We start from the raw sequence: 71,156 nt of genomic DNA, 5'->3' as shown, positions 1-71,156 counted from the left end.
ATCTGCCAAATGGGGACAATGGGCTCCAGATCCAGCAGAACTTTTGAGTGTGGCTGGTGCAGATAAGGAGCTGAAATTTTAATTTACTTGGGGATGTTCCCCCAGGGATCAAACCCAGGTCTCCTGAGTTGCAGGCAGATTCTTTACCATGTAAGCCACCAGGAAAGCTTCTTTAAAATTTAGTTCAAATAGCTCAGTTCAGTTCAGTTGCTCAGTCGTGTCCGACTTTTTGCGACCCCGTGGACTGCAGCATGCCAGGCTTCCTTGTCCGTCACCAACTCCCGGAGCTCACTCAAACTCATGTCCGTTGAGTCAGTGATGCCATCCAACCATCTCATCCTCTGTTGTCCCCTTCTCCTCCCACCTTCAATCTTTCCCAGCATCAGGGTCTTTTCCAGTGAATTGGTTCTTCACATCAGGTGGCCAAAGTAATGGAGCTTCAGCTTCAGCACCAGTCCTTCCAATGAATATTCAGGACTAATTTCCTTTAGGATTGACTGGTTTGATCTCCTTGCTGTCCAAGAGATTTTCAAGAGTCTTCTCCAACACCAGAGTTCAAAAGCATCAATTCTTTGGCACTCATCTTTCTTTATAGTCCAACTCTCACATCCATACATGATCACTGGAAAAACTATAGCTTTGACTAGACGCACCTTTGTTGGCAAAGTAATGTCTCTGCTTTTTAATGTGCTGTCTAGGTTGGTCATAGCTTTTCTTCCAAGGAGTAAGCATCTTTTAATTTCATGGCTGCAGTCACCATCTGCAGTGCTTTTGGAGCCCAAGAAAAGTCTGTCACTGTTTCCATTGTTTCCCCATCTATTTGCCATGAAGTGATGGGACTGGATGCCATGATCTTAGTTTTCTGAATGTTGAATTTTAAGCCAAGCATTTTTCACTCTCCTCTTTCACTTTCATCAAGAGGCTCTTTAGTTCTTTGCTTTCTGCCATAAGGGTGGTGTCATCTGCACATCTGAGGTTATTGATATTTCTCCCATCAATCCTGATTCCAGCTTGTGCTTCTTCCAGCCCAGAATTTCTCATGATGTATTATGCATATAAGCTAAATAAGCAGGGTGACAATATACAGACTTGACATACTCCTTTCCTGATTTGGAACCAGTCTGTTGTTCCATGTCCAGTTCTAACTGTTGCTTCTTGACCTGCATACAGATTTCTCAGGAGGCAGGTCAGATGGTCTGGTAATCCCATATCTGTAAGAATTTCCCACAGTTTGTTGTGATCCACACAATCAAAGGCTTTGGCATAGTCAGTAAAGCAAAAGTAGATGTTTTTCTGGAACTCTTGTTTTTTTCGATGATCCATGGCTGCTATACCAGATCTACCACTAGAGGGCATCACTGGAGGATTTCAAACGGAAAGTGGCACCATCCGATTTCATGTAAACAATAAAACATCAGACAACTCTTTCTTTGTGCCTCCCCATTTTTTTCTTTTCTTTTGCCCATGAACTCCATCCTTATTCACTGGGACACTGGAAGGCAGCAATGGGTGTAAAATATCCAGCACTCCCTAAGTGCCCATTGTATTGTGACTTCCTGAATCTCCTGCCAGAGGTTTTGTTGTGACTAAACGCCCAGCCAGCCTGAGGGGGACAGGCCAGAAGAGTCATAGCTGCTGAGCTTTGTCATCTTCGTCTGAGATGGGGAAGGGAGTGGGGGGTGTGTGGTGGCTCTGTAAGCAGATCCAAGTCTAAGGCAAAAATCCTCGTTTGTGAGTCTCTGCGGAAGTTAGGCTCAGGGCTGCTCAACCTACTTTGTTCTGAAACCAACTGCAGCAAGAACTAGAGGGAAAATGCACACTGAAACCTGGGAGAAGCCGTGTTCCGCTGCCAGCCTGCCTTGGAGTCTTGGGGCAAGGTGCTTGGCATCTCTGGGCCTCTGCACTCCTCCGCTATCACAGTGATGACAGGAGCCGTCTCTTTTGACCCTGTGCAAGGAGCTTTGTGCACACAGCCTCGTCTCCCCCTTTCAGCTACTCAGTGGGACTGGATGAACGTTCCCTCAGTTTGCAGTCTGAGTCCCTCTCAGATGAGGGGAGCTACTCAGATCACAAAGCCAGAAAGTGGCAGAGTCAGGTTGTGAACCCAGGTTTGTCTACTCCAAAGTCTATGCTCTTCCGGCCTTATGGCACCAGCTTGCATGGATGGGGCGGGTGGCAGGGGATGGAGATGCTGGTGACGAGGTGGAGGAGGGCACAGCCCAAGTCTTCTCCAGCCACTGCCTGGATACCAGAACCCCTTGATCCTTAGTGTCCTCATCTGAAGAGTTAGGATAATTCTGTAGTCAGCCTCAAAAGCTTGTTATGAAAATGAAGCCGACTTTGATTATGCAGGTGTCTTGCACTATGGGCGACTGGTCGGTGTTGAAAAAGCAAAAGCATTCAGAACAAGGAGACCCACGAGGTCAGGGAAGCATCAAGGAGGAGGTGGTACTACAGCCTGTGAAGGCCCGGGGTAGGGGTACAGGGAGAAGGGAATCTAGCAGAGAAGATGGGGGGGGGGGGGGCTTCAGGGTGGGGGATGGGGTGAGAAGACACCAGAGTTGGGGAGCCGTCTCTGGCATGTGGCAGGGGACCCTTGTAGCAGATGCTGGGTGGGGCAGCATATGACAAGCATTCAGTAAATACTTCGTCTTCCAGACACCAGCCCCTTATTGTGGAAGAGAGGGGCAGAGATGCCCCCAACCCCCAAATCAAGAATGAACATGGTTTATTCTTCTCTCAGGGGACACCAAGGCTCCTGTCTGCTGCCCCTGTACTTGCTCCCCTGCCCCTCCCATCAGTGCCCGTGCTGTGGTCACTCAATCATGTCTGACTCTTTGCAATCCAGTGGACCGTAGCCTTCCAGGCTCCTCTGTCCATGGGATTCTCCCAACAAGAATACTGGAGTGGGTTGCCGTTTCCTCCACCAGGGGATCTTCTCAACCCAGGGTTTGAACCCGCGTCTCTTACATCGCCTGCATTGGCAGGCAGATTCTTAACCACTAGCACCACCTGGTGCTTCTGGACTCTGAAGACTTCTTCCAGGTCACCAGCGCTGTGCCTGAGCTAAAGTAACCACCCCTGGGGAGCAGGGTGAGCCCAGAGAGGTTGTGCAGGCTTGCCGAGGGCTGTGCAGCCTGGAATCCATCAGCCCTGGGTGTTGGGTTCCTGGGACAGTGCCCTACCCCACCCCCTGTCCCACCCCAGGTAGAGTCTGTTCCCTATGGCTGGATGGGTCCCTCTTTCCCCTGTGTCTCCCCAGGGGCCTAGTCTGAGCTGCTGGAGGTTCTGGTCACCTGCACCGTCTCTTCTCATCTCTTTGCCCAGAAAAGAAACAGATTATTTGGGGGACATGAATGCTGAGTTTTACATCTTTAATCTCTCTCTCTCTGAACTACATATTCTTGCTTAAGAACTTGAAAAGGGAAAGCGGCCACAGAGAGGTTTTTCTTTCCAAGAAATGATATCTTTTTCCTCTTTTTTTTTTATGCAGGAGGGTGAGAGCTGAGAATAATTTGTACTCAGGAAAGAAAAGACAAAGGTAGTGCTAGCTTTTGCTAGGCAATGGTCAGGTGTGGCCTTGAACTGGGGAACAGAATATTACAGGCATTGATTTGTTCATTCAGGTGTTTATTTGTTCATGTATGTGTTCATTCACCGTGTGCCAGGTGGCATGAGAGATGCAAAGGGGAGCAAAATCCAGTCAGAGCCTCTGCTGGGGCATCTTCTGCAGAAAAGCCAGACTTGTCTTTTTTTTTCCAGTTCATTTCTCATTCTGTTGCCAGAGGACTTGTCCTGAAACACAAATCCAATCACATCATGTGCTTGCTAAAACCCTCAGGGCCTCCCCGCTCATTTAGGTCACGGGACTACAAACTGGTGAGGACAGGCACTCTGTGTTACCTCCTTGGGTCATCTCTCCTCTCCTCCCCTTCCATCGTATCCCCTCCTCTGCCACCCTTCCAGTCCACCCTGCCTATCCATGCCAACAAACTCAGAATGGTCTACATTGTTCAGCCCAGAGTTATTCACTTCAGTGAATTCAAGATGATCTGTTTTGCCAAGTCAGGACTAGCTGAGCTCGAGATTCAAGATGCTCTGCACCAGCTCTGTCCAATAGAAATACAGCGTGTGCCACATGTTCCGAGTTCTCCCATAGCCACATCCCAAAAGGTGAAGCAGGTGAAATCAATTTTAATAATGTCTATTTAACTCACCAGATTGAAAATGTTATCAACATGTACTCAATATAAAAATGATCAATGAGGTCGTTTACCTTTTTCTGCACTGTGTCTTTGAGATTTGCTGTGTATTTCATACTTAGAGCACATCTTAATTTAGAGGTTAATATTTCACTGGAAATACTTGGTTAGAATTTAGATTTCATAGCATGTGAATTAAACTAGAATGCAGTATTTAGTTCCTTAGCTTCATTATGTGCGCGCGTGCTTCAGATCAGATCAGATCAGTCGCTCAGTCGTGTCCGACTCTTTGCGACCCCATGAATTGCAGCACGCCAGGCCTCCCTGTCCATCACCAACTCCCGAAGTTCACTGAGACTCATGTCCATCGAGTCGGTGATGCCATCCAGCCATCTCATCCTCTGTCGTCCCCTTCTCCTCCTGCCCCCAATCCCTCCCAGCATCAGAGTCTTTTCCAATGAGTCAACTCTTCACATGAGGTGGCCAAAGTACTGGAGTTTCAGCTTTAGCATCATTCCTTCCAAAGAAATCCCAGGGCTCATCTCCTTCAGAATGGACTGATTGGATGTCCTTGCAGTCCAAGGGACTCTCAAGAGTCTTCTCCAACACCACAGTTCAAAAGCATCAATTCTGTGGCCAACTCTTTGTGACCTTTTGGACTGTAGCCCGCCAGGCTCCTCTGTCCATGGGATTTCCCAGGCAAGAAGACGGAGCAGGTTGCCATTTCCTTCTCCGGAGGATCTTCCTGCCCCAGGGATTGAACCTGCATCTCCTGTGGAAACTGCATCTCCTGTGTCTCCTGTGTTGCAGGTGGATGCTTTACCCACTGAGCCATAGGGGAAGCCCTTAGCTTCACTAGTGACATTGCAAATGCTCACCCATCATAGGTGGCTAGAGGCTACCATTTTGACTGAGCAGTTCTGCACCCTTCTTCCCAGGATTGTCCAGGCTTTCATCCGGGATGGTCTACACCCTTGTTTCTTGGTGGTGGCGCTGTTGACTTTTTGGATGGGTACTTTGTTAGGGGTGAGGGTGGCTGCCCTGTGCCTTGCAGAATATTTAGCAGCATCCCAGGCTTCTACCCACCTTGAGTTGTGACAGTAGAAAACGTCAGGCATTGACAAGGCCCCTTGAGGGCAAAATCACACCCACTGGGAATCACAGGTCTACACTGTCCAACCTGGGACTATCCACGCTGTCACATTCAGCGGCCTATACATTTCCTTCCAAAACTACCTGTGCTGTCAACTCCAGGATAGCTAGCCTAATTCAGAATCATCCCTATTACTCAACCCGTGGCCTCCCCTGTTCTGTGTAGGACTGTTCACCCTGCTCATTCTGGGGGCATCTAAACCAGAAGCCATGAGTTGATATCCCAAGAGCAGAACCAGGCCTGCAGATTGGTTTTATGTGGCTTACAGAAAGTTTAAGGATATTTGAATTAGTTGCCAGCCTTTTAACATCAGGCGATTTCACATAAAAACCCAGATTTCTAGTTTATCTGGAAAGCTCTGGTCTCATGGAGACCACATTCCCATTTATTAATATCAGCTGTCAGTTGGAACTGAGGCCTGATCCCCAGGTGGGCTCCTCTGCCCTTTCCCTTCTATGTTCATGAGGTCCCCGTGCCCCTCATTTTATGTAACAATGATGCCTGCCGGAGCCCTCTGGGCCTTCGAGTCTGTGACCCCAGGGCTACATGAGTCTGAACGCTGGTCAGCCTGGGCTGGCGTAGGAGAGAGGTCACATGTCAGAGGCCTGCATGTCAGAATCAACCATGCAGCTCCTGAAACACAGTTGATCCTTGAACAACACAGGTTTGAACTGTACCAGATTTTTTGCTTACACTAAGATTTTTTTCAGTAAGTACGCTGCAGCACTGCATGATCAGCAGGTGTTGACTCTGCGGATGCGGAACCGCTTACCTGGAGGGCTGACTGTAAAGTTACACCTGGAGTTTTGACTGCCTGAGGTCGGGGGTCAACGCCCCGAAGCCCTGCCTTGTTTAGAGGTCAACTGTATATGGATTCCCAGGTTCATCCCAGATTTTCTGAAGCAGGAACTGGGGTGGGGGTGGGAGGCATGTGCATTTTTTGAAAAGTTTCACAGTTGAGTCTGGTGGTACCTTGACTGACATGTAATCATGTAAAAATGTTGATGATACTTGTCTGGGCGGGCCCCCCGGTGGGGCCCCCCCTCCCCGTCGGTAGTCCACACTAGATGAGCTGTCTGGAGTGATCCTGGGTCTCCAGCTGGGCTTTGTAGATACTCCTAGGCTCCTGGCATCATTGTCCCTCAAGGCAGCTCCAGAGTTTGGACCTTGCCTTGCTGGACCAGAGGACCGCAGGGGCCATCGTCTGTGGATTGAATTGGGCAGGTGGTCCCCTCCTCCTCCTTTGTCCCTGAATCTAGCTCTAGCTGCACCCTTGTGGTCTTGTGGACCAGAAGGCTGATGTAGATAGATCACACTGTGGTGAATATTGGGGTGCTTGGCCCAGGTCCCCACCTTGAGGGCTCATATCCCCATCCCTCGGTCGCTGAGTGTATCAGTTCCCAGCTGCATCTCTCACTGGGAATTGCCTCGTGCAGCGTTACAGTGCCCTGCAGCCAGTACACGTGATACCAAGACCTGCCTCCCCAGCTCCAAAACTTTCATAGGATTGGCTGAGACCTCAGCTGCTGCATTGCAGGTCAGCTTCTCCCTCCACCCAACCCTGCCTTCTTCTCTTCCTTTCGAGTGTATCTCCCAGAAATGCTCCCCAGTAAGCCTCATGAGTGCAAAGATCCATCCCAGAGTTTCTCAGCAAACCTGCTCTAAGACACCATCTTTCTGGCAGTTCTTTGCTAAGAATTGGCATCTTTTCAGCACCCAGAAAATCATCTCAGAACATCTGGGTCCTTTTACGGCTGGAAATTTTGCAAAGAAATGGGCCCTCCAGCTGTGGCTCGTGGCCTAGCGTCTGCTGTTGGCTCAGAAAGTCCCCGGATCGTTGGGAGACTGTTGCGGCCACCTCCAATGTTGACATAAAACAAGGAGAGGCAGTGAGAAGTACATTTCATTTAAATAATCAGGCCAAATCCAAATGCTTGTACACCACAGCTGTTTAAGAGGAAACTGCTCCAGCTCCCTGGTTTCCTCCAACTGTGGGCCTTCTGTCCTTTTCAAACCTGTGTTTGTCATTGAGCTTTCATGTAGATGTGCACAACCCAAGGTTTTGCTTCCTGGTTGATCAGCCCAAACTGGAAAGGTATGTCTTGTGGCTGGTTGAGCCCTTCACCACATCCCCCATGCCAACCACCTGAGTTGTATTTCCAAAAACCATGTCTTTTCTGGCCACTTCCCTGCTCAAGAGTTCCTGTGGTTACCCCATCATCTTCACAGTAAAGTTCAAGTTCTTTGATCTGGGACTCTGGGCCAGCCATGGGCAGATTTCCTGTGTGATTCTCCTACTTCCTCTCAAGACAGTTCTCAATGCCCCAAACTCCAGCCAAGCCAAATGAGCTAAACTTTTCTTGAACATCCCCTGCTTGCATGTGTCTAGGTGTAAATGGATGTTCTGTTTCTTCCACCTAGAAATCCCTTTGTCCTTTGTGTGGTTGTAGAACTTCTACTCATCTGTCAAAATCCACTTTTAACATCACCTCCTCCAGGAAGCCCACCCTCATTGCTCCAGACAGAATTAATCTTTGTTGTCTCTGGGCTTCCCCTGCATCTATAGCCCCCCCCCTTTTTTTTTTAGCATTATCACTAGTCTCACGCCCATGACAGGAGAAGGCAATGGCAACCCACTCCAGTACTCTTGCCTGGAAAATCCCATGAATGGAGGAGCCTGGTAGGCTGCAGTCCATGGGGTCGCTAAGAGTCGGACACGACTGAGCAATTTCACTTTCACTTTTCACTTTCATGCATTGGAGAAGGAAATGGCAACCCTCTCCAGTGTTCTTGCCTGGAGAATCCCAGGGATGGCGGAGCTTGGTGGGCTGCTGTCTTTGGGGTTGCACAGAGTCGGACATGACTGAAGCGACTTAGCAGCAGCAGCAGCACGCCCATGACATCTGGTTTTTGATGGGGATGGTAGATACTTGTCCAAGTTGAGTAGTGATACGAGTCAGGCTCTCTGTGGCCAGTCTTACTATCCCTTGGCTGCGAGTGGGGTCCCATACCACAGTGAAAAGCTTGAAAGGCTGGAGATTTGAAAATTTTAAATGAGAAACTCATATCCTGTCCTAGGCACCTTTGGCTAAGAACTACCCTAGATGTCTCAGACTCTGGTCTAAATTCTACTCTTCTATTTGCCGCACGTGTTCCTAATCTGGGAACAACGCTGAGCTACAACAGCAGGAAAGCATCCAGAGATCTCTACTAAAATGGAATTTGAAAAAACAAGGAGGTGAGTTCCATGGCTCCCACCTTTGCACCCATCTCTGCCACACGGCTTCAAGGCAACGAGGTATAGACCAGCCCCCAAACGTTTACTTCCTGCTTTCCTTCCCAGGGCGTTGCGTTAGGGGCCCCCTGGTCCAGGGGCATGCAGTCTGATTATGTTCCCTCCTTCCCATTCTAAGATCTCCCCCAAAGCTTCTGTCTCTAAAGGCGAGTTTGGATTCAGACTCCATCTGACTCCCGAGGCATGGAAGACATAATGTGGTCGCTGCATCTTCTACCCTTTTATTTTCAGTGCACTTAGATGATGTTTACTCTGTGCTGGGCACTTTTCTACACACTTCACATCTTGTTACATGTTCTTCTTCCTGGGGAAGCAGGCTCTGAGTCAGATACTTGAAGGCAGGATTTTCATGAAAGAGGAGGGGGTGTTTTGGGCTTGGCACCAGGGGAAGGAAGGGGGAAAGAGCAGACTGGGCAGAGGGGGACTTGAGCTGTGATGTAGTCCTGACAAAGAGCTCAGCCAGCCCATGGGAAGCTCTGGAGCTGGGGTGGTCCTCTGGAGCTGGCTCAGTGGGCACAAGGGCATGGACCTTTATACCCTTACATTGATCAGTCGCTAACACAGGCTGCCCCAGAAAGAGATGTGACCTTGGACAAGGCAGTTTTCTGCACCTCCTGACAAAGAGGGCTGACAGCTGGAGGCTGTCTTCCAGCAGAAATAAGGCTTTCATTTCTGAAGCAGAAGACACATCATAACATCCATCACCCACATATTACCTTATTTAATTCTCACAGCAGTCTCGTAGAACTGGTATTATTATTGTCCCCATTTTACAAATGAGAAAGCTGAGGCTCAGAGGAAGATGAACGTGCTTTACACAAGGCCACGTGGCTCGTGTGGGGCAGAGCTGCGATTCCAACGCAGGCTGGCCAGCACCCCTCCATCTCTGCTCCTGAACCTGGCTTTGTCTTACTCAATTTGTCCCAAGACCCCCTCAAAGTCACAGCTTCCAAGAAAGATGCCCCAGGCATCTTTGCTAGAAGCTACCCGAGACTAACACAACATTGTAAATTAGCTACACTCCAGTACAAATTTTTTAAAAAAGGATGAACTCCAAGCACTTAAAAAATCTGACTTTTGATTAAAATTAAGTTGAGGCCAGAGGCTTCCAGCTTCAGGACTGGGTACCTGGAGTGGACATAAGCACTTTAAAGGATGCAGAACCCTGAATTAGTCATTAGCTTTTATTTAGATAGATACGACAAGTGCAACAAATATTTACATAACCAGTCGTCATGGAGTTCAAGAGAAAGCCATATTTATTCTGTATCTTGTCGTCATAAAGTCGATTTTCTGTCCAAGTGCATTTCCTGAGGGGACAAGGAGTGTTCCTAAAATATCAAAAGGTTTCTTCTAATAGTTTCAAGGACTGTCGACTTTCACTTTTGAGACTGAGCATTCGTGATGGGAAACTAAATTTGTTAAGAACATTTGTCAAAAACTGTTTGTTTATTTAAAGTTGTTACCTTCAATTTTTACAGGAGGTTGGCTCCTTTCACTAACTCTGTGAAGATGAGCCCACGTGGGCCTCACAGATCGAGTTTGAATGAGCCCTACCAGCACACACAATGGTGCCCCTTCTCAGTTAGGAACATAAATAAAGGCATTCTTCCTTCTAGAAAGATTATTTCACAAGGAGAATAAGTGAAAAATGAAAACATTACAAACACAGCACAGAAAACTTGAAAACATGATGCAGTCTTGATTTTCTGTGACGACTGTGAGAGGCCCCCTCGACCCAGGGTCTGTCTGTCTGTCTGTCTGCTGACCCGCTCAGGCCAGGACCACCGGCCACACTTGACTCCAGCATCGTGGTCAGTCCTGCTGTTAAGGTGGTGGTTTGATCTTGGGGTGCTGTGGGGTGGGTTGTTGGCATCCCTAGGAGTCAGAATGTGACCTTATTTGGAGATGACAGAGGGAATCAAGTAAAATGAGGTCCTTAGGGTGGACCCTACTCCAACGTTGACTGGTGTCCTTATAAAACAGGGAAATCTGTATATTGACATGCAAAGCAGGAAAAGCGCGTGAAGGGAGAAGATGGCCGTCTCTAAGGCAAGGAGAGAGCCCGGAGCAGATCCTTCGTTCCCAGTCCTTGGAGGGAACCAAACCTGCCCGCAACTCAAATCCAACTTGCAGTCCCCAGATCCTGGAGACAGTCCATCTTTGTTGTTTAAATCCCTCGATTGTGGTGTTGGTTGGCTGTAATGTCATATAGAAACACCCGAATGAACTTTTTGTCCAACCCAATACTTTGTTATGGCAGCCCCAGCAAACTTAGACCTTATCAGGGCTTTCCTGATTTCTCCCGTTTTAGTGGGAGTTTCATCAGCTACCTCGTTCTGTGCATCCTGCCTGCACACCAAGGGGCAGAAGTCTAACTTCCTGATGAGGGCACAAGCTGCCAGAGTACTTTCCAGAAAGTCACCCCCGACGCCCACCCCCACCCCTGCTGCCCTGTGCAGCCACCGTCATGGCAGGTAGCCCTGGACTCACTCGTGGGCCCTTCTGCCACGCCCGCCTGCTCTGCTAGCCATAGCCTCACTGTCTCCACGCCTGCCTCCTGCGGGCCGTGAACCCTCCGCTGTTCATTTTCACTGGCCTCAGTGCCGTCGTGATATTTCTATCCAGGTAGTGCCCTGTGTCCTTGCCTTTTCATCATGGCCCCCAAGACGGCCTGTTAACGGCGTCAGTCACACCAGAGGGACACTCTGGGGCCAGCACCTGTCAGGCTGTGATTCATTTACCTCTCTAGGTTCTCGGTCTTTCTTGGGTGCCATCTTTTAAAGGGAAATTGGCACCGAGTTGAAGATAGCAGATTCGGAAAGTGTGAGAAGAAATGTATATTCCACTGGAGAGCCAGGGAAATGCTTTAAATATAAGCCACGAGTGCAGTTGCAGAGTTGGGCGCTGTGAGTGAGAGCCCTGTGTGTGTGTAAATCCAGGGGACCCAGGGTGCGGTCCTGGGTTGTGTGTGTGAGCGCAGGTTCTGGCATCCGTGGAAGGATGCATGTACCTCAGTGCCGACCTATGCGTGAGGTGTGCACTCTGTCATGTGTGCAGATGGGTGGGACTGAGAACACGCATGTGCATGTGGTTTGTAAGCACATGGGTGCTGGGTCTGCAGCGGGCAGGAGGCAGAGTTGGAATGGGACTGGTTTGTATGTGGGTCCCAGAGGAGGTTTTCTGAGGGATGAACATCCAGCTCCCTCTGGCACGTGCTGTCCTTGTCACTTGGCTGCTCAGGCCGTATTTAGAGGCAGATGTTCCAGCATCCTCGGCCCCCTCGGTGAGCTGCCTCTGTCCTGCTCGCCTGCTCTCATGCGTGTGGTCTCTGCTGAGAGCGTGGAAGCACAGGCAGTGTCCTTCTGCCCTGAGCCTGGCTGCAAAGATTCCCCTCCGCACTGCATAGTTCATTCTAAGAGGTGGGGGCCACCGCAGCCCTACTCACGCCAGCCAGGTCATGGCCATGCATCATCTAAGCCTGCTCTGCACATGGTCCAAAGGTGGCTTTTGGCTCTAGCATTCCCTGATCACTCTGATACTTGCCCTTTAGTTTAATGTAGCAATGCAATATGTGGGGCGCCCTGCTGGGAACCTTCGCCCTCCCAGCCCTTCCAGTTTAGAGAGAGAATGCAGGTGAAGTTATCTGGTACTCTGTTAAGGAAGCCCTCAGTAAAGGTTGTCGATGTGGATGAAGGTCGGCAAGGTTACCCTACCTTCTTTCCTAGCTTTCAGATCTTCATTTTGGGCCTGTGGCTCTGCTGTCTCCCTGGCTTCAGCACTAACTTCTCAGCAGATGAGAAACCCCCAACCCCCAAGTCCCATGGAACCCCACCAGTGAGGTCAACCTCCACCCTAAATCATAAGGGGCCTTAGACAGGTTTCAGTCAACTTGCATCCTGTGTTGAGTCTTGCCTCACTGGAAGTGCCAGTCCTCCAGGTCAGGAAGCCAGGCCTGTCTCTCCTGCTGCCCACCAGGTCCTTCTCCCCAGATGGACCCTCCTCAGGGAGACCTAGGCAGGTGACAGCCTATCATGTGTGATGATGCTCGGTGATGTCAGTGATGATGCCAGGGCGGATTCAGGGGCCAGGTGGGACTGGGGTGTCCTGGGTGCATTTCCCAGGACTTGCAGAGCTCAGGGATGCTCCACTGGGGCAGAGTTGAGGGGTCTAAAGGGCTAAGGACCCCATGGATGCAGAGGTGATGCTCTCTCAGACCACATGCTCAGGTCCTATGCAGGTGTCCTGCCTGGAGCACCCATCTTATTCTGTGCACCCTCTGGTCACTGAAGACATAGCAGCACCTGCCTTACCTTGCCTTTGGGGTATCTCTGTCTCTCTTGCGTGCCCTGCACAGACCTGGACACACAGCAGGTGGTCCCTCTCCGCTTCCATTCCACCCTCATCTTCTGTCACTTTCTGGGGTCTTTGGACACTATCCTTCTGTCCATACAGTTTCTCCTCCCCATCATTGCTCCCTCTGTGAAATAATTGATTCCAAGAGGGCAGAACCAGGAGCCAGCTTGTGGAGGATCACGTGATGTCAGTATAGGGTTGCCAAATTAAATATAGGATGCTCTGTTACATTTGAATTGCTGATAAAGAACAAATACTTTTTTTTTTTTCTGTTCTGACAATAGGCTGAATGTTTGTGTTCCCCTAAATTTCATATGTTGCAGCCTAACCCCCAATGTGGTGTTGGGAGTTGTTAGGTCATGAGGGTGGGGCCCTCATGAATGGGGTTAGTGCCCTTATAAAAGGGACCCTAGAGAGCTCCCTGGCCCCTTCCACCATAAGCAGACACAGAGAAGACTGGCTATGAACCAGGAAGTGAGCCTTTCCCAGACATTGACTATGCTGGTTCCTTGATCTTGGGCGACCCAGCCTCTGGGACTATGAGGAATGAGTGTTTGTTGTTTCAGCCAGCCAGGCAAGGGTATTTTGTTATAGCAGCCTAAATGGGCTAAGATGGAAAGAAGTGTGTCAGGTGCAATATTTGGGACAGACCTGCTGTGAATTGTGTCTCTCTGCAAAATGTGCCCCAATCCCAGCCCCTGGTGCCTGTGAATAAGACCTCACTTGGAAATAGGACCTTTGCAGATGTAATCAAGTGAAGATGAGGCATACTGGAGTAGGGTGTGCCCTAAATCCAACATGACTGGTATCCTTGTAAGGAGAGGAAAAGAGACCCAGGAAGGGAAGATGGCCACATGAAGACATGGAGACATGGGGAGAATGTCAGGTAGTGGCAGAGGCAGGGGTCAGAGCTATGCGTGTACCAGCCTAGGACTGATGGCAACACGAGAAGCGAAGAGAAAGGCATGGAGCAGAGTCTCCCCCACATACTGCAGGGACAGCGTGGCCCTGCCAACACCATGATTTCCGACTTCCAGCCTCCAGGACTGTGAAAGGTTAATTAAAGCCACCCAGTTTGTGCTCCTTGTCCCAGCAGCTCTAGGAAACAAATGCACTTATAAAAATTATATGGTGTTTGTCTGAAACTCAAATGTAACAGGCCATCCTGCGTTTCTGTTCGCTGCGTCTGCTGCTGGTTTCTCCTCTGTGAGACTGTCAATGACGCTGCCTTGTTTCCCTGAGGACTCAGCGTCCGCTGAGGTCCCCGGAGTGAGTGGGGTCCTGCTGTGAGGCACAGCCCTGCTGGCGTTTTTTGGGACCCCCTGCTCAGTTCAGTAGCTCACGCACCAACTCAATTTCTCTCTTCATTAAAGATCAAAGAAAAAGAAGGGTGTCTTGCCATTTGAGGACATCATGCTAAGTGAAATAAGTCAGAGAAAGACAAATGCTGTATGCTCTCACTTACATGGGGAACCAAAGAAATAAACAACAAACACCGTAACTCATAGATACAGAGAACAGATTGGTAGTTGCCATAGGTGGTGGTGGGGAATGGGTGAAATGGGTAAAGGGGGTCAAAAGATACAAACTTCCAGTTACAAGATAAATAAGTTCTGGTGAAGTAATATGCAGCATGGTGATTGCAGTTAATAATATTGGATCGAATGTTTTAAAGCTGCTAAGAGTAGATGTTTAAAGCTGCTAAGATTAGATGTTTAAAGTTCTCATCACAAGGAAGAAAATTTGTGAATCCGTGTGAAGATGAACGTTGACTTAATGGTGGTGATCATTTTGCAATATATACAAATATTGAATCATGTATACCTGAAACTAATATCATATTATATGTTATTAATAACATTTCAATTACAAAAAGACAAAAGAACTCACCTTAAAACCCTGCAGGGTGGCCCTGGAGAGGGAGAGCTGACTGTAGCTTGACTCCTGTGGCTGGGGTGGGGAGGTGGGGGTGGAGGAGGGTGGGGTGGGCCCTGGAGCCTCAGGCTCCTGGCTTATAGGCAGGTAGATGGGTCAGTGTCTGGGTGCTTGTGAGCTGAGCCCCTGGGTAGTGTTTGCAGCCCTGACAGGGCCATAAGTTACTGTATGGTCTTGGGCAGGTCCCTGTTCCTCCCTTTGGTTTCCCCAACTGTAAAAGGAGAGAGGCGGCTCGACCTTGAAGTGTCTAACAATGCCACCCCCCACCCCTCCAATCCTAACCTCCTCCGTGCCTCCTGCTTGCCACGTCTGTTTATTGGGAGAAGTGCACTTCAGTTAAAATCCTGATCTGGAGCTAATTCTTCCGAGATCGACAGACCTGCAGGCACGCCCTCGCCCTTCTGTGCTGGCGTGATTCAGGCACCCCCAGAGGGCCTGCCTGCCCCAGAGCCTGCTTTGAGCCCGGCCCTGGTCCTGCTGCAGGGGCCTCCTCTCTCCTTCAGAACAGAGCTGGGGGGCAGGCTGAGGAAGGCTGCTGTCCCCGAGGGAGGTCTCACGATGACCACTGAGCCGCCACCTGGCAGGAGATCTCAATATGGGCAGCGTCCATCCACCACCCCGTCACCGCCTAAAGTCTCGGTATGTACACTGAGGTTTAGGGAAGAAGGGAGGCGAGGTAGTGGGGGTCAGATGGTTAGTCACTGCAGAATCCAAGCAGGTGAGGGATAAACAGCTGTGTAAATGGGGCTAGTTTCTGTTGGTCAGTTTTAAAAGGGACGATGCCTGTGTATGAAAAGGAAGCAACTTCTCTGCTGCAGTTGTCGATACACAGCGCCTAAGTGAGCACAGATGGGGAGGACTGGGAGAAGGGCCCTGGGCTTTTAGTCCTGGTGTGCTGAATGTGCTTGTCCTGGGCTGTCCTGGGGTATCCTGGGGGTGTTCTGAGCTGTCCTGGGGGTGTCCTGGGCTGTCCTAGGATGTTCTGAGCTGTCATGGGGTGTCCTGGGCTGTCCTGGGGGTGTCCTGGGCTGTGCTGGAGTGTCCCAGGGTGTCCTGGAGTGTCCCAGGGTGTCCTGGGCTGTCCTGGGGGTGTCCTGAGCTGTGCTGGAGTGTCCTGGTGGTGTCCTGCGGTGTCCTGAGATGTCCTAGGGGCATCCTGGGCTATACTGGAGTGTCCTGGGCTGTCATGGGGTGTCCTGAGCTGTCCTGGGGGTGTCATGGGCTGTCTTAGGGTGTCTTGGGGTGTTCTGAGCTGTCCAGGGGGCATCCTGGGCTGTGCTGGAGTGTCCTAGGGTGTCCTGGGCTGTACTGAGCTGTCATGGGGTGTCCTGGGCTGTCCTGGGGGTGTCCTGCGCTGTGCTGGAGTGTCCTGGGGTGTCCTGGCGGTATCCTGGGGTGTCCTGAGATGTCCTGGGGGCATCCTGGGCTGTGCTGGAGTGTCCTGGGGTGTCCTGAGCTGTCCTGGGGGTGTCCTGGGCTGTCCTGGAGAGTCCCAGGGTGTCCTGAGCTGTCATGGGATGTCCTGGGCTGTCCCGGGGTGTCCTGGGCTGTCATGGGGTGTCCTGAGCTGTCCTGGGGGTGTCATGGGCTGTCCTAGGGTGTCCTGGGGGCATCCTGGGCTGTGCTGGAGTGTCCTGGGGTGTTCTGGACTGTCATAGGGTGTCCTGAGATGTCCTGGAGAGCCCCAAAGTGTCCTGGGCTGTCCTGGAGAGTTCTGGGGTGTGCCGGGCTGCCCTGGGGTGTCCTGAGCTGTCATGGGGTGTCCTGGGATGTCATGGGGGTGTTCTGGACTGTCCTAGGGTGTCCTGGGCTGTTCTGGAGAGTCCTGGGGTGTCCCGGGCTGTCCCGAGCTGTCCTGGGGTTTGCTGAACTGTCATGGGGTGTCCTGGGCTGTCCTGGAGAGTTCTGGGGTGTGCCGGGCTGCCCTGGGGTGTCCTGAGCTGTCATGGGGTGTCCTGGGCTGTCCTGGGGTGTCCTGAGCTGTCATGGGGTGTCCTGGGCTGTCCTGGGGTTTCCTGAGCTGTCATGGGGTGTCCTGGGCTGTCCTGGGGTGTCCTGGGCTGTCATGGGGTGTTCTGGACTGTTCTGGAGAGTCCCAGGGTGTTCTGGGCTGTCCTGGAGAGTCCTGGGGTGTCCTGGGCTGTCCTGGGGTTTCCTGAGCTGTCATGGGGTGTCCTGGGCTGTCCTGAGCTGTCATGGGGTGTCCTGGGGGCATCCTGGGCTGTGTTGGAGTGTCCTGGGGTGTTCTGGACTGTCCTAGGGTGTCCTGAGCTCTCCTGGAGAGTCCCAGGGTGTCCTGCGCTGTCCTGGAGAGTCCTGGGGTGTCCCGGGCTGTCCTGGGGTGTCCTGAGATGTCCTAGGCTGTCCTGGAGAGTCCTGGGGTGTCCTGAGCTGTCATGGGGTGTCCTGAGCTGTCCTGGGGGTGTCATGGGCTGTCCTAGGGTTTCCTGGGGGCATCCTGGGCTGTGCTGGAGTGTCCTGGGGCGTCCTGGACTGTCGTAGGGTGTCCTGAGCTGTCCTGGAGAGTCCTGGGATATCCTGGGCTGCCCTGGGTGTGCCCTGAGTGACTTCAGCCAGCCTCTTGGCACTACTAGCCCATTTTCCTGTTAAAGCGGTGATGTTGATGTCCTCTGTCAGGGACATCGTGGCATCTGAAGAACTCGGCAGAGGCCAGGCCCCAGGCCTACGGCTGCCATGTGGTAGGGGCCCTCTCCATGTTTATTCAGTCGAGCCTTGGCTGGGCCTGACCCTAGGATGCAGGGAGAAGTGCTTCTTCCTTGTCTGGAAGCTACTATCCAGACAGACAGCCCTGTGCCAAGGCCACTGTGGCCAGGGCTGCAGGAAGAGGTGGCCTGGGGGTTGGGGGGTCTGTGGGGGAAAGTCAGAGGTAGTCCCCAGCACCCTCTAGTGATTGACACAGTGCCTGCAAAGTGGGGCTGTCCAAGGGCCTGTCAGGAGCCTGTCAGGAGCCTGTCAGCAGTGTCTGAGCTGTACACCAGCTCTAAGACCTCCCATGGTTTTCCCAGGATCAGGGACTCTTCCTCAGAGCTTTTCAGAGAGGAGTAGAGCATGAAGGTTCCTACTGACCTGGCGCCCTGAGCGGGAAGGAGAGGGACAATAACTCCTGGCTCTGGGGCTGTAGACTTGCCTGTTGAAGCCTGGGTGAGGCCCTGCTCCTGCCCCGCCCTTCCCAGAGTGGCCCAGCCTGCTTTGTTGCACCAGCCTGTCCCCTGACCCCAAGTGTCACCCCTGAGCTGCTCCTGACACCTTCCCCCTCCCCCTCCAAACCCTCCCTACCCCTTACCCCGGCTCTGCTGGGGCCTCTGTGCAGGCCCAGCATGTTGAGGGTTGGACTTAAGGGTCCAGGGGCCAAGCTGGTTTCCACGCACAGGAGGAGTCGGCACTAGCAGGGATAGCTCTGCCATCGGGTCGCTGTCCCTCGGCTGTTCTCCACCCCCAGCAGGCCTGGTCACCCGCTGTGGAATGATTGGGCTTGACATGTTCATCTGCCGCCTGTTAAAACTCCATTTTCTGGGCCCGAGCCGGCACAGTGGGGCGGGCTCGAAGGCCTCACTGTGGACCAGCTGCCGCAGCCGCTTTACATGCAGCATAAATATTAGTCTCTCTGAGAAGGAGGCTTGACTGCAATTGTCTTTGGCTGGGGGATGTGACTGGGCTGTTTGCCTACATTCCTCCCTGGCCTCGACTCGTTCAGCAGACCCTTCCAGAACCCTGGAGAGCTGGGTGTTGGCTGACCTCAGTCCCAGGTGGGATGCAGCTCCCAGATTCCCTACAGGGAAGAATCCCAGCCTGGACAGTGGAGGGGGCAAGAGCATGTGTTGGCGGCAGCCTGGTGTTCATCTGTTGGGAAGCGCTGGGTCGCTCGCTTCCCTTCTTGACGTTGGCCTCTTTCTCTGCAGACTGGGAGCAAGGACCCTACCAGGCTTCATGCTCCTACACCTGGTCCTTGATGGGCAGGGCCTCAAGGGCAGAGCTGACGTGCACTGCCTGCTGCCCCTCTTGGGGTAGGGGCACCTGCCTGCCCCGCTTGCACCCTGCCTCACCCTGCCCGGGGTGGGCCTTGCCTCTGGAGTCACCAACCTGGGCGTGAACCCTGGCCTCATTGCCTCCATCCACAGTGAGCACCCAGGCTCAGTGTTGTGCTTGAAGTGACACACAGGATCTTGTCCAGGCCACTGTGGACACAGACACCCCACTGAACAAAAGGATTTCCAGCAGTTTCACGTGCTGTGACTGCGGGCTCTGCTGACCCCGTGATGACTGTCTCTGAGAGGAAGTGACGCAACCACGCTGAGACCTGAACCTGTGTGCCCCTGGGTTTCTTCTCTGCAAGGTGGCGATGGAGGCCCGCCCCTTGCCTGAGCTGTAAGGCTTAAATGAGATCGTACCTGGGAAGGATCTGGCCACTGCAGGAGCTCGGCCCCTGGGCCTCTGAACAAGTCCCCCTTAGCATCTGGCTGTTCTCCCTGGTGACCATGTGGCTTCTCACCTCATCCTCAGGTTCAGGCTTCCCACACATCAGTGTGAATCCACATCATCGGGGTTGGGGAGGGGGGTGGAGAAACGTGTTACAAATACAGATTCTCAGGCCTTCCTGCAGTCATTCAGCAGAGCAGGACAGGGACCCTGGAGTCTGTGTTTTTACAAGCACTGTGTGAGACATGGGTAGCTCATGAAAACACTTTGGAAATTGTGGCTTAGAACCCCCACCCCCCAGCACCCCAGGAGACACTGTATCCCTCCTCCAGCCTTAAAGACTCTACTCTGTAAATCAGCAGGCTGGTGGTTTTGGGGGTGCAACTCGCTTCTGCCCCAGCAGACCTGGAAAAAGCTGCTCTGAGAGCCGAGGCCTGTCTAGTCTCAGTTCTGGGCAGGGTTTGCCCGCTGGACCGTGTGAAATGCTGCTTTGAAATAACCAGCTGCTCAGAATCCCAAAGTGTCCTGAATTGATTAGCACACAGAATGTCTTCTGAGAGCTTGACGGGGAATGTTAAGTACCATCGCTCCCCTGGAATGATGTGCTGATGGGGAGCGGTTGTCAGGTCCAGCAGACTGAGAGGGCAGCAGGGCGTGCCTCATCCCACATGAGCGGAAGACAGGGCCCCAGGGGCGGCCGGCTGGTGGGTGGTCAGTGGGCGGGGAGGGGCGTGTCCTGGGTGCACTGGGGCCACTCTGAGGGGTCCAGAGGCTCAGCCCAGGGTCCTCTACCCCACCCTACCGTCTTCCTGCTGCTTTCCTGGCCTGAAGCTTTCTCACAGACCCAGGCGCCTCATCAACATGTATCACACACGCTAGTGTAATAACAGCTGCTAATTATATATCCTGGCTATTACCCCACTGCCAGTTGTGGGAATTGAAGCGGGATGATCGGGGGGCCAGGAGCCAGTGCTCACCCTCCCTCACCCCCATATGGTATTTTATTCACAAGGGCTGCTCCCGACCCCTCCCCGTTGGATCCTATCTGAAATTTGTTCTTACTTCCTGCCTCAGCCCCGCCAGCCCCACCCAGCCAGCTGTGATCTGCGGCTGCAGCCTGGCCCTGGGGAAGGTACGGGAGCCCAGCCTGGCTGTTGTCTGGGGCGACTGCCAGCCAGTGTCGTGGGGAGGTGGGTGCAAAAGCAGGCAGGGACACCTACCTGGGCATCCTCTTCTTTTGCTGTTTCCTCTATCCCAGAGCCATCCACCGGTGACTTGCTGTGAATGGCCCAAGCCCACCCCCTCCATCCTCTCCCCAAGACAAGACCTGCTTAGACAGCACTAGGGTGGGGGCAGCGCTCTCCTGTCACAAACAGCCAGGCCAGTTACCCCCCTGCTCTGTATCCCCTCCTCCCACCTCCAGCTCTCCCTAAATCCCCTGGGCCTCTGTTCCCACATTTGCATAGGGGGACACTAGCAACACCCACCTGGCTGGAATCAAGTCCGCGGTTCTCACTCCTGGTGTTCCAGTTGGAATTAGCATGGTGATTAAAACAAGTACCAGTGCCTGGGTCTACCCTGAGACCAGGCCTGAGCGGATTTCATCAGAATTTCGGGGCAGCAGGGTCTGGACATCTGCATTTTTAAAAAACTGCCAGGTGACTCAGGTCTGCAGCTGGGGGTGAGAACTACCCCTGATCTAGAAGCTTCCATGACGGGGTCTGGCACACAGCAGACCCTCAGCAAGCGAGGGCCCTTGTTTCATGATTGTTTACTGTGTTAAGAGTATTAAGTGGCTTTACCTTTACTTGTTTGTAATCAGTGGACTAGAAAGAGCTTCATTAATTAAAAAAAAAATCCTCAGTAAAAGAAACATAAATATACACAGGGTTCATTAGTAAGGAAAAGTTACCAGGTTCAGTGTCTCCTTCCCCGGAGGAGAAGGGCTGCAGCCAAGGCTGGTTAGTTTCCCCCAGCTAAGGACATAGGGTTTTGGGGGGGATTTTCAGCAGGTTTGGGGGATACGAGAGGTAGCCCACAAGGGACACCTGGGGAAGCTAAGGGTCTGGGCCCAGGGCTCCCTGACCCATCCCCTCCTCAGATGTAGAAGAGGCTTGAACTTCAAGCTAGGAACTCAAGATAATCAGAACACCCCAGGGCCAGAGGCATTACTGCCACTCAACCTACACACCAGGGGCACTCCCCACCCCACCCCAAGAAACCAGGGTGGAATTTCCCATCACCTTGAGGGGCAGGGCTCAGGATCTTAACCCCAGCACAGGGCTTTCAGAATGAGGCACGGGGTCCCTTGGTTAGGGACCCCAAGGGGCCTTGAAAGAGGGCCCGGGCAGGGAGAGGAGGTCAGTCCCTCCTACTGGGACAGCAGGCTGGAGTGTGCTTCTACAAACCTGTATGGGAAAGTTATGACCAACCTAGATAGCATATTCAAAAGCAGAGACATTACTTTGCCAACAAAGGTTCGTCTAGTCAAGGCTATGGTTTTTCCTGTGGTCATGTATGGATGTGAGAGTTGGACTGCGAAGGAGGCTGAGTGCCGAAGAATTGATGCCTTTGAACTGTGGTGTTGGAGGAGACTCTTGAGAGTCCCTTGGACTGCAAGGAGATCCAACCAGTCCATTCTGAAGGAGATCAGCCCTGGGATTTCTTTGGAAGGAATGATGCTAAAGCTGAAACTCCAGTACTTTGGCCACCTCATGCGAAGAGTTGACTCATTGGAAAAGACTCTGATGCTGGGAGGGATTGGGGGCAAGAGGAGAAGGGGACAACAGAGGATGAGATGGCTGGATGGCATCACTGACTCGATGGATGTGAGTCTGGGTGAACTCCTGGAGTTGGTGATGGACAGGGAGGCCTGGTGTGCTGTGATTCATGGGGTCGCAAAGAGTTGGACACGACTGAGCGACTGATCTGATCTAATCTGATCTGATGGGCATTAAATGACCTGGAAGAGCCAGTAAAAATACAGGTTCCCAGGCCCCACCTCCGATTTGGGTAGAGTGGGTCTGGGGAGTGGCTCTGACTTTTTGACAGCTTGCTCAGGCATGAGAGTCATGGTGGTTGGGGAGAGGCAGGAGCCAGGTCTCCAGGTCCCCCGGTAAATGTGGGGAACCCCAGCCCCTCTCCCACTACACCTCCTAACTCTGCCCGAACACCCTGCCCTTGGGGGTCCTCTGGGGGCATTTTCCAACCTCTCTGCTACTCTGGGCCTCTCAGGGGCCCCCTGGTGGGCATCCTCTCGGGGTGGGTGGGTGGGTGGGTGTATGTGTACGTATGCACGCATTGGTGCTGCATTTGCTTGAAATAAGCTTTTTTTCTCTGAGCCAGTGTTATTCCTCTAATACTCAAATATGATATGCTGCTGTGCCGTTCTATTTGCAGATGATTTTTCTCTCTGATGAGGAGAATGTCAAAGACCCCAAGTAAATGAGTGGAGAGAAAGAAAAAGTGCTATAATTTATAGGAATTAGGAAGTGAAGATTTCAAGCCTGGTGCAGGCTTCAGGGCTGGGGCTCAGGCAGCGAGTCCCCCTGTAATGGCAGCGGGGGAGGGGGCCACTCTCTCCGTCTGGTCCCAGGATGCTCAGGGGCTGGCGGGATGCAGGGCTGATACAGCTCAGTATCACCTCACCAGCCCGGTCCTTTCCGCCCTCTGCTGGCTGCTCCAGCTACTGGCCCTGATTGTGTGACGACTTCTGCACCTTCCAGTACCCTTCAAACCTCGCTGTTGCCCTGGGGATACATCTGTGTGGCTTGGCGTCCAGGACCCCTCCGTCACTCTCCCTTGCTGTGCCCTTGGCTTCCTGGATGAATTATTTGTGGAGTGTATGAATGAACCATCCCCACCTTGTCTTGAGCAGACCCATCTTCTCTGCACCTTTGCTCCCACTAGTTTCTCTGCCCTGAGTACCTCCTGCCTCAACTCCACATGCGCACAGCCCACTGGCTTCTCCAGGTCCCACAGACAGGCTTCCTTGTCCCCCAGCCTCCTCTCAGGTCTGTCGGCCTCCCTTCTTCTGCGCTCCCACCACCCTTTGTCTTGATTGCTGAGTGCTGATCACAGCCCGCCTTCTTTTATCTCTGCCTTTTTCCGTATCTGCTTTTTCCCTTACTGTTCACCTCCATGTGGCTTGAATGAGGCTAGAGGCACACAGTAGGTGTTTAATTACTCTTCGCTGCAGAGCTCATCAGGTGGAACACGCATAGTTTTGAGACCTCAGTGGGGGAAGCTGGCACCTGCCTGCAGGACAGAGGCCTGGGAATAAAATAAGAAGAGCGACCTCTCTTCTCAATGGTCCCCACCCCAAGCCTCTGTCCGTAGAAAGTGGGCTCTCATTGAGTTGCTGTTGGAGCCCAGCCAGCCACTGATGTGGGTGATAACCCAGGCTTTGTTCCTGGAAACTGGGGCTGAGGGACTCAGCCTTATCTAGCTGTGGGGGGACTGAAGTCCCCCCAACAATGAGGCAAGGGACCCCTTAGGAGGTGTACAGCACTGTGAGAGCATGGGCCTTGGAGTATGCCATCCTTGCTCTCCTTTCTTAAATCTACTGTGTGACCTCAGACAAATTTCTCACCTCTCTGAACTTCAGCTTCCCGGTTTGGAAAATGATGCTAACGATAACCTTTAGGGTCATTGGGAATATTGGGGGTAATGTCTGTAAAGTACAGGGCACCTTACAGGAGCTGGATAAACAACTGTTAGTGTGATGATCACTATCATAATCAACAGGCCTGACTTTTAATTCATTTTCTCTTGCAGTCATTGTTGTTACGTCCAGCTGCTGGTGCCCGTGCTAGCATCACCTGGGGCCGTGAGCCAGCCGTTTCATAATTAGCTTGGCAGGTGCAGAGTGTGGCGGACCCCTTGCCAGGGATCACAAATTAATTAGTGTCGTTTGTGGAGAGGAAGCCCCTTCGGCAGCCTTGCCGGCGCCAAGGCAGGCCCATGGGTATCTGACCTCAGTCTCTGTGGCTCTGCAGAGGGGTGAGGCCCCTGAACATCAGCAGGAGGTGGGCGCTTTTAGAGACTGCCTGTTTGGCCCATGGTTAGTCGGTACCCCCCCCCCCCCCCACCCCGTTCTGGGCTCAGGGGAGCCATGAGAGAAAACTTCTTCACCCTACCCTGGTGTCTGGCCTGTGCATATGCCTCAGTTTTCCCTCCCATCAGTCCAACCACTCTCTGAGCCTGGGTGTTCCCTGCTCTTCAGGCCCGCAACACCCGCAGCAAATCACTGGATAGCACCCACTCATCTTCTCCTTGCAGCCTCCAGCGGCCCAGAAATCATGACTCCTGCATAAATGGCAATGGCAACTTCTGTGTATGTCTGGGGCCATGGGGGCACAGTGGCGCTGGTGTTTTCTGAGGGTTCTGGCCTCGCTTCATCCTCCAGGGGCAGTGTGCAGGCTGGTGACATGCCTAGGTCTGTCCACACGCACCCTTGGGGTCATCCTCGCCTGGACCTCACTCTGCTGGGGGCCTTGGGCAAGATACTCTTCCTCAGTGCAAATCGTATGCTTTCCCAAGTCTCAGCACTCCAAGACAAACTCTTCCCACAGGTGAACTATCTCACTTACTAGCTGTGGTGTAACCAGGTAATAGCTGTGTCCTTCCCATTCTGTAGGCAAGGACACGGAGTCTCAGAGATCAGCCCGGGTCACAAAACTGATACAGATTGGGGTTAGGATTTGAGCCTAGGCGTTCTGAATATATAATGTCTTTTTAAAAATTGAGGGGTAATGACGATATAGCAAAAGGCACAGATCCTAGGTATTCAGTTCATGACTGCTGACAAGTGTATTGACGCATGTAAGCAGCACTCTCGGAGAAGGCAATGGCACCCCACTCCAGTACTCTTGCCTGAAAAATCCCATGGACAGAGGAGCCTGGTGGGCTGCAGTCCATGGGGTCGCTGAGGGTCAGACACGACTGAGTGACTTCACTTTCACTTTTCACTTTCATGCATTGGAGAAGGCAATGGCAACCCACTCCAGTGTTCTTGCCTGGAGAATCCCAGGGACGGGGGAGCCTGGTGGGCTGCCGTCTATGGGGTCGCACAGAGTCGGACACGACTGAAGCGACTTAGCAGCGGCAGCAGCAAGCAGCACTCTAGACGGGGTACCGGACACACCCGTCATTCTTCAAGCCTCTGCTCCCCACGAGGAGGCACCCACGTTCTGATTGCTGTCACTATAGGTACACTTCATCCCTGAATTCTGTAGAAGTGGGATTATACAGTGTGTTTACTCCTTCATATGTACTTTAAATACTACCTGTATCACTCAGCTCGTTGTTTCTGAGATTTATCCATATGGCTGCATGGATCAATAGTCGGTTGTTTTTATAGGTGAGCAGGATTCTGTGGTATAGATACCCCATGCTTTGTTGATCCCTTCACTTACTGATGGACATTAGGGTAAATTCTAGGATTTCTTCCCTTCCAGGGGATAGGATTCTATTCATCATGGACTAAGATGAATAAAGATGCTCTGAACATTCACCTACGAAACCTCATGTGGCTATGCATCATCATTTCTCTTGGGTAGATAGTTGAGGTGAAATCACTGGCTTATAGGGAGTGTATGTTTAACATTATAATTGCTAGACAGTTTCTAAGGCAGTTGGACCATTTGATGCTCTCACGCCCAGTGTAAGAGAGTTCTAGCTGCTCTGCACTCTTGCAACATTCAGTGGTGGTGTTCTTTTAAGATTCTAGCCACTCTAGTGGACAAACTTGGAGAAGGAAATGGCAACCCACTCCAGTATCCTTGCCTGGAGAATCCTATTGACAGAGGAGCCTGGTGGGCTACAGTCCATAGGGTCACAAAGAGTCGGACTCGACTGAAGTGACTTAGCAGTGGGCAAAGTAGTGGTGTCTCATCACAGTGTTAATGTGCACTTCTGTGACGGCTGCTGCTGCTGCTAAGTCGCTTCAGTCGTGTCCGAATCTCTGCGACCCCAGAGACGGCAGCCCACCAGGCTCCCCCGTCCCTGGGATTCTCCAGGCAGGAACACTGGAATGGGTTGCCATTTCCTTCTCCAAGGCATGAAAGTGAAAAGTGAAAGTGAAGCCGCTCAGTCATGAGCGACCCTATGGACCGCAGCCCACCAGGCTCCTCCGTCCATGGGATTTTCCAGGCAAGAGTACTGGAGTGGGTTGTGATGACTAATGATCCTGGTCTTATTTTGCATCTGCATATTGGTCATTCATTTATTTTCTTTCATGATGTATCTATTCTAGTCTTTTGCCCACTTAAAAATATTTGGTTGTTTGTCCTTTTATCGTTGGTGTGTAGGAGTTCATTGTGTAATGTGGATTTGAATGTATATCTTCCCCAGTCTGTAGCTGCTTTATTCATTTTCTTAAAGGTGTCACTGGTGGCAGAAATTGGCTGCAGCCCCACCCCATTTGCTCATAGAAGATTCCTGGGAGTGTGAAGTAGAAGGTTGCAATGTGTTAAGTATACAGTAGGTGCTCAAAAGAAGCTTATTTACTTTCCCCTACTCCCTCCTCCTGGCCAAGGCCTCCCAGATCATTTTCTCAACTGAAACAGATTTCTGTCATCTCCATCCATCTGCCCATGTTTTACTCACCCTTGAAATCCCAGTTTAACATGGGCCTGTGGCACCAAGCTCCTTACGGTGTCCCAACCCGTGGAAACAACCCCAGAGCTGGGTCAAGTAGCAGGGACTCTCTCTCACGGAGCGTCATGTTCTCCCACTGACTTCCGGGAAGGTGCTACAGATTGACAGTGTGTCGCTACTGAGTCCGTCTGGCTGATGCAGAAACTGAGGGAAGAGGAAGGTCCGCTGACTCCCCATAGTTACTGGTACAGCCAAGATGGAGACGGGGTCTTCAGGTCCACAGGCAGCAATCAGCTGTGCGTCCGTCACCACTGACCTCACCCCAGCCCTCCCCGTTGCGGGGCTGTCTCCTCCTCACTCAACACAAACTCTTTCAGTGTCACCCGCTCCCAGGGCCTACATTCAGCTGCGGACTGTAGTCATTAATCCTGCCAGGGCCACCCAGACCAGGGGAAACGCACGTGCTCCAGCTGTTAGAGTACAAAGTGGTGAGAGGCATGACTGCAGATGGATGCACTGGGCACTGTGGGCGTGAGGGAGTCCTGGAAAGAGCACCGCTTTCACTGCCTGGGGCGGGGGTGTAGCAGGGACCCCAGGAACATCGTCTCAGGGGAGTAACGCTTGAGCCAGGGTTTGCCAACTGAATCGCCTTTTCCCAGGTAGAAAGCCACGTGGAAAGGAAGGGCAGCACAGAGAGAGGGGCGATCACGTGCTAATGTCCAGAGACACTGAAAAGTACAAGGGATTCAGGGATGTGTGTGTTTACAGGCACCACCCCGTGGGCAGCGGGGTGTTGGGGGGCTGAGCTTAGAGAGGTCGGTCATAAAACACGTGACGTGTCAAGTAAGAAACTGGGATTTTCTCCTGAAAGCACGGGGAGCTTTTGGAGGATTTGAAGATGGGGGAGGGCAAGGGGTTAAGTGGGGGAGGCCGCCTGTCTGTGGCACTTGCTAGGAGGATGCGTGGGGCTATGCTGCTTTAACCTGAGACCTGTGGGACACTCCTCCTGTGGCCGTCCAGGTGAGAGATGACAGGGACTGCCTGACCCTGGGAAGAGGGCATGGGAGTGGAGGGAACGCCCATCTCCACCCAGCAGAGCTGCTAAGAACTCATTGGCCACGATGTAAATAAAACACAGTTTGAGTCACAGTAACACAATATGATCACCATTCAAAAAGGACAGAAGGGAGGCGTCACTGGAGAGAATCATCATGCCCTTTGGATGGCCACACGTGGACCCCCCTCACCCGTATCTGTCTGGAAATGGACGTGGCTGTGTGTGTGACCCTGGAGGTGGCTTTGGGACGGACGAGCTGGTGGTGAGCCTGGATGCAGAGGCATGATGCAGGGGAGGTCAGAGAGCCTGGGGGTGGGGGAGGAGTGGATGGGCTCTGCCTGGCATCTGGAAGTTTCGTGTGGTCAGACAGATGTACATCTGCCTCCTGCCTCTGGAACTCTGCTGTTGGAATAAATCTCTTAAATCTCTTTAAGCCACAGTCTCCTCATCTCTGTAGTAACACTGATAACAGCCTCTGTCCTGGAGGTGTTTGGGGATTTAGTGCCAAAATGTATGTGGTTGTTGTTGTTCAGTCACTAAGTTGCATCTGATTCTTTGTGGCCCCTTGGACTGCAGCGCGCCAGGCTTCCTGTCCTTCACTGCTTCCCGGAGTTTGCTCAAACTCATATCCATTGAGTCGGTGATGCCATCCAACCATCTCATTCTCTGTCGTCCCCTTCTCCTCCTGCCTTCAATCTTTCCCAGCATCAGGGTCTTTTCCAATGAGTTGGCTCTTTACATCAATTGGCCGGAGTATTGAAGCTTCAGCTTCAGCATCAGTCCTTCCAATAAATATCCAAAGTGCATGTAAAGAAAGCAGTTGGCATGCTATTAAGCTCCATACCTGCTGGATTCTGGGTCATCTGCAGAAATCACCACGAATGTTTCCTGGTGCTGTTATTTCCCCTGTCCTGCCTCTGGAAGCTGCCCAGCCTCAGGGCAAGGCACAGATGTGGGAACCAATTCCTAGGAAAACCCATCACTGATGCACTGGAAGCACCCCCGCCCAATCCATAGCAGCCATGAGCCCCTAAAAGGGCCTTGGCAAGAGTTATTTGCACTTTTTTTTGGTGAAGTCCTCCTATTTCTTCTCAACACCCTTTGGCAGGTTTTCTGGGCTGTATCCACCAGGCAGTTAAGGAACTGACATCCCAAAGGTAATTTCTCCCCAAGGAGGTATTTTATGGGTTGTTGATGCTTCACTACTGCTAGGAGATTTCCCCCTGACCTGTCCCGGGCTAAGCCTGCACCAGCCGCCCGGGACTGTGCACAATGGGTGGCCATGTGCCCCCTCGGCCAGGGAGGATGGAGCAGGCCTGACTGGGAGGACCACAAGGGTTCCTGATTGTATTTTCCTCTCTGCTGCGGGCTGTGAGGGGCTCAGGCCAGTGAATAGTGCCGAGATTGCCTGACAGCATTGTTATTACTGAAAACCAGAAAACCTCCTCCCTCACTCCCAGGGCAAAAGGAGGCAGAAAACTCATCGATAAGTGTCTTAATATGCAATTGCCATTGACTCGAAAATAGCTATTAAAAGCTATCAATTATTTAGATATAGGAATCTGGGGAGGAAAGCCCTTAGGAGCACATCTGAAGCCGGTAGAGTGTCAATAGTAGAGTTATTAATTTCCAGCTCGGAGATGGTATTTAAAACATGGGTTATGAAAGCCCTTCAGAGGAAGAGAACTTTCACAGTCATGCAGATGCTGAGCTAAGGAAACTTCTGGGGGCATCCAGAGTGCTGTTCATACCCTGCCTCCAACACAGCCCTGCGTGAGGTGTCTCAGACGGGGGCTGGGCCCACGGGAGAAGACCAGGTGGTCCTGTCTGCCTGCACTTGACCTTCCTCTTCTCTAGCCTGAGTTCCTCCTTAGAGCTATAGCTCTGTCGGGTGCTGGTACTCAAGATGGCCACTAGGGGGAGCCGAGGTTCTCAGCCAAGAGCTGCGCTCGCTCCCGCCTTGTAAAAAGCCCAAGGGCACCCTGCAGCATCGGTGCCTTTTCCACCCAGGATTCGGAAAGCAGGCTGGGCTGGGGACAGCGTGGCCGCTGACCGGCCTGGCAGAGGTGGACAGTATTTAAAGGAACCCCCATCTCTAAGCGATATCCGGGTCCCTCCTCACCAATCTGCCTCCCTCCTGAATGCGAAAAGCGGTTACATTCCAGGCGGCACACAGCCGACTTCAAGGTGACCTCTCCCAGGAAACCTTCCAGAGGCGCCTGTCGCGTGACAACTCCAGGTCCCCCGCGAGGAGGAAGCTGAGGAAGGTGTTCTGTTTCTTCCTCCTCTTCTTCCTCTTGCTGCTGGTAACTGCCCACCCCGCGCATTTGATTGAGCACCTCTGATTTGCAGGCAACAGTGGGCATTGTGTTGGGGTGCTAAAGGATGGTGGGGACTTCTTTGAGAGACAAAGCTCTGTATTCAAGGGTTTTCCACTCAGTTTGGAGATACAGAAAATTCATTCAATACAATGAACATTACCCGAGTGCCCTATGGAAACAGTAGAGTATGGGGCAAAAGAACCCATCTGGTGATGGAGCTTTTCAGTCTTGGCTTCACCTCAGAGAGCCAGTGTGATATTGTGTTACTTAAAGCTGCTTGGTCTCTATTTCCTCATCTGTAAAATGGGTCAGACATTCCTGGGTTCACCACAGACCTGTTTTGAGACTCACATATGGCCATGGAAGAGAGAGGCTTTCTTAACTGCGAAATAAGCGTCACTTCTTTTTAAAGTCCCCAAACCCTCCCACCACCAAGTGTCTGTCTTCCCACACTTCTGGCTCAGCTAGAGCCATCTGCACGCACAGCCATGATTTACCTGTCATTCAACAGAGAACTCAGAGTAGGGATGGTGGATATGCCTGGTTCGTTAAGCTCACAGCTGGGGACTTCCCTGGAAATCCAGTGGTTAGGACTCAGCGCTTTCACTCTGGGGACCTGGGTTCAATTCCTGGGCAGGGAACTAAGATCCCGAAAGCTGTGTAACAAGGCCAAAAAAAAAAAAAAGTTTAAGCTCACAGCCTAGTGATTTGCAGGAATGTTTACAGATGTTTGGGGTAAGGTGTTGGGGTGAGGGAGGGGGTGAGAATGCCTCACAGCTTTCCAGTTTAGGGTCCTGGGCTGACGGCGGTACATCCAGGTGTGTGGGGCCAGGTGCACGCAGGTGGCCATTGACTGGGCTCGGGTCTTGGCTGATGCCTGGGGGAGAACCTGACACTTGAGAAGCTGGCCACAGGGCCTGGGCTGTGGACACACGTATTGGAGGCCCTCAGGGCAAGGTGGGCGTTGAAGCCCTGGGGGTGGGTGGGCTCCAGCACGGGGTGGGGGGCAGCATTTCGCTCAGGGTGGGCTGGATGTCACTGAGGGTCATGGGGCGGTGTCATCAGGGGCCGACGGTGTGCACAGCGCTGGGTCACAGAGTGGGAGACCTACCCCTTCTGGACTGTCCATCAGTCCTGCCTTGTTGAGGGAGGTGGTTTGGTGCCAGTGAGTCCCTCTGGCTTGTGCTAATCTGCCTTTCAGATGAAGAGCGAGCAGGTGCTTTCAGCAGGCAGCAGAGCCCATCAGCAATTTACACTGGGTCTTCTTTCCTGGTTACTTTTAAGAAGTGATGCGATTTATGTATATATATATGTGTGTGTATATATATATATATACACACACACCATAGTGATACTCTGTTTCCTTTAAGTACATTTGAGTTACAAATAAAGGGAGTCAGTGTGAAGGAAAATATTAAATAAACAATAGTCCAGGTGGTGCAGGAATACAGTAAAAATCCCTTTGCTCCTTCACCAGTGACTGTAGTGGGGTGAGAGCCCAGGTTTGGTGTCATGGATGGAGATCCTCTGATTCTTCTGGTGGTGGCCCTGGACTTCTGAGCTTCAGTTTCCCTATCTGTAAACAGGGTTTATAAGACCTTCTCAGAGGAATGGTGGTGAGGAGCAAATGAAATGATGCGTGACGAGTACTTGGCACAGAGCCAGGCATACAATAGGTGCTCAGTCATTGCACATTATTAGGCATTTTAGCTTGTAGTGGGTGTGCGTGGGGCTGCAGAGTATGGGTAGAGCCTTGGGGAGCATGCCCCTTGGCTGTGGAGGCAGGAGGAGGTGTGGAATGCCTGAGGAATAGTCTGGGAGGGACCAGGGAACCTGTGGGCCAAGGTGGGAGAGCCCGGCTCAGCCCACCCAGAGCCCCTGGGAAGAAGCCAGGGGGCTCTGCTCTACGCTTCAGCCTCAGGAGGGAGTGGCCTTCTCACTCTGCTCCACCGCTCCAACTCCCCTTCCTTCGGGATTTTAATTCAGAATTACAAGTGGGCATATTCAAAATAAGATCCCGGCAACATTGACCTTGGAAGTTCCAGCCTGGAAGGCCCTCTCTTCTCCTGAAGTTCAGTGTTGATGCACCGGTGAGAATGGCCCAGTGTCTTCTGGGAGCGGCGGGCTCTGGCTGATGAAATCACTGTTATTCTCCCAACTTGTATACAAGAGTGCAGGCGCGTGTGCTAAGTCACTTCAGTCATGTTCGACTCTGTGACCCCGTGGACTGCAGCCCACCAAGCTCCTCAGTCCATGGGATTCTCCAGGCAAGAACACTGGAGTGGGTTGCCGTGCTCTCCTCCAGGGGATCGTTCCTCCAGGGGATCTTCCTGACCCAGGGACTGAACCCGCATCTCTTATATCTCTTGCATTAGCACCTCCTGGGAAGCCTGCAGACAAGAGGAGTGCATCCAAAAATATTAATGAACTTTTCAGTCCCTTTGTCGCTCCCTCCCTTCCTTCCAGAGGTGTTTATTGAGGGCATAGCAGGCACTTGCATTTTAACCTTTGCCAAAGCCGAGTGCCTCCTCCTCTGGCAGAGGCCTACTTTCAGTTCTTTAAACATGAGCAAGAGGCAGAAATTCCAGGCCCCGTGTCACTTGGATCAACCCAGGAGTTCCTCTCTGGTTCACCGGACTCCAGTGTTCACGCAGCATTCCGGTCACACACGCAGGTTGCTTTGAGCCCATCTGCCTGTGTGAGTTCACCTTGCTGGTCTGTTGGCTCAGTTGTCCGTGTCCAGCAGGAGATCTGCTTCCCTCTCTCCCCCAGGCAGCCAGGCTGGCTCCGTTCCGCCGTCCTCCGTGTCCACTGAGTTTCGGTCATCACGCCTTTGTGTGGGGGGTTCCCCTTTCTGGAGCGCTGTCTTCCCTCTTCTTCACTTCTGGGGATGCCCCAGGCTTTTCCTTCTCCAGGAAGTCGCCCTGAGGTTCTCCAGTGCTTCCCTGCCCCGAGGCCCCAGTTTTCAGCCCCACCTCGAGCCCACTGGCCCTGGATCACCTGGGTTCCCCACTGGGGAGGTGACTCCCAGGGGCTGGGCCTTAGAATGGGTACTTGCTGAACGCTCACTCCATATCCACCCATGAGCTCCTGTGGGGAGGCAGGTGCTGGACTGATCCCGTTTCAGGTGAGGAGGTGACAGCCGTGCTCAGGGTCACACAGCAGAAGAGACAGAACCAGGGCTGGAGCTCAGGTGCTCTGGCATCCGGAGCCCCACACTCTGGATGCCCCCCCGCCCCACCCTGCCCTACGCACAGTGCAGGCTCGGGGAGCCGAGGAAGGAGCGGGTCCAGATGCCGGGTTAAGCATGCCAGTTGGTGGATTTAACGTAGGAGGTGTCTGGTGGGCATTAAGCAAGTTTAGCCACGTGGAGACGGGAGCTGCTGCCTGTGGCTGGGGTTGGTGTCTCTGTACAAAGACCCCCTGATTACCTGAGTGCTCACTTCTATCCCTGGAATGCCGTCCCTCCTCCGCTGTGATTCAAAGCATTTATTTAGTTTTGCTTTGCTTTATTCCCCCAAGGGTTTCAGCTGACCTACAAGAAAACATTCAATAAAGTCGTAATAAAATATAAATAAGAGCAACAAGGGAAGACGCTGTTCACATCATGACACGGCGTCTGCTGCATCTGATGGTCCATTGTGGATCAGATGATCCTCACTTCCCCAGCCCTTCCATTTGAGAGGTCATGCCCATCACATGATTTGAGCTTAAATGTAAAGATTCAAGGCTTTTCTCAGGTTGTCCTGTGCAGGCACTGTCAGTACGTTCGCTTCCTAGAAAAAGTGGCTGATTTGAAGGGCCCGGGTCACTGTCAGCCTCCCTGATGCTCTTCTTGATCAGCTCCTCATGCTGAGAAGGTGCCCTGCCCTCTGGCCATAATCTGGTGGCTTTCCAGGTGAGAGGAAAGATGCTGTTATACACGGGCTGTGTGTGCTCACTTGCTCAGTTGTGTCCGAGTCTTTGTGGCCCCACAGACTGTAGCTCACCAGGCTCCTCTGCCCATGGAATTTTCCAGGCTAGGAATACTGGAGTGGGTTGCCATTTTCTCCTCCAGGGGGTCTTCTCAAACCAGGGATCGAACCCACATCTCTTGTGTCTCCTGCATTGGCAAGCGGATTCTTTACCACTAGTGCCACCTGTTATAAATAGGGACAGTGTCTCAACTCTCACAGAGACTCTGGTTGGGCCAAGGGGCCACCTGAGCCAGGCACCGAAACGCCCTCTCCCCGGGGGCAGGTGCTGCGCCCGCCTGCCTGGGCCACTGAGTCACGTGACTGCTGGTCCCAATCACTGCTCCGATTTGCTTTCCTTGCCTTAAGGAGACGTGATTACTGGCTTGGGCTTGTGAGCCTCAGGCTCCGAGAAACCAGGGAAAAGGCTATTGTGCGGATGCCGAGTTTTGCTTGCTGGGAGCGCCTGGGGGAGCCAGGAGGAAAGCTGACCGGTGTGAGCTCCCAGGACACACATGGGGCCCAGGGATGTATCCCTTCCTTTCTCATCTGCATGGTGATCTGCAGCCCTGCTGGGGAGGCAGAGTGACTGTGAATACTCAGGAGGCAGGAGATGCTCCACCTGGGGCACCGAAGACCATGGTGACGGATGTGCCACCTGCCTTTTCAGGGAGAACTTTGAGAACCGGGCTGGACAGTAACGGGGAAGGAGCCTTGGGAAGGCCCAAGTTTGAGTCCCAGTTGGGTTTGCTCTTGACCGGCTCTGTGGCCTCGGGCAGGTATCTAACCCCTCTGATGTCCGAGGATGACCAAAGAGGATGTCTGTGAAAGGCCCGGTCCCCGTGGGAGCCCAGAACCAGCAGGATGTAGACACTGCTGGCTACTCTGCCTGGGTGAGGTCCCTGCCCTTCCAGAGCCCGGCTCTGACATGCAGGAAGACACACAGGTAGACTCTCACACATGGAAACAGGGGACTGCAGCAGGAATCCGTGCCCAGGGAAGCCCTGAGAGGAAGCGCCTGACCAGCCTAGAGGTGGTGGTAGCTTAGGACAGGTAGGAGTCAGCCAGGTGAGGCGAGCAGGGGGATAGGGAATCCCAGGCGGAGCCAAGGCCTGGAGGGGTGGATGGCAGGGTGCTGTGGGGGAATCCAAGGATTTAGGGGTCTCTGGGGGATAGCATTTTTTGGGATTGGGGAGCTACGAGAGAGGGGCCTGGCTTGTAGGAAAGGATAAGATGGTGCAGGGCCTTAACCTATATCCATCAAGCGCCCCCCTCCCCCAAACCCAGTGCCCCCCAGTCTTGGGGCAGGACTGTGGTTGTGAACCCAGAGTGTTTTCAGTGTGGGTCTGCAGTGCTGGGGGGCTTCCTATCGCCCTAACCCACAGGTGGAATCCCATTACACCCCCACTCTAGACCCCTCCTCATCTCCTCTCTGCCTTCCTGATGAATGAAGCCTGTGCATTTGGCCTGATCTTCAGGGCCTTGTGTGATCCGACCCCACCCCTGCCCTCACCCTCACCTCTCTCCCCTTCTTTCGTTTTTTTTTTTTTTTAAAGATTTTTTAATTGGAGGAAAATTGTTTTGCAATGTTGTGTTGGTTTCTGTCATACCACAACACAGAAAGTGAAAAGGGAAAGTGTTAGCCGCTCAGTCGTGTACGACTCTTTGGGACCCCACGGACTGTATCCTGCCAGGCTCCTGTGTCCATGGAATTCTCCAGGCAAGAATACTGGAGTGGGTCACCATTCCCTTCTCCAGGGGATCTCCCCAGCCCAGGGATTGAATCCTGTCTCCTGGATTGCAGGTAGATTCTTGACCATCTGAGCCACCAGGGAAGCCCACGACAATGCAAACCAGCCATAATTCTACATCCATATCCCGCCCCCCACCCCACCTTCGCTTTCAACCCGTTCTTCCCTCTCACTGTGCTCATACTGTCTTCTCCTGAGCCTCCTTTACCCGAGTCATTCCTGCACATCCTGTGGGGCTCAACTCAGGCTTTCCCTCCTCCAGGAAGTCTTCCCTGACTCCCTCTGAGTGCCACGGCCCCTGTGCTTCCCCATCTCAGCACATTTTACCCTCATCTCTTTGTCTGGCTTCCCCACCAGGCCTGTACTGATGTGGGAGCAGGAGTAGGTCTGTGCTAGTCCCTCTGTTCCCCGGGTCTTGGCACTTAGTAGGTACTCATTAGTCACGGTTGCAGGAAGGAGTGATTGAGTGAATTAATGAAGGGCTTTGATTTCTTGGCAATCTGCTCACTTCTCTGACCCCAGCTGGGGCCCTGCACACTTACATTGCTACTTCAGAGATTCTGGAGCTAAGCCTTTACTGCTTCGATTCACTGTATGTATTTTTATTCTGGCTTTTCTATTGCACTGCCTGGCGCACAATAGCAGCCCACCCACTCTGTTCTGTCGCCTGAGCCCCTCAGATTCTTCAATAGGAAGACTTTTAATCTTCCCGGGCACAGCCATTTCAGAAGCACGTTTCAAAGCTTCTTGAAAGCGAGATGCTGCAGCTTTGATGTCTCTGTTAGCACCTCTGCGGGGGATGTAGGCTGGTCCTGAGGTGTGGGGGACTGAGCCGACCATCTACCCGGACTGGAGGGGACGAGAGCTACCCCTTCCACCCAGGCTCCATCCACTGCAGGGCCCTCTTCTTCAGTGACCACTGGGGCTTCTGCACACAGGCCTGCATCCTCAGGACCTTCGCACCTCTTTCCCAGAGACTGAGACTGTCTTCCAGCTGCACCCCTCCCTGGACATTGCCCTGGGCCCGCGGGGACCTGCCTTACTCCTGGTGTAGCCCATTCCCTTAGCTGTGGAAGAGGCTCATGGAAGATGGGCTGCAGTTCTGGAGGTCTTGATTAGGACAATTCCAGGGGACCACCCTGGCTCCAGAGCTCTCCTGGAATCAGCCGAGGCTTTAGTCACCGCCCCACCACCCACTGCATTTCAGTCAGCTCCTCCCTCTGCCCAGCCCCACCTTCCTCTCTCCCTTTCTTGTGTTGTCTCCCGGGTTCACTTGGCAATAAGTGTTCTTCATGGATTTTCTGTCCCAGAGTCTGTTTCTAGGGAACCTGCTCTAAGACCCCCTCTCAACTGTGAGGTAACAGGGGCTTCCTGGTCACCAGCTGTCAGGCAGTGACTGAAAGGGTGTGGGTGATGAGGCAGCCCAGAGGAACACCTCTGATATGGATACCTGGAGTGTCGTGACCGGAGCCCCTGGGTCCCTCTTCTTCTTTGGACCTGATTCCTGCGGGGCCCCGGGTGGTCTTCATTACAGCCTGGGTACAGGCTGAGCTCTTCTGTCACGTCTGGGTTTGTCTCTGTCTTGGGATTTTGCCTGAGGGAGTGTGATAGTCAAGGCTTGTTAAGAGCCGGGTACAGTACAGTTCTGGAGAAGGCAATGGCAACCCACTCCAGTACTTTTGCCTGGAAAATCCCATGGACGGAGGAGCCTGGTAGGCTGCAGTCCATGGGGTCGCTAAGAGTCAGACACAACTGAGCAACTTCACTTTTACTTTTCACTTTCATGCATTGAAGAAGGAAATGGCAACCCACTCCAGTGTTCTTGCCTGGAGAATCCAAGGGACAGGGAAGCCTGGTGGGCTGCCGTCTATGGGGTCACACAGAGTCGGACACGACTGAAGCAACTTAGCAGCAGCAGCACAGTACAGTTCAGTCACTCAATTGTGTCCAACTTTTTGCAACCTGGTTGACTGCAGCACGCCAGGCTTCCCTGTCTGTCACCAACTCCCGGAGCTTGCTCAAACTCATGTCCATCGAGTCGGTGATGCCATCCAACCATCTCATCCCCTGTTACCCTCTTCTCCTGCCCTCAATCTTTCCCAGCATCAGGGCCTTTCCCAGTAAGTCAGTTCTTGGCATCAGGTGGCCAAAGTATTGGAGTTACAGCTTCAGTATCAGTTCTTCCAATGAATATTCAGGACTGATTTCCTTTAGGATTGACTAGTTTGATCTCCTTGCTGTCCAAGGAACTCTCAAGAGTCTTTTCCAACACCACAGTTCAAAAACTTCAAATCTTTGGTGCTTAGCTTTCTTTATGGTGCAACTTTCACATCCATACATGACTACTGGAAAAACCATAGCTTTGACTAGATGGACCTTGCTGGCAAAGTAATGTCTCTACTTTTTAATATGCTGTTTAGGTTTGTCGTAGCTTTTCTTCCAAGGAGCAAGTGTCTTTTAATTTCATGGCTGTAGTCACCATCTGCAGTGCTTTGGAGCCCAAGAAAAGAAAGTCTGTCACTGTTTCCATTGTTTCCCCATCTATTTGTCATGAAATGATGGGACCGGATGCCATGATCTTAGTTTTTTGAATGTTGAGTTTTAAGCCATCTTTTTCACTCTCCTCTTTCACTTTCAAGAGGCTCTTTAGTTCCTCGTAACTTTCTGCCATAAGCGTGGTGTCATTGGCATATCTTATTAATTGGCATCGGCATAGGTTATTAATATTTCTCCTGGCGATCTTGATTTCAGCTTGTGCTTCATCCAGCCTGGCATTTTGCATGATGTACTCTGCATAGAAGTTAAATAAGCAGGGTGACAATATATAGCCTTGATGTACGCCTTCCCTAATTTGGAACCAGTCCATTGTTCTGTGTCTGGTTTTAACTGTTGCTTTGTGCCCTGTATACAGGTTTCAGAAGGCATGTCAGGTAGTCTGGTATTCCCACCCCTTTAATAATTTTTCAGAGTTTGTTGTGATCCATACAGTCAACGACTTTAGTATAGTCAGTGAAGCAGAAGTAGATTTTTTTCTGGAATTCTCTTGCTTTTTCTAAGTCCCAACATATATTGGCAATTTGATTTCTGGTTCCTCTACCTTTTCTAAATCAAGCTTGAAAATCTGGAAGTTCTTGGTTCTAGGACTGTTGAAGCCTTACTTGGAGCATTTTGAGCATTACTTTGCTAGTGTGTAAGATGAGTGCAATTGTGTGGTGGTCTGAACATTCTTTGGCTTGCCTTTCTTTGGGATTGCAATGAAACCTGACCTTTTCCAGTCCTGTGGCCAATACTGAGTTTTCCAAATTTGCTGACATATTGAGTGCAGCACTTTAACAGCATCATCTTTTAGGATTTGAAATAACTCAGCTGGAATTCTGTCACTTCCACTAGTTTCATTCATAGTGATGCTTCCTAAGGCCCACTTGACTTTCACACTCCAGGATGTCTGGCTCTAGGTGAGTGATCACACCATCATGGTTATCCCGGTCATGAAAATCTTTTTTTTTGTGTAGTTCTTCTGTGTATTCTTGCCACCTCTTCTTAATATCTTCTGCTTCTGTTAGGTCCATACTGTTTCTGTCCTTTATTGTGCCCATCTTTGCATGAAATATTCTCTTGGTATCTCTGTCTTTCCTTTTCTCCTTTGCTTTCACTTCTCTTCTTTTCTCAGCTATTTGTAAGGCCTCCTCAGACAACCATTTTGCCTTTTTGCATTTCCTTTCCTTGGGGATGGTTTTGATCACTGCCTCCTGTACAATGTCACAAACCTCCATCCTGGGTACGCAGGTGATTTGTTGCTTTTCAGTCATTCAGTTGTGTCCGACTCTTTGTGACCCCATGGACTGCAGCATGCTAGGCTTCCCTGTCCTTCACTATCTCCCGGAGTTTGCTCAAACTTATGTCCATTGAGACGGTGATGCCATCAAACCATCTTGTCCTCTGTCATTCCCTTCTCCTTCTGCATTCAGTCTTTTCCAGCATCAGGGTCTTTTCCAATAAGTGGGCTCTTTGTATCAGGTGGCCAAAGTATTGGAGCTTCAACTTTAGCATCAGTCCTTTCTTTAGGATTGATGAATATTCAGAGTTGATTTCCTTTAGGATTGACTGGTTTGATCTCCTTGCTGTCCAAGGGACTCTTTTAAGAGTCTTATCCAGCACCACAGTTGGAAAGCATCAGTTTTTTGGCACTCAGTCTTCTTTATGGTCCAACTTCCACGTCCATACACGACTACTGGAAAAACCATAGCTTTGACTATTTGGACCTTTGTCAGCAAAGTGATGTCTCTGCAGGTGCTGACCTCTGGTAAAAGCTGGATCCAGAACTCAGCTTGGCCCTCAGACCTAAGGGATTTTTCCTACATCCAGCTGGGGAATCCAAGGTGGAAACAGGCCCCATGGACCACATGCACAGGAACGGCCATCCTGCCTCTTGCCATTTACATGCTGCCATAGACTGTGTCCTCCCCAGGCTCATAGGTTGAAACCTAACCCTCAAGGCGGTATTTGGAGGCGGGGCTTTGGGGAGGTGATTAGGTCATAAGGGAGACCCCTAGAGAGCCCCCTTACCCCCTCAGCTGTGTGAGGACACAGAAGATAGCCAGCTGTGGAAACCAGGATCGTATCACACACCCAACCTTCTGGCACCTTGAACTTGGACTTCTAGCCTCCAGAACCGTGAGAAATAAGTTTCCATTGTCTATAAGCCACCCAGTCTGTGATATTTTCATTATAGCAGCCTGAACAGACTGAGACAACCCATGGACATGGGAAGCACAGGCAAGTTTCCTAAAGTCACCTGTATTTTCCACCGCTCCTGCAATGAGTCATGTCAAACTCGATGGCTTAATACAAAACAAGCTTACCATCTTGTAGTGTAGTGCTTGAGGCCAGAAATCTGAACTAGGTCTTGCTGGGCCCAAATCAAGGTGTTGGCAGGACCTCTCAGGAGGCTCCAGGGGAGATCTGTTCCCTTATCTTTTCAAGCTTTTAAAGGCTCCCGCATTCCTTGGCTTATGGCCTCCCATCCCATCTGCAAAGCCAGTTGAGTCTTTCCACATTTCATCTCTCACATCTAACTCTCTCTCCCCCACCTTCCACATTATAAGGACCCTGCTAATTTCATGGGCCCCACTGGATAATCCAAGCTAATTTCCCCATCTCTGGATCAGCTGATGTAATTCCATCTGCACTCTTAATTCCATCTGGGACCTTAATTCTCCTTTGCTATGTAGCCTCATATTTGCAGGTTCTGCCCATTAGGATGTGGACATCTTTGTGGGCCATGATTCTGGCTTTCATGTTTTCCCTGTGGTGACTGGTTATCAGCACACCCTCCACTGTCTGTCTTTTCTTTCCCACACCTGTGGTGGTCCCTTCACTTTTATTTGAAACTGTGTCTTAGGGTCTTCTTTGAGGATTGAGGGATCAAACCAATACACTTAAATAAAGCTTTCAAATTAAAGACACAGCTCAGAGATAAAGTAAACCCAGGCTACAAAGACACATGACTGAAAGCAAGGAGCAGTGATTGGACCTGGCTTGCTGGGGCTGCTCTCTGGGGGTGAGCACCTCCCCCACCGCCCCTTGCATAAAGACATACCCAAGTTGAGGCAATGACCAGCCTTCACTAGCCTGTCCCTCCACCCCCCAGACTCCCTGCCCTGCCAGGTACCAGGTGTCACTCTGCTAATGAATGACTCATTCTCCTCACTTAGCAAATTTCAATTTTAAGTAATTGCCTGAATCAAAGTTATTTATTGGATCCTTAATACATTTCAGATTTGAAGCTGGTTTTGATTAGCCTCCATCGCTATTAAAATGGAAAATACGTTTTCCATTTGGTGGTGATTTTCCTCCATAACGACACGGCTGCTAATGAATACTGTTTCAGTCATCACTGAACTTGGGGCACGCATCCTGGATCGTCCCCTCAGGATGACTCCTTTTCTGTCTTCAAAGGAGTTTTTTTTTTTCCCCACGATCACAGCCCTTGCTGTGGCCAGGCACACACTGGGCATTCAATAGCTGATTGGATGCTTTCTTGATGGCAAAACAGGCCCTTAGTTCTCTCCAGCAGGTGTTCTGGGCAGCCTGGGACAGCAGGCCCCTCTTGGGCTGCACGAGGAAGGTTCAGCTCATGCCCCCCAATCGACCCTGCTTCCCATCTGGGGCTGCGTGGCCCTGGACGCGCCCGAGCACCTCCTTCTGGGAGTGAAATCAGCCACTGACACCGGGCAGTGGAGGCAGGGCGTGGGGCCTCTCAGGGGAGCCACGGGCGGAAGGAGTCTTTTCTGAAGTGCTCTCCTAGCTGGCTGCTACGTCTCTTGCTCAGAAAGCACTGCTCAGTCTGTCAAGGGTTGGGGGGGAGGGGTGGGATTTTTTTTTCATACCCGTGAGGTGTTGGCAAATTTTGAAAAGAACAAGCCCTTGTATTTGTGACAAGCCTCACTGAGGCGGAACAACTCATTTTAGAGATGCCTGCCTTGGAGATATTATTTACCTCATTATAAAAGAATCCCGACAGTCACCAGGTACAGCCCTAGCTCCACCACCTGCAAGGCTCAGAGGGGCCAGCTGAGGAGTGGAGGCCCTGGAACGCCAGGGACGCAGATGAGGAAGGGATGCATGGTGGCGGGGTTTGAGTGGGAGTGGGGCGCAGACACGCCTTTGGGAAAGCCACCGGGGTGCCATCGGTGGGAGGCATGTCCGGATCATCTAGCCGGGTCTGGGGAGCCCCGAGGGTGGGGTGGGGTAGGAGTGACTTCCTCTCTGCCTTTTCACAGGCCTGGCATCTGGAGGAGCCATTCTCATCCCCTTGCCTATAATGGCAAGGCCGTTATAATGTGCGGATTTTTGTTTTTGAAACACACCGTAGACTCGTCCTGAAGAACACATCTCTGTTTAACATGAGGCTGGGGAAATGATTCTTGTTTATTAAAACATACACACACAACAAAATCCTCTTGACTTTGTATTACCAGAATCTGCCTTGAGGCGAGGGTAAGGCGAAGGAGATTCTATTTTATTTATTAAAGGAAACACATTTCCTACCTGTTTCTTGGCTTCAGAAGCAGACACCCCGAAGAATGACTGACTCCCAGGAGATGCGAATGCAGCCCGGGAGGGAGAGGGAGGGAGCCAGGGCTATCAGGCCCCGTTCCACTCCCCAGGGTTCAGTGATGCCGCTTCTGAGGGCTGAGGGCCAGCCCTGTGTCCTGTTGTGCCTCTGGCACTTTTCAGGTGCTCAGTGACTAGTTTGTGAATGAATGGTCTCGTTCAAACCCCCAGGACCCCCTCCTGGACTTGCTCATGCAGTCCCCTCCTCCTGGCTGGGTCATGTTGTACCCGCCCCCTTCCCCCTCCTGATTTCTCTTGACTTTGGGCTCCATCCTCTATTACAGGACCTTCAGCCTCACCTGGGGGTTTCTCAGAGTCCCCGATACTTGAGAGCCCCTCTCTGCCCTTTCATAGCGTCCTCTGTCTTCCTGCTCCTTCTACCCATGTTGTTGATTTCCATGAAATATAACATCTTATGGCAGCAGTCTCTCAGAGCTCTCTGAGATGCTGTCTCCCGGGCTGCAGTCCTCATTTTGCCCCAAATAAAACTTAACTCTGGATAAGGAAATGGCAACCCACTCCCGTGTTCTTGCCTGGAGAATCCCACGAACAGAGGAGCCTGGCAGGCTGCAGTCCATGGGATCACAAAGAGTCACATACAACTGAAGTGACTTAGCACATAACAGCTTTGAAGATCGCCCATGCTCAGAGCTCTCTCCTGAGGCCCACCTGGCTGCCCACCCCCAAGGACCCCCGTTGCCTGAGTCCTGCAAGTGCCCAGGGTACGCTGTGTAACCTGCAGAGGTCAGCACTAAGCTTCTCTCCTCCTGCGTGTTAGACGTGTCACCCGGTGTGTGTGGGTGTGTGTGGGGTGGGGGTGCTCCAGTGCCAGCGCGTTAGAGCCGCCCGTGCTTGGAGTTCCACGTGGTGGGTGATCCTTCCTAGGAATAAAGGCAAACTCCAGGCACCCTGCCAGGTCCCCCTCCAGGGCTGGGACCTTCACCCGCCTCTCCCGATCTGAAACATCCCTACTGCTGTTTTCAGAGTTTCTAGACTCCACCAGCAGCAGCCTCGTTGCTGAACGGTGACACAAGTTCAGTTACCATTTCTGAAAAATCATCTTAGAGACTTCGTATCATATTTGCCTCTTCAGCTTCTCTGTGGATCATTTTGTTTCCTGTATTTTGACAGTGAATTTCTCCATGCATTAAAAAAAAATCACCAATTAAAGCAAAAACAGAGAGAGACTAAATGAAATTTCACTGATTTCTGCCATCCGGGCGATGCCCCAGATTCTTCATGTAGTCTGGAAAGGTATGGAGGCTCGATTACCCACAGAACTGGGTCAGTACATTGTACATGTCAGAACATGTTTTTTTTCACCCTCAAATGGATACTGGGCATCATTATTAAAGCAGCCGCCACATCTGCGCTGGCTCTGTCTCCCCCAGAGTTCATGGGGGAGAATTTTAACAGCTACTTAGGTCCTTACAACAAGCGGACTTGTCCTCACTTTATAGATGGGGAAACTGAGGTTCATGGAGGTTTAGCAACTGGCCCGAGGGAACTCGAATTTGAGTTTAGGTCTGTTTGTTCTGCGGCTTCCCACATAACGCTAGTGGTAAAGAACATGCCTGCCAATGCAGGAGATGTAGAGATGTGGGTTTGATTTTGATTGCTGGGTCAGGAAGAGCCCCTGGAGGAGGGCATGGCAACCCACTCCAGTATTCTTGCCTGGAGAATCCCATGGACAGAGGAGCCTGATGGGCTAGTCCATGAGGTCCATGGGGGTTGCAGACTTGGACACAGCTGAAGTGACTTAGCACGCATACAGTCATTGTTTGTTCTAATAGCAAAGGTTTTTTCCAGCCTATTGAATTATATAGCACATGCCTGGACTCTACCTGCCCTGGTTAGTATGTCTCTGTAACAAATTACAGCAACATTTAGCAGCTAGAAACAATAAGTTAATTGTGCTCCCTGATTCTGTGGCTGGAGTTCAGGTAGCACTGTCAGCTGCGGAGACTCTGATTGGGCAGTAACTTGGCAGCAGGTTCTAGAGTCACCAGGAGGCTCATTCATTCGTCTGCTATCTGAGCTGGGATGATTGGAAGACTAGGATTTTGAGCTGGACCATCTATATGTGGTCTCCCTACATAGTCTGGCTTCTTCCCAGCCAGGGGGCCACAAACTAGTTTGATGCCTTTCATGGCAGTTCAGAGGGACAAGGTGGGTGTCTCAGAGAATAAGATGAAAGCCTTGTGACCTTTAAGGACCCAGCCCCGGGGCCTCTTCTGCCTCACTGGACTGTTGGAGGAGTCACATGCCAACTGAGACCCCAGAGAGGTGAAGTAGCCCCCACCTCTCAGTGGGAAGAGTGCTAAGGCCACACTGTGGTGAGGATTTGGGAGGGGGCATGTTGTGTTTGCTGGGAAATGCAGTCTGTCTCTCTCCGAAGCCAACCCACTGTCCATCTGCTACTGCTGCTGCTAAGTCACTTCAGTTGTGTCCGACTCTGTGTGACCCCATAGACGGCAGCCACCAGGCTCCCCCGTCCCTGGGATTCTCCAGGCAACAACACTGGAGTGGGTTGCCATTTCCTTTTCCAATGCATGAGAGTGAAAAGTGAAAGTGAAGTCACTCAGTCGCGTCCGACTCTTAGCGACCCCATGGACTGCAGCCTACCAGGCTCCTCTGTCCATGGGATTTTCTAGGCAGGTTCTATAAATGGGCTGCACTTTAGAAATATAAATGCAACCCCAGTATGGAGTCTTAAGAGGGGACAAGAAGGGTGGTCCACTCCATCATCAACTGTCCTTCCTGACAGTAGGTCTCACACACATGCACGCACACACAGAGGCACACACACACACACACGCACACCCCGCCTCCACACTCTCCTCTGCTCTCATGGTACTGGATTGGCTAACTTGTTCATTTCAATTGAATCCACTCTAACGAAGGTTCTGGAGTGCTGGGAGTGGGGTGAGGAGCAGGGTGCTGCTCAGGACCTTAGCTTGGGGACACAGGACAATCCGTAGGCCACCTGAGGAGTGTGAGGGAAGGGGACCAACCCTGCCTGTGGGTGACTCGGGGAAGGGCCAGTCTGAGCTGGGAAGAACAATGGAGGGTTTTGAGTTCAGGAAGGCTGTGGAGGGTGGTGGAGGCTGGTGGATTTGTGTGAGTAGATTTGTGTGAGCTTCCCTCCTCTTTGCTGGGGAGACCTCTCCTTGCCCCCATGGTGTCTGCCTCACCTGTGCACTCTAAGGAGAGGGGGACCTTTCCAGGGAGTCCCCTGATTTTATTATGAAGAACAGGATAAAAGAAGGAGACACAGAAGTGAGGAGAGAGGAAGAAGGGCTGGGGAGGACTTGCAGGCTCTGGCAGGAGCGGAGGGAGCAGGGCGCTGGGGAGAGAGCTGAGGTTCAGGGCTCACAGGGACCCTGAGCAGCGGTGGTGTGGGGAGAAGGAGGCAGGAAGGAGGTGGGAGGAAGCATCATCGGGGGGCCTGTTATTACCTGGGACCTCTGAGGGGTCTTTGACCACCGCAGGTACAGGCGTGAATGACTTCCAAATCCGCTGTGCCTGCCGCCGAGCCCAAGGCCAGGCTGGCTCCCCAGCTAAGCCGGGGGGAGGGCAGGGCCCCCTGCACCGAGGGCTCTCAGGTATTCACCGTGGCCGCAGTGGAAGGTGAGCCCCGCAGCACAGATGCGCTAAGGCTGGAGGGAACTTGAAGCTACAGGATCTGATGGGCTGTTTGTTAAGTCTGACCTTCACCTGCAGGACAGTGGGAGCCACTGAGAGGTCAAGTGGGACAGTGACAGGTCAAAAAACTGACTCTGCCTGCAGCCCGGACATTGGATTAGAGGGGCTGGGGGCGGACACGGCGGGTGGGGGGCTGGAGGAAGCTGAGAGAGCATCCTGGGGGTGCTGACGAGGTGAGGGAGAGACGAGAGCTGGGGAGGACTGGGACCAGAATCACAGGACAGTGGATGAGTGGTTTGAGGGGGTGACGGAGAGGAAGGAGCTGAGGCTGCTGCCCAGCTCTAGATGGGTAACTGGGGAGATTAAGTGAGACGAGGACTCACCTGGCACAGACCAGCTCACTGCCCAGTAGTAGGGGCCAGCTCCCATTAGAGCAATATAACGTTGTCGTGTGTGTGATGAGTTATGAAGCTCTGTCCCCGCTATGAAGCGTGAGCCTCCTGAAGGCAGGGACAGCCTTGCCTTCCTTGTTCACTACCGTGTGCTGGACAAGAGGCAGGCGCCCCCAACGTATCCCTGGAGCGAGTGGGTAGTAGTGAAAGTCGCTCAGTCGTGTCTGACTCTTTGCGACCCCGTGGACTATGCAGTCCCTGGAATTCTCCAGGCCAGAATACTGGAGTGGGTGGCCTTTCCCTTCTCCAAGGGATCTTCCCAACCCAGGGATCGAACCAGTTCTCCCGCATTGCAGGTGGATTCTTTACCAGCTGAGCCACAAGGGAGTGAGTGAGGAACGAACAAACCCGTAGCCACCTCCATAGCCTCCTCTGGCCAGCAGATGGCGCTGTTCCCGCAGGCGTGGTTGGTCCAAGCAGCTGGGTCCCAGGGTCCATGGTCCCACTGGACAGATGTCATGGCTTGGGCTGTTGCAGGAGTGTAACTCCTGGCCCACTTCCCTTAATTAAAACGGCGCAAGGGAGCAGTCGGCCTGCTCCTGGGAAGCCGTGTGTGCCTGTGCGTGTCCCTGTGTGCGTGTGGCCCTGCGGGTGTGTGTGCCCATGTGTGCGGGCCGGGGGGCTCCCCTCTTTGTGGGCAGGTCAGAGATCACGTGGGTTTGAGAACTGTGACTCCTTAGAGCCTTAGGTTTTGGGTTCCATGGAGAGACGGGCGAACATTTCTTTGCTGAACATGCTGCTTCACACATAGACAGGGGCTCCCCGCAGCCACTCCTTAGCCCGGTGCTCACACCTCCCTCCTTCTGACCCTCGCCCTCCTTTCCGGAAGCGTCCCCTTTACCCTTTTGAGGTTCTGCCCTGTGGGCGGGATGCCTGGCGTGGGCGCCTTGGTGTCCGCAAGGTCCTCAGGCTGAAACGTCCTCGCCACACAGGCCCTTGTCCATTCTAGACCCGCCTTGCACACCCCCCATCCCCACCCTGTGCCCCCCACCCCAATCCCACCCTGCACTCCCACCCCCAATTCCCACCCTGCGCCCCCACCCCCAATCCCACCCTGCGCGCCTCACCCCCATCCCCACCCTGCGCCCCCCACCCCCCATCCCCACCCTGGGCCCCTGACCCCCCATCTCCGCCCTGCGCCCCCACCCCCATCCCCACCCACACCCACACCCTCAGCCCCTCAGCCTCTGGCAGGGTGGCATTTGGCTCTTATTCTCTTCTCTCGTTCCTGTTTGTCAGTTGGTTACTGAACTCTCAAAAAATTTTCTAGAGACCAAAACGAGCTAGGAAACAATTTTAATGTTTGATTAACGCGAGCCTGGCAGGTTGCTGTCCATAGGGTCGAGAAGAGTTGGGCACTACTGAATCGACTTAGCACGCATTCCAAAACATGGTCCCATGGAGCAGCCCCTCTCACTGGCGTCTAAGGGTGGTTCAGAGGTCTCTCTCTGTGTAAATTTTGGTAAAAAAACATATAACAGAAAATCTACCAGCTTAGCCATTTTTAAGCATGTAATTCAGTAGTAAGGAAATTCATTCACATTGTTTTGAAACTGATCTCTGGAACTTTTTTATCTTGCAAAACAGAATCTCTGTACTCATTAAACAATAACTCCTCTTTCCCCCTCCTCCAGCTCCTGACAGCCCCCATTCTATCTTCTGTGTCTCTGAATTTAACTACTTTAGGTACTTCATATAAGTGGAATCATACAGTATTTATCTTTTTTTTCAACTGGCTTATTTCACTTTGCATAATTCAGGTTGGAATTTGTGACAGGATTTCCTGCCTTTTTAAGTCTGAAGAATATTCGTGTGTGTGTGTGTGTGTGTGTGAGAATCTGTCTCAGATTTTAAAAAATCCATTCATCTGTCAGCAGACATTTGGGTTGCTTCCAACCCTTCGCTACTATGAATAACGCTGCAATGAACATGCGTGTGCAAATCTCTCTTCAAGACCTTTCTTTCAGTTCTTTTGGATATTTACCCCAGAGTGAGATTTCTGGATCATGGGCATTCTATTCTTATTTTTTGAGGAACTGTCGTACTGTTTTCCATAGTGACTACACCACTTTATAGTCCCACCTCCAGTGCCCAAGCGTTCTAGTTTTTCAGAATCCTTGCCAACACTTGAAATTTTCTGTTTTTTTTTTTTTTTTTTTCTGATAGTAGCCATCTTAATGGGTATGAAAGTGATACTGTCCTTTTTGATTTGCATTTATATAATGATTACTAATGTTGAGCATCTTTTCACATCCTTGTTGGCAATTTTATTTCATGTTTGGAGAAATGTCTATTCAAGTTCTTTGGCCATTTTAAAATCAAGTTATTTTGATTTTTTTATTGTTGAGTTGTAGGGGTTCTTGACATATTCTGGATGTGGACCTCTAAACAGATAAAAGATTTGCAACTATTTCCTCTCATCATGTTGGCTGCCTTTGCACTCTGTTAACTGTATTATTTGATGCCTTGGCTGGGACCCTTTGACTGTCTTATACTGGACTGTTAGTTACTGTCTTTGGAGGATCAGCCTTAACAGTGTTCATTCATTCAGTCACTCATTGATTCATTAATTCAGGAGGTAGTTTGGTCCCTGCACTCTGCCAGCAGGGTGCTAGGCCCTGGGGTGGGGTGGTGGTGGTCAGTGGTGAGAAAAACAAGTGAACAGGCACAGGGGAGGCCCCTTGCTCCTCGCGCCCTGCTCCCCTCATTCCCGGGCCGGGTCCCCTTCCAGCCTGAGCTCGGTGGCTGGTAGCCAGCTCTGCGCCGTTCAGCCTCACCTTGCTCTTTCGGTGGCCACATCCTAGGCTCCAGGTCCTGCTCATTTGCTGTCTCAGGCCGTCCCCGATGTTGTGGGGCCCCTCAACTGGCAGTGTGAACATGCCCTCGGGATATGCTTTCATCAGGTCTGTAAGACACGGAAGCGACTCATGAAGGAAGAGGTTTACACCCACAGGTCCCTAGAAACAGGGTCACATGGGGAAGGACCAGGGTGGGTCAGGAGACAGAAGAAGGAGAGCGCTGACCATGCCTGGAGCTTTTACTTTGGATTGCACAGGAAGGAGTGAGAGAGGCAGGCTAGGTCAGCTGAGCTAGCCTAGAATTGGGCAGTTTGGGCGGGCTTTGGGCTCTGGGCTGGAGGGTGGTCCCCAACAGTGCTGTGCTTGGCCCTGAGATGGTTTAGGGCAGGGGAAGACTGACATGGGGTATGAGAGCTTAGGGATGTGCACTCGAGTGGTTGCTTTGTGTGAGTGGCTGACAGGAGTTAGCCAGCTCTGGGAGGCCAGTGTCTCCAGGATCCAGGCCTCAAATCCCAGAGCACCAAGAATACAGAAAATTAGAAGCTGAAAGTGAAGTCACTCACTCGTGTCCAACTCTTTGCGACCCCAGAGACTGACTGTAGCCTACCAAGCTCCTCCGTCCATGGAATTCTCCAGGCAAGAATATTGGAATGGGTTGCCATTTCCTTCTCCAGGGGATCTTCCTGACCCAGGGATTGAACCCAGGTCTCCCGCTTTGTAGGCAGACGCTTTACTGTCTGAGCCACAAGGGAAGTCCCACAGAAAATTAGAAACTCTTGTCAATACAGGGCCTTAATCTCCCTGACCCCTGGGGCAACTTTCAACCCAGGGGGCTGGGGGCTGGAAGCTGGTGGATAAAAGCTGCAGCTCCTGTCCTTGGCAGGTGGATGATGGTGGGGGGCAGTTCCAGAGCCTTCTCACTGCTTCCCAGGAGGCCCCCATGTTGCCCATACGCACCTTTCAATGTCTTTTCTTCTTCTCTGGGTCGCTGTCCCTACTCCCTGGCTGCTGCACCCTGGGAGCTCTCCCCAGTACGCTGCCTGTGCCCCAATCCTGCCTGGGGCAGTGCCTTCTGGGAGCCCCACTTAAACTTAAAAAGTCGGTATTAAAAAATACCGACTCCTGCTGCCCTGATGCTTTGCACTCGATTCAGGGCAGACATGCACCAGGAAAGCTTCCTTGAGAAAGAGACATTTTCCTGCAGCTGAAGAAAGACTCATCGTTTAGTGGGTCAAAGGGGTGAGGAGACAGCAGTCTGGGCAAGGCCCTGAGCTGGTGGGAGGAGCATGGCCTGTTCTAGGAGGGCATCTAGCAGTTCCCCCTGCTGGTTCCACACTCTTCCTGTCCCCATGAACCCACAGAACCAGGATGCCAGTGTGCCTTTCGCCAAGGTCCAGCCATTTACAACCAAGGGGAGAGTATATCTGAGAGTGGACACATTCATGTTTCAGTTCTGGGGTATTCCGGGGGGTTGGTGGGTGAGACCCCCTAAGAGAGAAGGGCAGAGACTCAGATGGTTGGTCTCAGTAGGCTGCTCGGCTTGCTTTCTTTCTCCAGGGCAGTGGTAACAGCAGGGGATAATCAGGCTGCTATGTGTAAACAGTACACACTCCTCACTTGTTTTCTTTTTTAAATAGTTGTTTATTTATTTTTGGCTGTCTCGGGTCTTATGGGCTCCCCAGGTTGCACTAATGGTAAAGAACCCGCCTGCCAATGTAAGAGACATAAGAGATGTGGGTTCGATCCCTGGGTCGAGAAGATCCCCTGGAGGAGGGCAAGGCAACCCACTGCAGTATTCTTGCCTGGGAAATCCCATGGACAGAGGAGCCTGGTGGGCTACGGTCCATAGGGTTGCAAAGAGTCAGTCACAACTGAAGTGACTTAACATGCAGTTTGCATGCAGGTCTTATTTGCTGCACACGAGATCTTCCTTGCAGCAAGCCCAATCTTTCATTGCGGGGTGGGGGTTCAGTAGTTGCAGTATGTGGGCTCAGTTGCTCGGCATGTGGAATCTTACTTCCCTGACCAGGGATCAAACCCAGGTCACCTGCATTGGAAGGCAGATTCTTAACCACTGGACCACCAGGGAAGTCCCTCCCCTCTTATTTTCTTCCTTCCAAGATTTCCCCAAGATTCACCCCTCTCTGGGTCCTGGGGTTGTGGGCCCAGTTGGCACAGTGGTGGCCTTGCCTGGTTCCCAACAGCACTCACCCAGGATCAGGAAACTGGATTGTTTGTTTCCCTTTCCACCTCAAAAAGGATTCTGGTTAAGCCCAGGAGCCCAGACATACTGTGGCCCCTCTTTCTTGCTCTAGTTCTTCTTTCCACTCCCACTGGCCCATCCACTGCACTGGGCTCAGCTCTGTAGCCTGCTGGCAGCACACGAGTGGTGGGGGGAGAGGCATGCAAAGACCTGGGTAGGTTTTTAACAGATTGACTGGAAAACTTATGGAGATTCCAGATCTCAGCTGGGGAGGAAAAAGCCCCAGAAGACACAGAGCCCAGCTCTCTTGTGCTGGAGGCCAGACAGATAAGTCAGGTGCCTAGCGAGGCTTCTGTTTTTGCATCTCAGGCAGGGTGGGTGGGCCGGGATAAGGGAGGACCACAGCTGAAGGTGAAGGCGCAGTGAGCAGTTGTGTGGCAGGCGCTGACGGAGCTTGGAGAAATCATTCTGACAGGCACATCCTCCATGCTCTGTTCTTCCTGGAAGCCTCTTTCCTTCTCCATCCTGGTGGACCGCCCCCAGGCCAGCAGAGCTGGACACATAGAGGCCTGGCTGGGTAGGTTGGGGTGGGGTGGAACGCCTTTCCCTCCTTCCCCATCCCTTCCCTCTCCATCCCTCCACCTCGCTGCCCAAACCTTGGCCTGGGCAGTTCACTGTGGTCAGGACACGCTCATCACCAGACTCCGGATGCCAGAGAACTTGTGGTGAGGTGTCCTGGATCTTCATACAAAAGAGAGGCCCTGGCATCCCAGTACTGCCTTGTCTCAGAAGTGAACTTTCTTTTTCTTCCCCTCATCCCCCGCCCCTGCCCCCACCGGTTCCTCTGATCCCTTTTTCTCCTTTGGATCAAAATGGCCTGAATTAAAATCCTATATTCCCCTTGACTTTGGGCAAGTTCCTAAACCTCTTTGTGCCTCGGGTCCCTCACCCATATGGGGATAACAGTAGGCCGACGTGAGGAATTAGCCCACAAGGTGTTCCTAACAGCTCGGCAGTGAGGAGGCGTCACCTGGTAGTTACTAGGATGGTACAGGGCAGGAGGTGCTTCTGTGCTTTTAGGACCTTAAACTCAGCACAGAAAAGGGGAGCTTTCAGACATATTCTCCACTGTCTGAATTTAAAGTAAGGTCCGGTGAGGACAGGGTTCACACTGGAATGTGGGATTCTGCGTCTGGGTACCACTCTTTGGGAGAAGAGGTAAAATCTCAACAAGAGAAACGTCCGTCCTCTTTGGAGGGGTGTGTGTGACGGCAGCGGGCATCTGCTGTCCCCTTTAAAATATACAGACGGGGGGACTTTGCCTGGGACCTAATGGCGGCCGTTTCGGGGCTTGCAGCGTGGGTGGGGGTACCGGAAGCCCAACCGGACGGAGACCTTCAGCCCCCAGCACCGGCGCGGGGACTTGCCCGCTGCGCGCTAGGGCTCCACTGGCCGCCAGGGGGCGCTGTGGCTACGCGGCCGCCCGCTCGCGGCGCCGTCCGGCCCGGCCCAGCGAGCCGCGCCTCCCGGCAGTGCCGCGGCCGCACCCGCGCCAGCCGCCCGCCTACTCCGCTCTGCCTGGGCTCCGCGTCAGCCCCCAACCCCAGCCCCAGCCCCCGGCCCCAGCCTGCATAGCCTACTGAGACCTAACGCCCTACCCGCCGTTTGCTCATCTTCGAAGTGGCTCCGCGCCCACCGCCCCCTCCCCTTATCGGCCAAACCTCCGTCCCACGCCTTCTGGTTTCTGGTTTGTGTCCTTAAGGTCACGGACCCTGGAACTCGGTGCCCACAGATCCAGGCCCCTTCATTTGCCCCCTCAGAGCTAGCGACCTCTCCTTGCTCCCTGCAGTCTTCCTCTCTCACTCTCCTCTCTCTTGCTCGGGTTCAGCAGAAGACTGCGTTTGATCCCAGGTCTCTTCTCTGCGGGGCAGCTGCTCTTCCATGCCCTGGAGCATCGATCTTGCGGCCGCCAGACCTAGGCACCTTCATAGGCACCTTTAATTCGATGCGTCCAGACCTGAACTCGTCACTTCCACCCCCCGCCTCAGCCTGCCGTTTCTCGGTGTCCCCTTCAGCCCCACCACCCCCCAAAGGGGACAAAACCTTAGGCTTCTGAGGACCGGATGGGGCTGTCCTGAAGCCCACCCACCACCTGCATCGGATTCGGGGAGTGTTAAAGTGGGCACGTTTGGGGCCCCACTCAAGTGCTGGTTGAAGCCGGCCCTCTGAGGTGGTCCCTGAATGTGTATTTTGGACAAGCGACCGGGAGATGCTAAACTTTGAGAGGTCCTGCTCTGAAGGCCTCTGTGGGCATTGGAAGAGTATGGACCCCTGATCTGGGTGTGAAGATTTACCTTTGAGGTGTTAGGCTAAATACATGTGGGACTATCTGTAACCAGATCTATATGAGAGACTGCTAGGGGGGTGGGTCTGTGTGGACCTCCCCAGTAGGTGGTGTGGGGTGCAGGACTGGGTGGGAGGAAGGGGTCTGTGAGGAGGAAGGCCCTGTGGTTTGGCGTAGTGGGAGGGCAGCTTGTGCGGGACTGGGACGGGCAGAGGGCACTGGAGCCCTTGGGTCTTCGTGTTTTTTGAGCCAGGAGGGACCTTTTATTCCAAGCTCCCATTGCTCTATTGACAGGGAAGCCGATCTCGATCCAGAAGCTAGTCCTACCAAGTGAGGGCAGGCGGCCTGGGCCAGGAGCCCTGTCACCAGGTCAGAGGATTTTGCACCGCCTGCCTGCCTGGTGGAGGCAGTAGTGAGATGTCCTAAGTTTGAGAACACTCTCCAGGATGAGAAGGCCTTTTCTCCAGCTGGAGGGTGGCAGGTCACACGGGTCTGCGGGGCCTCGCTCTATAGTCCAGGTCCTGGGCCTGGAGCAGAGGAAACAGGGAGAGCCCCTGGGGCCATAGCTAGCCTCCTTCAGAGACTGTAGACACAGACTTGAACGTGCTGCCCTTTTCCTGCTCATCTTTAGGGAGGGGGTGGGGGTGCCTCCGCAAGGGGCAGGGACCTCCTGGGGGAGGAAGTGGCAACCTGCTCCAGTATTCTTGCCTAAAACATCCCATGGACAGAGGAACTTGGAGGGCTAGCCCCGTTGAAGTGCGTGCTAACACCACGTTTCCATAAAGTTGGCAGAGTAATGACTGATTTTTTTCTGAACAGGGGGCTTACACATTTATGCTTTCAAAGGCATCTATAGAGGGTACAGAAAGCACGTATCTCCCCTCATCCTGACTCTAGCCTCCCAGTTCCTCTTCCTGGATGCTCTGTGCATGTTAAAGCATACATGTCCATACATCTTCTCTTAAACACAGAGCACATGAGCCAGCCTGTTCTGCCCCTTGCTTTTGACTTAAAAAAATAATTTAAAAAATCTATCTTAGAGGCTGTTTTCATATCACTCTATGAGATTGATCTGTCCCCAGCTGAGTAGTTAAAAGCATGTCTCTGGGGACACTGCCGTACTTGAATCAGGGTCCATCACTTACCGGCTGGTGACTGTGGGCAAATTGTTTAACCATGCTTTGTTCCAGTCCCTTCATTAAAAGAACTAGGGTATTAATACTTATTTCATAAGATCATTGTGAGGATTCAAAGACAAAAACAGTCCATGCAGACCCTGGTATGCAGTATGCTCAGTAAATGTTTATTAAATTCTTCCCTCATTTACTTTAATTTTGAAAAAGCACAATTATATTTAAACCTTATCTCACCCCCCGTAGTGATGCCATGCAACAGACACAGGCTCCAGAGACCCTCTTACATCCTGGCTTTGCTACTTGCCAGCTGTGTGCTCTTGAAGAAATGACTCTTCAACTCATGAGTCTTGCCTCACCCGTCTGCAGGATGGGGATAACGGTCTAACCCCTGCAAGGTTGTTGGAGGGTCAGGTGAGCAATGGTTACAAAGGCACCTGGAACAGCGCCTGGCGTGTGATACAGAGGACAGTAGTCGGAAACAACAGCAGCCAACGTGCCGGGCGCGGAATGTGTGCAGTCTCACCTGGGCCCCAGGAACCCCACTCAGGCTTTCCTTGAGCCCCTCCCACGTGCCCACTGCTGCTCTGTGTCTGTGCTTCTCTCTGACCAGCTACTGTGTTATCCCCATTTTCCAAAACAATGAGACTGAGGCTCAGAGATGTTTAGCAACTTGTATAAAATCACACAGCTGATAGAAATCTGATTTGGTGTATGTCTGGTTCCAGACCTGAAGTGCACACCTTGCACACTCACTGGGGCTCAAGGGTGCCTGCTTCAGCACTCCCTCTCCCCCTTCCTCCTGTCTCCCTCCCTCCCTTCTCTTTTTTCCTCTTCCTTTTGTTCTTTTCTGACTCTTTCTTTAAATCTCCCTCCCTTTGCTCCAACTCAGGACTGATGTCAGGGTGTCTTCTGGGGAGCACCGGCAGAAAGTAGTAACAGAAGCAGCCCCCTGTCCTCCAAGGGGCTGACCTATCCCAGGGCCTGCCAAGAGACCAGCCCTGCAGGGGAGTGAGAGTGTGTGTGTGTGTATACTTCCTGCATGTATGTTCCATGTATGTGCTGCCTGGGGACATGGAGACGCTACAATAGTCATCATGTATGTGCTGACCACTTCCAGAAAGGCCTGGAGTCCTTTACAGCAAAGAGGCAGAGGCAGGAGGGACGGGAAGCAGGAGCGGGTGGAGGCCTGCCGGCCCCAGTGTGTGGTTGTGTGAGTTGTGTGTGCCTGTGGGCGGCAGCTCCTGACCTCCCTCTGCCAGGGTCCGGCCTGTGCACAGTGGAGGGACCTCTGCCCCCAAACGCTTTCTCTGCCCACCCCAGCTGTGGCTGCCCATCCAAACCTCTGTTCGTGGCACGTGTGCCCAAGAGCCAGAGGAGGCTGGGGCCGAGCAGTGGAATCTCACAGACCTGCCTTTCCCCTCTGGCTCTGTGACTTCTGAGCCCCTTCGTGTTTCTGAGCTCATTGGGTTTATCTGGAAACCTGGGCAAGTGATGGCTCCTGAGTCTGGGTGGGATGGAGTATGAGCGCTCAGGCCAGCTCAGCAGAGCCGGGGATCAATACCCGGATCAGTGGTTCTTTCCTGTCGTGCGTGGGTGGAGAGGAATGTCTCCGGAGGTGGGCGGTGGGGCCTGGGAGCCCGAGGGCCTGGGCAGGGTCCTCCCCTCTCGGCTCTCAGCCTGGCTGCCAGCGCAGTTCCTGGCCTGCACACATCTGGAAGCAGTTGTGTCCAGCTGCCGGGCGGGGCTCAGGCTGCGGTCAGGGCTGGATGCCCGAGCGCTGGAGACCTCCCCGGGGCCCACAGACACCCCATCCGAGCAGGAAAGAAAGGCCAAGGAGAAAGAAAAGAACAGGAAGAGGGGCGGGAGGCTGGGGACTGAGGGGCGAGGACTGTCTTTTTGTTCTGAAGAAACTTTTGGCTTTTCCCAACAAATCAGAAAATCCGGCAGGGGGAAGCCATTTTTCCCTCCAGGCCCGCCTACGTCTGAATCAGGCAAACCTGAGACACACATATGTTTTTGTTTCTAAACGAATCAGAAAGACTCCAGGCTTGTATGGGGTCCTAAAAGTACTCGTTGAAAATTGCTCACGTTCCACCCTCTCCCGTGAAACTTTTGTTTCCATGACTTAAACATTTCCAGCAACTTGCCATCTCTTGCTCTAACTTCAAGCGGCACTGGGCCTCATTGAAGAAGTGCCAGCGTGTCCAAGTGTGCTGGGGGCCGGGAGGTGTGGAGCGAGAGGGGGTGAGGGCCTGGGGTTGAAGTGGATTGTTCTCTGGTCACAGACAGTGGCCGAACCATCTAGTTCTGCCCCCTCATCTTAGAGCCAAGAAAGCAGTCCAGAGAAAGTCACACAGCCATGTGACATGGGAGGGCTCCGGGCTGGCCTCTGTCCAGCCAGCCGCTTTACAGCCTCCCCTGGATGCCTGGAAACGCATCTTATTTGTGATGGAGCCACGTCTGTGCATGATGTAGAGGCTGTATCATAGGAGGCACATGATGGGGCTAGCAGTGAGCGGGACCTGACTCTGTACCTGAAGTTGGGGGCCTTCCCAGCTCAGTTTCCTGGTGTGTGATATCGGGAGCCTCTCATCTGGGCCCTCCGTGCCCCACGTGAAGATCCTAACAGTTGTAACTGTACTAACATTTGTCATTTAATGAGTGCTTACTTACCTGATGCTGGGAAAGACTGAGAGCAGAAGGAGAAGGGGCTGACAGAGGGTGAGACGGTTGGATGGCATCACCGTCTCAATGGACACGAGTTTGAGCAAGCTCTGGGAGATGGTGAAGGACAGGGAGGCCTGGCGTGCTGCAGTCCATGGGGTTGCAAAGTGTCGGACACGACTGAGCGGCCGCACAGCAGAACGCTTCCTCTGCGCACTTCTTGCATTTCCTCCCGTTTGAGGCTCCAGCACTTTCAGGTGGATCCCATCACTGGCTCCACTCTGCAGATGAGGAAGCCAAGGCTTCGGCAGGTTAAGTCACTCAGCCAAGATGCGGAGTCAGGTGCTGAACTTGGGCGTCCAGGGGCAGATGTTACCCTCTTACTGGCTACTCTGCTCTTTGCCCCCACGCTTGGGATGAAGGGTCAGCAGTGTTTCTGGATGGAGAAAGTGAAAAGGGCTGTGTTCACTATTAAAGCAGCAGGGTCCTAGTGGCCGTGGTTCAGAGTGGACTGGAGGCAGAAGTCCCCTTCTTGGGCGCCCCCCAGCAGGCTCCCCCTCTTCTCTCCTGGAGCCCTGAAGCCTCTGCAGCAGGGCCCCAGCCCCCCTTGCCTCCGGAGTTAACTCTGAGCATCCAGGCAGGAGACGCTGAGGCTCATGGGCAGCCCCTCCCTGTGTTCCTCCCCAGGCTGCTGGCTCTGCGCTTCATCCCCCACGATGGCCTGGCACGTTGGCCGCTCCGGGCTCTGCCAAGGCAAAATTAGAATGTGCAGCTCCTGCGGAGAGGGCGGATTTAACCAAGCCTCCCGCCAGGCCCTTCCAAGTGGCTGACAGGAGGTCGGGGAGAGAATCCAGGGCCTGTGCCCACGACATTCCCGGCGACAAGGACATCTCCGGGCTGGCTGCTGGTGGCTCAGATGCTGTCCCCCCCGTGCTGGGAGTTGCCGGAGGACGGCAGATACTGGGCTCCTCGCCCCTTCTTGCCTGGCTCAGGCTGGGCTTGTCATAATGTTCCTGACCGAGGGAGCTGAGACTTCCAGAACATTCCTCCCTGGACTGGGGGCTTGCGGGCAGGGGGCTGTGTGGATTGCTCTGAGCCCACTAAATGGGCACAGCTTCCTGCTGGTGACAGCTGGTACTTTTCTGGTTTATTATGTTCAGTTTTTTTTTTTTTTTAAGTCCCTTTCCTGGGGCTGGGCATTTATCTATTATAGATACGATAAGGGAGATCAAGTTGGAGAAGGTTACATGACAGTAATTGGAGGGCTGTTCGGCCCCTCCTCAGAGCTGCTGTGTGATTTCTGCAGTGTATTCTGTTCTGAGGCACTTGAGGAAATAGCAGCTGAAGTGGTTTGCTGGTTTGCCAGGCAGCAAGGCCCAGGGGGCGGGATTCTGTGCCTGGGTGAGAAGGTGACACCTCTGGGTGGAACTCTAGAGGGTTGGTGGGGGGCAAGGCCCCTTTATCCAATGGGTCTCAGGCCAGGGATCTTGTCCTCAATACTCTGGCTCCAGACTGCTGAGCAGAAGTGGGCGGGGCACTCGCACTGGCCATGGGCTCGGGCCGGGCTGTGTCCTGGCTGCAGGCTCCCCGCTGTGTTGGTGTGGGTGGCAAGCCTGGGTCCTCCCTGGCTCTGTCCTGTAACTGCAGACTCTCTTGTCCTGTCCCTCAGCACTGTCAGTTGGTCTCTCTCTCCCTGGCATGGCAGGTGGTAGGGGGTCTGGCCAGGTTCCACGAACTGCCGGCTCTGGGGACATCATGGACTTAGGACAGGCATGGGGTAGGTTCAAGGGCTTGGCACCAGAGGCAAAAGTGTGCAGCAAGTTGAAGGAAAGGCAAGCCTAACAGATACCTGACTTTTATGCGTCTCCTGTCATGAGATGTTCATTCACTGGGAAACTGCAACAGAGGACCTTGAAGCAAGAGACTGCCGTGTGCCCGGGATTGTCTACTGTGGCCGCATCGCCTGGGCTTCTGCATGCTCTGGGTCTGGGTTCAGTTTGGCCAGGAGGAGGCAGCAGGGCTCGGCAGAAAGGAGCAGCCTCACATCTCTGAGTGCCCACTATGTGCCAGGCATTGTGCATATGCAAGTCCTCGGGCCCTCCTGAGGCCCTGTGGGGTGGGAACTGGTGCTGTTCCCATTTAACAGGTGAGAAAACCGTGCTTGCAAGAGCTTAAGAAATCTGTTTAAGGTGGCTCTATTAGTAGGTAGGGGGCAAAGCTGGGATCTGGGCTCAGAATCATCTACTGCCACGCTCCCCACCACCCACCTCCTTTCAGAAGTCAGGGCTGTCTCCCCGATGCTCCAGAGGCTGGTCAGTGAACGTTTAAGCTTCATCATGTTATTGCATCTCATGAGAACACACAGCTGCAGAATTCAACCTAGCTGGTAGATAGGTCTCCTCGTACACACAGAATTCACAGTGGTGGGTCCTGGGAGCCAGAGCCTCAAGTTGACAACAGACAATGCCGGAGAGCCTGAAACCAGGGCAGCGAAACGCCTTTTAATAAGCACATCCTCAGAACCGCATGGCAAGTGCTGAGCCCCGCAGGAGCCGACCAGGCACAGAATTCAGATCAGCTGCTGTGCGTTTCCCCTCTTGTCACCTCTGCAGTGACAGCTCCTCTGGATTCACCCCCTCAGGCTTCTGACATCTTCTGTTCTGCTCTCTGGGGTCCAGTAGGTCTCCGCTTGATCCTCCTTTCTGTCCAGAGGGGCAGGGATCTTCATCCCTGGGGAAACCAGAGCTCCAGGGGCATGGGTGCCTGTGGCTGCAGCTGGGACCGGCAGGGCCTCGTTGCTCCTGGCCCTCCCATTCCTTGTGTGGCAGGAAAGGACGCCTCATGCTGGAGACACGCCCTGAGCGAGGGCCTCAGGCCCTCAGGAGCCCCAGTCAGGGGAGCAGGGCGCGTGTAAGGCCAGGTGACTAATGCTGCTGTTTCTCCAAGATCAGATGCACGTCTCATGGAAATATGCGTGCTTGATGGCAGCATCAGAGAGGAATCAGTGGGTAGGGAGCCTGGATTAGAGGATGTTAAGCCAGGATTTTGTAGTCTGTCTTTCTGTCAGGAGAGTCAACAGTGGGCCAGGTTGATTCATCTTCCTGAATAAACAAGTGGATGAGTCTTCAGAACTGTATCCGCGGCCCAGCTGTGAGTGTGTCTGTGTTCTCATACTGGGGAGTGTGTGTGCGTGCGTGTGAGGGTGAATGCATGCGTGTGTGGGTGAATGTGCACATGTGTGTCTGTGTGCACATCTGTGCAAAGGTGAGAATGTGTGCCTCGGTCTGAATGTTTATGTGTGTTTGTGTTCTGGTGTCATTGTAAATGTGTGTGTGTGTGTGCATGTGAGTGTTTCTGAATGTGTGTATGTGTGCGTGTGTGCATTCTGTGTGTGAGAATATGTTGTCTTCATGAGTGGGTATACAGCATATCTGTGCAGGAGGGTGTGTGTGAGTGTAAAGATGCATGCACTGGGATGTATATATGTATACGTATGTGTGCCTGTGTGTGCAGATGTGTGTGTGTGAGAGAGAAATGGTGGGTGTATGCAGCTGGGGTTCAGTTTCTTTACAAGGCTCTCTGACAAAACAGTCTGGGGTGTTTAGAGACATCGTGGGATGCCCGGCCCATGGCCCTGACCACGGGTGGGTTGCTGTGCAGCTCAGCTCATACCCTGTGCTGTAGCCCCAGCCTCCTGGCACAGTCATGGGCGCATGACCCTCGGGACCAGTGAGGGACAGTCTTTGAGCTCCTCAGGCCCTGGGTGCAGAGCCCAGCTCTGCCTCCTCTCTGCGGACCGTCTACAAACTACCAGCCTCCTCAGGCTTCTGTTTGCTGCCGTTTGCTGACCCAAAAAATGGGGTAGTAACTCCCAGGAATTGATGAGAGACCCCGAGGGGACCTGGGCAGGTGAAGGTGCTGCAACCTTCGAGCACTGGGGACTGCCCGTCCTCCCGACCCACTCTGCCTGGGCTCCGGGCTGTCCTCGGAGGGTGGCTGTGTGCAGGGCTGTGTGTGAAGGCACCTGGGCACGTCACACCACAGGCTCCAGCCTGGGCTGCACGGGACTCCAGTGTGTCCACACACATCACTCAGAGCACATTTCCACCAGGACAAGCATCTAGAAACAGAATGCTCCTCAGACAGTCATCTCCGTGTGAGTTCAGGGTGACCCTGGGAGTTGGGACAGGACCGAGGCCATCTCACCAGCCATGCAAAGCTGCACAGTTACCCTCTGGTGCTGGGGCAACAACAAGGGCTCCAGAGACACAGAAAGGGGGTCAAATTTGGGGCTGGTCACTGCCCAGCTGTGTGACCTTGGGCCAGCTCTTTGACCTTTCTGGGCCTTGGTTCTTCCGCTGCAGATCCTAGCCACCTAGCTGACTTGCCACCCCCCAGGGAACTGCCCTTGGGAGAGTCAGAACAAGGGGTAGGTATTAGTTTTCTCTTGCTGCTGGAACAAATCAGCACAGCCTCAGTGGCTGAAAACAACACAAGATGACTATTTTATTTTAGATCTGAAGTCCAATGGGTGTCAGTGGGTTAAGGGCATTAAGGGCATGGTGTTGGCAGAGCTGTGTTCCTTCTGGAGGCCCCAGGGGAGGTGGGATGGGGGGGCGGTATGGGTAGATCTCTTTCCTTTTTCCAGCTTCTGGAAGACACCCGCATCCCTTGGCTCAGGGCTGCCTCCTCCATCTTGAAAGCACATCACTCTGCTTCTCTGTCATTATATCTGCCCTGACTTTGGTCATCCTGCTTCCCCTTTGTAGGGACCCTTGTGACCATGTTGGACCCACCCAGTTAATCCAGGATAATCTCCCATCTCAAGTGCCTTCATTTGACTCACACCTGCAGAGTCCCTCCCTTTTGTCATGTAAGGTAACATACCACGGTCCTGGGGATCAGGAGGTAGACACCTTTAGGGAGTCATTATTCAGCTTACCATGGTATCCACATGGCAGCATGGATGTCCCCTCGTGCCCCCTTGGAGAGACAAAACATCCATTGTTCACTGTCTCCGTCATCTTACAAACATTTATTAAGGGCCAACTGTAGGCCAGACTGACCCTCGCCCTCAGGGAGTTTATGTTCTAGCTGGGCAGACCAATAACAAACAGTAAAATGTATGATGCGGCAGGTGGAGACAAGTCCCCTGGAGAAAAGTAGAGCAGAGTGGGGCCCGGGGTGCCGAGGGCTGCCCCCGCAGCCTCTCTGGGGAGGTGACGTTGGAGCAGAGCCCGAGATGAAGCAAGAGAGTGAGTGAGCCATGCGGGTGCCAGAGGGAGGGATGTTCCTGGTTGTTGTGGGTTGAATCGTGTCCCCCACAAAAGGTATGTTCAAGACCCAACCCCTGGGGGCCTGTGAATGTGATCTTATGGGAAACAGGGCCTTTGTAGACGTAAATCAGGTGGGAGCTAAGATGACAGGATGGGCCCTACACCTGATCACTGAGGAAGCTTACATTGGGCTTCCTCTGCAGAGAGTTTACCTCCGGCTGGTGAACCGATCAAAGCACTAGCCTCTTCTCCTTCTTGGTAAAAAGACGATAAATCACAGCAGCTGCTGTTTATTGTCTGTTCAGTGCCAGGCAAGTTGCATCGTCATCTCTCTTCTCACATGGCTCGGCCAGGCCATTATTGTTAGAGCCCCATTTTACAGATGAGAAAACTGAGGGTTGAGGATATTGAGCAATGGCATTTGTCTACACACTCAGCTGCTGAACGGCTCAAGTGCAAGGATGCGCTGTTCCCCACAGCCCTACCGTGGGAGCAACTGGAGGGCAGGGCCTGTTCATTCTTTCCTCTGTTATCTCTTGCACAGAACAGCTAGTTAAAAATATTGATTTTCGCCTCCATTAATGATCTCTTAAGTCTTGACAAGAGAGTTCAGTTCAATCAGAACTTCTGACGAATCCCAAACCAGCTTTCCTTCTTATGTTATTCATTCTGTAAACATTTGCTGAGAGTCCCTGCATACCTGGGACATGCTGCAGGGTTATTTGCTCCATTCCGTCTTGAATAGACTCTAATTATATCTATAGTTTTGAAAAAGTGGTTTTTTGGTTGGTATTTGGGTAAAATCCTCTGAGTAGCCCCTGGGGTGACCTCCGAGGAGCCCAGAAGTCACAGCTGGAAACCTTGCCTCTCCAACAGGCGGCACAGTGCTGATTCCTGCTCCCCTGTGGCCTTTGGAGCCCTGGCTCTGCAGGGCTTCCTGTCCACCTGTACCTCCCTGGTGATGCCTGCCCCTCCTGGGGGGACGCACACCTCGTGGCCTCGCAGACACTCTGGTCCTGGTTCATCTCGTGCTTTGGTCCCAGAAGTATTTTCTTCCAACTACTTTGGAAACTGTCTTCCTTCTTTTGACTTGTGCCACTGCCACTAGCCAATCCCAAGATCAATCAGGATGGCAATGTTTTGGGCATCTTGGGTGACCTGGGGCCCCTGGGAACAGCTATTCTTAAGAGCTGCTGATGGCTGATGGCTGGGATGCTGATGTTTTGTCTGTGCCAGGATGTGTGTGTGGGTAGAAAAGACACAATTGGTGGTAGGAAGCCCTGAGAAATGGTAGAAGAGCTTCATGGAGGAACTGAAATAAGACTGTATCAACCAAGATGACAAGATATGGGCTACTGCTTATCCAGTTGGCCCTGATTCAAAACTGTTAACAACAATGAGATAACTACCTGAAAAAGCCCAGACTGCAGGATCTTGTCCCACCAAAGTGAAATATAAATGGCACAATTTCCCCACAGAGCAATTCAGCATCATGCATTAAGATTTAAACAAGCTCCTACCCTTGATGTAGCAATTGTTCTTCTAGGATGGAAGTTAGCTAAATCAACAGATGCAGAAAGATGAGGTTGTTTATCGTTGGGTACAGTAGCAAAACTTTGGAAAGACCCTAAATGTCCAACCATAGGCAAGTGGTTAAATGACCTGTGTCCATCTGTCTGTCCATCTACTCAATGGAATGATATGCAACCATTTAAAATGATGCTTGTGGGTTTTTGGCTGCCATGGAAACATAATAATCATGGTAATAGTGTTTCAAGTGGGCCAGTCACAGGACAACGGCAGAGCGATGCCCACATGAGAGATGAGAAAGTGGCAGCCCAGGAAGGTGGAGAGCCAGAACTTACTAGCTCACGTGGCGCTTGAGGTCTCGAACCCCAACTGCTTCCTCCCATCTGCCACTCCACCTCTCACCATGACCACAGAGATGGAAAAATCAAGGACACAAAACTGCATGTCCCTCCTGATCCACTTTCACAGGGGAAGGTGTCTGCTACACACAGAAGAGAGTCTAGAAAGGAAAACATCTGTAAATGGGAGCCTCTGGGTGATGGGGTTAGGGGGAGTTCTCTTTTACCTATTTTGGATTTTCTAAGGAAAAGGCAACCCACTCCAGTATTCTTGCCTGGAGAATCCCAGGGACAGAGGAGCCTGGCGGGGTACAGTTCGTAGGATCACAAGGAGTTGGACATGACTGAAGTGACTTAGCACACACACACACACACAGACACAAATTCTTTACAACAATTTCTATATTACTTTTATTATAAAAATAGTGAGAAAAGAGAGGCAGGGGAGAGGGAGGTGTCTGGTTGGTTGCTGGGATCCTGGCCACCCTTCTCCTGGGGTGGAGGAGCCATAGATATGACCTCGTCTAGCTCTTGGCTATTTCTTGCCTCGTGGGAGGGAGGTGCGGGGAGGGTTTTGTGCCTCCAAAGAGAGAAAGAAACAGTGACCCCTGTGTCCTCTGACTCTGGTCACAGAATCCTGGGGTAGGAGTCCTTCTTGGAGAAAAACTAGGGACATTTCTCCCTCAAGGCCTTCTTAGAACAAAGCATAAAGGCTGGAAAGAGGCCTGAGGATTATTTGGGGCATTGGTTTTTCATCTTTTTTTTTTTTCCTGGTGGCAGAACACTTCAAGCAAGTCTTACTCATGATGCAGGGCAAGGAAGTGATTATCTTGCCCTCAAGGACCAAGTTTCTTTTAGAGAAGAGACTTTTGGAAAAATCCCTTGAGAGACTCCCTGGATGAGTGTGAAGTTCTAAGGGTATAAGCTAAAAGGAGACAGTAAAGCAAAAAGGACTTTTCTCTATAAGAAATGAATATGAATTTTGGCATGGAGCAGGGAGGAAGGAGGAGAGCAGGAGGAGCAGGGAACAGAGAGGATTTGGGAACCAAAGCAGTTGGGACCAAAATACTTTGATTTCTGCTTCCCTGATTGAACCTTAACTGATGTGGGGATGAGAGAATGTTTAACTTTGACCTTTGTATTCACCTCTGGGTTGCTGAACAGACAAATGCTTATTAATTCAGTGTCATTTATGGAATCTGTGGAATTGTGAGTCATCAATGATTGAGTGATCATGGAGATTATCATTATATCTAGTTTGCATAACAACTGGGTAATAATATGAGAATATATATCTTTTTTATGTATTCAGTTCAGTTCAGTCACTCAGTTGTATCCGACTCTTTGTGACCCTATGGACTGCAGCACGCCAGACTTCCCTGCCCATCACCAAGCCCTGGAGCTTACTCAAACTCATGTCCATTGAGTTGGTGATGCCATCCAACCATCTCATCCTCTGTCATCCTCTTCTCCCACCTTCAATCTTTCTCAGCATCAGAGTCTTTACCAATGAGTCAGTTCTTTGCATCAGGTGGCCAAAGTATTGGAGTTTCAGCTTCAGCTTCAGTCCTTCCATTGAATATTCAGGACTGATTTCCTTTCCTGGACTGGTTGGATCTCCTTGTAAGAGTCCAAGGGACTCTCAAGAGTCTCCTCCAACACCACAGTTCAAAAGTGTCAGTTCTTTGGTGCTCAGCTTTCTTTATAGTCCAACTCTCACATCCATACATGACTACTGGAAAAACCATAGCTTTGACTAGACAGACCTTTGTAGGCAAAGTAATGTCTCTGCTTTTTTAATATGCTATCTAGGTTGGTCATAGCTTTTCTTCTAAGGAACAAGGGTCTTTTAATTTCATGGCTGTAGTTACCATCTGTGGTAATTTTTGGAGCTTTCCAAAATAAATTCTCTCACTGTTTTCATTGATTCCCCATCTATTTGCCATGAAGTGATGGGACCGGATGCCATGATCTTAGTTTTCTGAATGTTGGGCTTTTAAGCCAGCTTTTTCACTCTCCTCTTTCACTTTCATCAAGAGGCTCTTTAGTTCTTATTCGCTTTCTGCCATAAGGGTGGTGTCATCTGCGTATCTGAGGTTATTGATATTTCTCCTGGCAATCTTGGTTCCAGCTTGTGCTTCATTCAGCTTGGCATTTCACATGATGTATGCTGCATATAAGTTAAATAAGCAAGGTGACAATATACAGCCTTAATTTACTCCTTTCTTGATTTGGAACCAGTCTGTTGTTCCATGTCCAGTTGTAACTGTTACTTCTTAACCTGCATACAGGTTTCTCAGGAGGCAGATCAGGTGGTCTGGTATTCCCATCTCTTTAAGAATTTTCCACAGTTTATTGTGATCCATACAGTGAAAGGCTTTGGCATAGTCAATAAAGCAGAAGTGGATGTTTTTCTGGAACTCTTTTGCTTTTTTGATGATCCAGCGGATGTTGGCAATTTGATCTCTGGTTCCTCTGCCTTTTCTAAATCCAGCTTGAACATCTGGGAGGTCATGGTTTGCATACTGTTGAAGCCTGGCTTGGATAATTTTGAGCATTACTTTGCTAGCGTCTGAGATGAATGCAATTGTGTAGTAGTTTGAACATTCTTTGGCATTGCCTTTCTTTGGGATTGGAATGAAAACTGACCTTCTCCAATCCTGTGGCCACTGCTGAGTTTTCCAAATTTGCTGGCATAGTGAGCACAGCACTTTCACAGCACCATCTTTTAGGATTTGAAATGTATTTTCAAATTTGTGTGTATTTGTATATATGTATTATTTGTATGTGTTATTAGTATCTAAACATTCACAATGAAATATAGGTCAACATTCCTTAGATAACCAGTGAGAACCTCCTGTATAGCACAGGGAACTCTACTCAGTGCTCTGTGGTGACCTAAATGGGAAGGAAATCTTAAAAAGAGGAGATATATGTGTGCTTATAACTGGTTCACTTGGCTGTACAGCACTAACTAACACAACAGTATAAAGCAACTTTAATAAAAAGTTTAAAATCTATATATAGGTAAGCATTCTTGGAGTAGATAAAGTCTGATCTTTTTGTTTACTTGTATTTAGAAATTTTATCAATTGTTGAAGTATAAATTATTGCAGGAGTACTGTAATAATTAATTTTGATTATGAAAGTTGTTTTTGTTTGCTAAGTCATCTTAACATATTTTCAGCTGACAAATAGGGAGATAGAGTAACAGTCAATACAAATATTGAGAGTATCAGCTAGATAACTTTAGGAAGAATATTATTTCCTTTCCAAGCCAACCAGTCTTTATAAAATTTAAATATTAATACAGAACAGAATAATAGAAATTAGATTATATCACAATTATAATATTTTAGAGTTGTTATTGTAACTACATGCATAACATTAAACAAAATAAAGTAATAACTGCATCCAATTTTTAGTCCTTTAATTCTGTCTAGGAAATCTATTTAGGTCATGAGAATTTGAAGAAAATATTTGGAAATTTTCCCATATCCTGGGAGGATGAATAAATAGAATGTCACCTCTGTTACCTCGAAATAGAAGGAAAAATCCAAAATTATGTGCTATGTTCATGATGAATCTGACTCACATGTAATTCAGAATATATATATAAAAAAAGAAAGTGTTGGAGAAAGATGAGGCAAGCCCCCAGGATCTCACTTCTCCCATGACCTCAGTGAAGAGGGAGTGTTATTTAATATCACAAATGTGAGCTTGGTGTCCACAGGGCCACCTGACCTCTGGCAGTTCTGAGGAATCACTATTCCTGCCCTAAGACATCGAATGCTCAGCATGTGAGTGCTAAAAATGTACATTATACAATTATAATAATAATGAAATCTCAAAAGATGCCAGAATTGTCCTTTGGTCTTAGAAGGAAGTTCCATGATGGTGTCATTTGGCCTCACTGAGGACTAAACGGTAATTTTGACAAAGCCGTTTGGCCGCAGTGTGCTTGCCTTGCACCAAGCGTGCAGTTGGTCATCGCTGGTGTGCCCGTCTGCATCCCCACTGGACTGGGACACGCATGAGGCAGAGGCTGTGTTACCACTTCTCTGCTTCATCTCAACAGTGCAGCTTCTGGCATGTGTAAGTCCTCTGTCAATTCTTGGTGAATGAACAGAGTACAGCAGGAGGCATCATCACTGTTATTACCTAGTGGGCAGCTGTGAGGCAGCTGCTGGGAAGTCAGGGCCCGCACTGAGGGTGCTCACCGCCCCCACCCCCACAACTTATCAATCAGAATGCTTTTAGTTCCAGGTTGTGAGGAGTAGAAAAATCAATGTGAAATGGCTTAAGTAATATAGAGAATTAGGGGAATTTCTTGACTCACGTGTCTGCAGAGTCCACGGTCTTCGGGGCCATGTGCTTCCCCAGTCCCTGAGGTTTATGGTGCCGTCACCCACAGCCTGCCTTTGTCTCAGCCTTTGGGGCTGGGACCATTCATATCCTCCGCCTTGGGACTCGCCGGAGAGAAGGGCGGGGGCGGGTGGGGGGGATTGCACTTTGATTGGGCCGATTGGGTCACATGCCCATCTTTCCGCCAATCACTGAGGCTAGAGAGGCTCTGATCCTGCTGATTGGTTTAGGCAAATAGGGTCACCAAACAGGCTCTCGGTGACCCACTGGGCAGGGGTGGAGTGGGGTCTAGGATGTGCTGAGTTGGATGTATGTTTCCTATTTCTTCCAACAAACCATCACAAACTTAGTGGTTTAAAAGAATACACAATTTACTATTTCATGGTTTCCGTGGCTCATGAGTCTGAGAGTAGGTTAACTGGGGCTCTCGGGTCTCACCAGGCTGAGCTGTGACCCCTCAGAGACCTCTTCCAAGCGTATTGGTGGTTGGCAGAATTTGTTTCCTTGAGCCACAGAGGTCCCTGTGTCCTTGCTGGTAGTGGCTGGGGACTGCTCTCAACTCTTAGCCCTCAGGTCCTTGTCACCTGGCTGCCTCCTCTCTCTGAGTAAAAAGCATAGCTGTTTACTTCACCCAGGCCAGTGAGATACGCCTCTCTGACTTCTATCTCTGAACCTGTAAAAAGAGCTCCCCTGTGATTAACCAGAGTCACAACCTATTAGGGACCTTGATTCTATCAGTAACATCTCTTCAGCTTTGCCATATCAAGTAACCTAATGAGGAGAGAGACACTCCAGTGTATTCACAGATTTCTGTCCATACGCAAGGGGAGGGGATTATACACAGTGTGTACATCAGGGAGCGGGAATTCTGGGGACCATCTTAGACTCTGCCTGCCAGTTGGGTGAGCATCATCACGTTCCCCAGATTCCACTTCGGGTCTTGTCCAGATATCCCAACCCCAGTCCCAGCTGTGGCCACTGGGACAGCAGTCTCCAGAGAGAGATGTCTTTCTCCTTTCTGCCTCTGCAGGGTGCAGACCTCTGTCCTGGATGAAGTATCAGAGCCCCTCAGAGTGAGTGAGCAGCTGGATGTCAGAGTCCGGTGCTGGCCAGGACTGCCAGAGGCCTGGACCAAACATTTTCCAGACAAACATGTGAAGTCTTTATTTACCAGATGACTTTTTTTGGGTGCTTACTAGCTCCCTGGTGGCTCAGTTGGTAACGAATCTG

The sequence above is a fragment of the Bubalus kerabau genome, chromosome 17, assembly GCF_029407905.1.
Source record: "Bubalus kerabau isolate K-KA32 ecotype Philippines breed swamp buffalo chromosome 17, PCC_UOA_SB_1v2, whole genome shotgun sequence".
NCBI classification, from domain to species: domain Eukaryota; kingdom Metazoa; phylum Chordata; class Mammalia; order Artiodactyla; family Bovidae; genus Bubalus; species Bubalus kerabau.
This window is presented reverse-complemented; position numbering follows the sequence as displayed.